Source organism: Camelus dromedarius, chromosome 4 (genome assembly GCF_036321535.1).
Source record: "Camelus dromedarius isolate mCamDro1 chromosome 4, mCamDro1.pat, whole genome shotgun sequence".
In the NCBI taxonomy this organism is placed as follows: domain Eukaryota; kingdom Metazoa; phylum Chordata; class Mammalia; order Artiodactyla; family Camelidae; genus Camelus; species Camelus dromedarius.
In genome coordinates this window covers 5,516,373-5,588,461 of record NC_087439.1, presented here as the reverse complement: position 1 = coordinate 5,588,461, position 72,089 = coordinate 5,516,373, and the positions used below count along the sequence as shown (strand labels likewise).

Genomic DNA, 72,089 nt, shown 5'->3' with positions numbered 1-72,089 from the left:
TTTTAGTTCTTAAAGGAATCTCCATACTGTTTTCCATAATGGCTGCACCAAACTACATTCCCATCAACAGTGTATGAGGGTTCCTTTTTCTCCGCATTCTCTCCAGCATTTATTGTTCGTGGACATTTAATGATGGCCATTCTGACCAGTGTGAAGCGATACCACACTGCAAACTCACTCATTTTGTTTTGTAACTCTTTGTCATCTAATAAAGCTATTTTCATTTTTTAAAGAAATTATCACAAACTTAGTTACATAAACATTATGAATCTCTGCTCATGTATGTATATGGAGGGATTTGTTGTAAAATGAACACATGCTCATTTATAAATACAAACCTCCTCCCCAAAAACAACACACGACCCAAAATGTGAAAATAATCTGAAATTCTACCTAGAAATCACAAGTGTTAACATTTTCATGGAGAGCCCTTTCCCTTCCTTTTTGTTTTTTAAAACACAAAAGGAATCATAAATGTTATCCTGTAACTCGTCTTTCTGTTACTCAACAATTCAGCTGCTGTTTTCCATGTTAGTACGCACATAACTCTACCTTGAACATGTTGTTCAACTGAAAGGATGTGCCATAATTTATAAATCAAATCAAATTTCCTGCTATTGAACGTTTCAGTTGTTTCCAGTTATTCACCATTTTAAACAATGCATTTTGAGCATCACTGTAAATGCATACTTCTTTGTGAATTTGACTGATTGCTATGTGTAAACTCCTGGAAGTAGAATTATTTAGTCAAAAGATTTGAGTGTCTGGAAGGCTTGTGAGAGACAGTGCCCTAAACGGGCCTTACCGGTATACACTTCCGCCAGCAATAAAAGACAGTGCCTCCCTCCCACTTCTTACACTAGGTTTCCCATTCTTTTCAATCTTTTAAAGTCTAATTATAGTTACTTTAGCATTTCTTTGATTTCCTTGCAGATGAACATTATTTCACATGAATTAGACAGTCTTCTGAAGTTCTGATATAAATCGAGTCATTAGAGACTAAGTCTATTTCTATAAATTGGGTGTCATCTCTTTCTTATTTGCTAGAGCTGTTAACATTAAAGCTATCAATCTTTTCCCAGTTTATTCAGACTTACATTTTACTTATGGCATTTTATTTGATATAGAGAATTTTAAAGATGTTTATGGACATTGGTTTACTTATTCAACTAAAAATTACTTAGTACCTACAATGAAACTGGCACAGTGATCAATATGACTAAGTCGTTGCCCTCCCAAAGCTTGCAGCCAACTGAAGTCCATCAAGTTTCCCCACATGTGAAGTCACAGTCAAAATTATATATATATTCACTTATGTTATCACACAGCAATTTTATACATCATAGTTTACATTTAAATCCTAATTTCTTCAGAAATTATTTTCGTATAGGGTATATAGAGCCCAAACTTTGTTTTAAAATATGTTCTAACTTACAGTGCCATCTCAGCCATATACTGGATTCATCTGAAATACAACAGATTTGGACTTGAATCTCTTCCCGAATTTTCTATTCTGTTCCAATAATTTGCCTAGTCTAACGCCAAAGTGTCACTATTTTAATTACTGTCACTTTTTAACGTGTAGGGCAAATTCCCCTTCATTTTTCTTAAAAAATTTTTTTCTGACAATTCTTATAAAGTCAAGATTATTTGAGGGGGTAGTCACTTATTTATTATTTATTTTTCACAGCTGAGGATGTATTTTTCTTGGCATCATTTAGGTAGACTGTACTATTTACCGGCAGGATCCAGGTGATCAGTGTCTTGCCGCAGCCACAATGTTTGTTTACAATGATCTATTACCACCTCATCTTAACTGAATTATATGGGAAATTATGCTTTATCAGCAGAATAACAGTAACAGCCACAAAACAAATTACAAACGTTCAAGGTGGTGTAACAATGAATGCACTGTCATGCAAAATCCTACTACAAAGTTTTGAGCGTATTTGAATATGTGTAATTCCCTTGGGGATTTAGAATGACACTACATGTATACATTGACTTGAGGAGAAATGACATCTTTGCAGTATTAAGACCTTTTATTCATGAATGTATGTAAGTCTACCTTCATGCATTTAAGTCATCCTTTTGGTCCGACAGTTTGTAGCCTTGTATGGAAGCTCTGCACAGTTCCTTCTGATCTGTTCTTCACACAAAATCCACACTTTTCTGAACAGGTTCTATTTCACATACAGTAATCACTTCATTTGCTGCCCATCTACTTAGGTGAACATCTTTCAATTTCATTTTTACCACAATTTTAAATGACAATATAGTAGTCCATCACATGGATTTACCACATTTATTACTGTTGAGTAGTTAGGTTGTTTTTTTTACCCCTGACCATTATAAATAGCTCTCTGAAGAATATCTTTATATATACATCTTTTTGTACATCTGCTTTTCCTTAGGACAGTACTTCTCAAACATTTTCACCAGAGTAGAGCAAACCAGTACCTCTAAGTGACCTGGGATTAATAGGTGGAAATGATTTTCTGCAACTGCTAGGTTTTAAGCCTCATGATTTTATTCAAGAAATCATATACATTTTTTCTTTTACACTACAATATACTGGTATCTGTGTGCTTTAACGCAGGAATGTTTTAAATCATCTACCGTCAAAAAAAACTGATACTTTAGCAAAGAGATGACACTTAGTTTAAAAAATGGACTTACCTAATGGGTCAATTTATATCACAGAACTTCAAATGTCTATGTAATTCATATGAAATAATATTCACCTTCAAGGAAATCAAAGAAATCTTTTTCCCAGGGGCCTCCTATATGCCCCCGCACCAGATGCATCCAACCCAGTTTGAGAGGCAATCCATCAGGAAAAAATGCTAAAAGCTGGTCACCTTTCGAAAGGTAAAGCCAAGACCTAGAAAATGCTTCTGATTTGTATTTCTTAACTTATAAAGACCTCTAGGACATACCAGGTAAATAGTAAATATATAAGCCCATTTTATTAAAACAAACAAACAAAAACAATGCTGTGTGTTTCTGCTGCACGTGCATGTATGAGAATGCATGGAAAAAGCTTTGGAGGCCTAAGAACAAACTGCTGACAGCAGTCACCCAAAAGGGAGGTAACTGGGATCTGGATACAGGCAAAAGGCGGCCAAGGAGGATTTCAGTCTTATAAGCTATTTTTAAATTTTTGACAAAGGCATTATTTCACTCACATTAATCGTACAGAGGATGGCCATGGGGGTGGTGGGAGGACATCATTCTACATGCAGATATCTAACAGTTTGGATTAATAAAAACTTCCCTCCAGCACTCACCTGCGGACACTGGCAATGGTCTCTCTGTTTTTGAAACGACTGAAGCGAGCTGTGTAGTTTAAAGTTTTCATGAAGACTTCAGAAAGCTCCTGTTCATCCTCTGCACTCTCATTCTGTTGCTTTCGATGCTCCAGCAGCATGTGAACCTCTGAATTTAGAAGTGTCTCAGCTGTTTCAAACTCTGGTTGTGAGAAGCATAAATGTCAGCTGAAACTATTCCTGCAAAAGTCATTCTAAATTTTATCTTTGAGATGATTGGCAAGTCTCTGCCCCTGCAGAAATCTGGAGGCTTCAAATCCCACAACTGTACAGTGTTTAAAAACAAACAAGCAAGCAAACAAAACCAAAAAAAACCCCCAAACCAAAAAACTAAATAAAAAGTACCTAGACAAAACCCAAGTATCAAAAACTGGCTTAATTCATCATGAAATTAAGAAAACCATCTCCCTCTTAGTAATTACACCTTAAAAAAAAGAAAACAAACATATTTCCATTATGCCCAAAACTTCCATGAAGCCATCCTATGAAAATGTTTGACCTTGAGTCTGAAATAAAACTACTGGAAGCAACCATGTATCTATCAATACATTATAGGACAACCATTAACTACTATCTAGCCCTTTAAAAGAAACAGAACAGTTCTATACAAAATGTCAAATTTTTAAAAAGCTGTATGATTTCTATAGCATAATCCTATTTTTGCAAAGAAAAAAGTGTATGCACATATTTATAAGTGAGCATAAAATTAATTTCAAGAATAAGCACTTAAGTGTTTAGTTTCCTTTAAGTGAAAGGGTGTGGAATTTCCGTTTTACCATGGATATAGCAATCTTTAAAAAAGGAGTAAAAGATACTGTTAAGTTTTCCCTCACTTACTTTGTGTTTTTCAGTACCTGTAAGATACTGAACTAAAATCATCCTGCTTGTTTTTTTTCGTGGGAGGTAATCTGGTTTGTTTATTTATTTATTTGAACCCAGGACCTCCTGCATGCTAAGCATGCGCTCTACCATTGAGCATTCCCTCGGTATCCTAAAATCTTAAGCTTTCTACTTATTTTGGGTTTCTAAATTACAAATTAGTACATCACGCTGCACAGAGGGAGTTCCCTGATATAGCAGGCTCCTCTGAGCAATTTTGGCCCATAAAGACGTGAACAAAATATTAACATGATTTCTAATAGCTCAAGGCTGCATTCCTGGGACGATTCTAGCTCCGTTAAGGTGGCTTTCTAAGAAAACTGAAGGCTGCCGGAATCATTTACTTGTTTGTTCCAGGCAATACCTGAAGAAAGGGCCCCTTTCTCCCAGTCTGGACCGGAGTGGGGAGGAGGGAGGAAGAGGGTAGGAGCCTAATTCCCCAAAGCGGCTGTTAACAAATCCAGATGGGTTTCAATAGACCAATCCCCCCATCCCGTTCCTGCTTTTCGTACTCACATCCCTGATCCCACTGAGCACCTGCTCACTCACCCCCTATTCCTTCATTCTCCTATTATTTTTTTAAAAAAGATTTTTTGAGAGGAAGAGGTAATTAGGTTTATTTGTTTCATAGGGATTGAACCCAGGACCTCGTGCATGCTAAGCACGCGCTCTACCACTGAGCCATACCCTCACCCCTTCATTCTCCCTTTAAAACGCCCAGTCACCCCTGGACTCTTTCCTCCATGGCAACAGTATACTACTGATTAAATCTGTCCTTACCATTTCAGTACCCCCTTTATCTCTGACACATCCCTCCAACACCTTCCAGTTTATCAGATAAAACAAACTACTTAAACAGGAGCAAGGGGCCGGTGAGGGGTCGGCGGCCGGGGGCCCTGGGGCCGTAAGTGTGGACTCAGGCCCCTCCCCGGCCCGCAGCCCCCTCCTCCCTGCCCTTCTCCGCGCCGGCCCCCCGCAGCAAGGCCTGCGGCGACCACATGGGACAACGGGGACAGTCAGGGAGCCCCAGGCCGCACCTTTGGGAAAGATGAGCTGTGAGGCGTCCTCCTCTACATCGCCAGCCCGCGGGTCACTGCCGCCCGCCGCCATCACCTTCCCGCGCACAGCCGCGGACACCGCCGGAAGCGGAAGCGTCGCGGCCACGGAAAGGGCGTGGCCTTGGGATCAGGGGCGTGGCCCCATTGGGGATGGGCGGGCCCGGTAGTAGACGGGGCCCCGGTGGTGGGCGGGACCCGGAGGAGACATCCGCGGGCCGGAAATGCGGGGTCCCAGAGTTAACTCGGTCGCTAAGGGGCGTCCTGCGCTGACCCTGTCGGGAGAAACCATCCTTCTTCTCTTCTCCAATACGCCCCTTGCCGCGCCTCGTGGGGACTGGTCACTTGGCCTTTCTGGGCTCAGTGAACTCACCTGTGAAGGGTGGATGAGGATACCTGCTTTCCAGGGTGGCAGAAGGGCTGATGAGATGCAGAAACGCGCTGTCTGACCCAAGCAACTCCCTTTGATGGAAAGGTGGGTAGGCGACTCGGAAAACATCAGAATTTATTGTAGTGTCTTAAACATTGAAAAAATTTGATTTGTATTGGATTATTATAATACTTCTGATCATGTAGATAGTGATATTGGGAGGCCTGTTGGAACATTTGGATGATACTTCGAAAAGTATGCAAATAAGAAACGATTCTGTTTCCAACTTGAAAGAAAACAGATGGTTGTACCATAAAGGAAGTAATCATAGTGCACTATTTGGCTCAGCAGTGAACAGTGTTTAGGTATCATGTAAACTCTGTTAACAAAAAATGAACTGACATATAACCAGACAAGAATATGTACCAGTATTGATATATAAATATAATTTTTACAAAGTTAATTTGCACTGTATCTGCGTTTCTAGAAATGCATTCAGTAAAATAATGGTAGGTTTTATAGTATTGGCAGAGTTTATCACTGCTTCAAAGTGCTTTACTCCACAGTTCATCAGAGCTGCAGACTGCCCTCCTGATGATGCCACAGCTGGGTGTGGTATCACAGGACGGTCCTGGGACTCAGTATCGACCTCTTTCTTCCATCTACCCACCCAACAGGCCTTTACAGAGAACCTACTACGTACTAGGCCTTACCACGGGCTGGCCCAAGGGCTAGCCGGATACCCAGCATTTAATATCTTCTGTGCACACACAAAGGAGACAAGTCAGGAGGTGAAGAGAAGAAAGGAGAATAGCAAATAACATATACAGTGTTTGGTTTGTCCACATTTTTCATTCAGGAAGCCATTATATAAACACATGCAGGGCCCTGGAGTTAAAAAGATGACTCAGTCATAGAGCTACTCCCCAAAAGAGCTCACTAAGAGTAGTTGATGCAAGATCTGGACTTATTTTCCATCATAAAAGACAAAGTAGCAAGTGGGATGAGCGATGTAGAAGGCTACAGAAAGGTCATGATGTTCCTCAGGATGCTACTATTGTTCTTTGCACGTTGAGGGTTCAGTCAGTCCTTCAGCCTGCCCAATCAAAGGCAGATATTCAAGCCAAGGTCACAGACCCTAGACTGATCTGGAAGCAGCTTTAGAGCACCTCCCCCACCCTCATTCACAAGTATTAGACCACTGATCACTGACCACATGGCTTTTCATTTCGGACAATAGGAATGGTTAAAATGGCAAATTTTGTTATATATATTTTATCATCATCACCACCAAAAAAAAAAAAAACAAACCCAAAACGAAAACCACAAAACATACACACAGATACGGAATTCCATGTTTTGTTTTGTTTTTAAAAATATGGAATACTAATCTCTAAAACCACGTAATTTCTCTTAAGAAACAATTCCTCTCACACACCCAAGTTATTACCAAAGTCTGTGCTTAACCAGTTGTTTGTAATCTATTTCCAAAATTATCATTTAACCTCGACAATGTATACCAAGTGTAAGGGCCTCAGAACTGGTTGAACTGGTTGTCTTAAAAAAAAAAGTTTACATCCCTGTGAATAAACATTTAAACTGAAGGCTGACAATATCAGCGTAAGAACATTTCTATTGTTTGAAAAATTATTTCAATTATTGCCATTTCCTCCAAGCATACCTCATCCTGTCTGGGCCATCCATAAGCAAGAAATATTTTCCTTTAGGTCAGACCACACCAATGTCCCAGGGTCTTTGTTCTAAGTAACCTCAGCAAATGATACCTTAAATTTGAGCATCTTCCCCCTGACCCCCCTTCAAGTTGTAGCTTTCTGGGGAAGGTTGGTTTCGCTGGAAAACCTGAGAACTATGAACCTTTCTAGAAAAATCCAAAATTTAAAGGGTTCACAAACCTTAGTTCAGAAAACTTGGCTCTAAAAAAACCAGTGGCATTGCTACCAACCACAAACAAATGTAGCAGTGCAAGGGTACTGGAGGTCATGAACACCACACAAAACATGCAGACTGAATAAATACTATCTGGTTCGCTGCCTTCAAAAAATGACTATCGCTACTATGCTCCCCCCCCCAAAAGACACAAAAAACAAGAGGCAAGACAAAGAACAAGTTTTACCCATTATGATTTATTCTCTACAATATTTTGTTAAAGAGTTCAATGATTTGCACTCAGAAGTTATATAGCCAAGAGGCAACCAAGTGTAATACAAAGAATTGGTCTGAAGTCTTTGCACTGAAGGCCATACAAAGTCTCTTGCTTCAGGGAAATAAGAACAAAAGTAAACAGAAAGAACATATAGCTCCCTAGGCTCCAGAATCTCAATAGAAAATAACATCAACAATTAGTGAAATTGTAGGTGTTAACATATCATGGAAAACAGATCTTGTGCAAATATTAACACCCAGGACTTCTGTATAGATGATTTTTATTATAAACAATAAAATACATGTAATGTCTCAACTACAAACCTTTCGTATTGAAAGAGTCTCTAACATGAGTTGCTTTAATATTATGAAGCGATAAAGTTTAAGAACCTCACGGTGGAAACAACCCAACACCGACAAACTCTAGTGATCAAAGACATTCTCTTTCAGTTAATGTAAAACGAGGACAATTCGCAACTATGGAGACAACGTCCCAGCTGTGGGTATTATGAGACAAGCCAACTTTCCAGACCAAAAGGCACTCACAGCTAGGGATCAAACGAACTCCGAACCAAACCAGCCAAGTTCAGCTGTGTCCGTGAAAACAGTGGTTACCTACTGTCCAGCCTGAGCAGCCCAAGGACAAAGGAAACACCGAGCAGAAAACACTCCCTTCCCTGTAAACCTACCGCCCACCCCACGGGTACCGGCCATCCGCCTCACTGCTCTGGTCGGGTGCGTGGAAGGCAGTGCACTTCCAGTTCGGAGCCATCATCTCCCTATGCAAAGCTGCCACATGGATGATCCAGACTTAGTATTTTTCCTGAGAGCCATCTGCCACACGTCTTCAGGAGGTGACCGTGACTGTACGCTTCCAGACCGCCTCCTGACTAGGCTCCATTCAGGACAGACACTGACTGTGCCACTCTTCCCAGGGCCAAAGACTATTCCTTGGTCGACTCCTGAGTCCCCTGCCAAGGCGAGAGGGACTCGAGCATCTCCACTGCTGGACTTGGATGGGAGCATGAGGGAATGTGCAGGGAGTAAGGCTTCTTCACTCCAAAAACCACTGAGCCCACTTCAGTGTGGTGCTGGGCTTAACTAGCCCGATTCTTGTGCACTGATTTTTTTTCCCCATTTCCTGGGTTTTAAAATTTTCTATTCATTTTCTTAAATGGCAGGTATCCTACCCTACCCTCAATAAAATAAAAAAACATACTATACACTGGGGAAGACAAATAGGGCAACATTTCTACAAGAAAAAAATAGGCTTGCAAGAGCATGGCACTGAAAATGCTTGCATGACCAGTCTCACTGAGCTCGGGGTGAAAGTTTAGCACCAATTTTTTTGCTTTTTTTAAACTTTAGAAATTAAACACAACTTTTAACGTAGAAGACATGAACAGTAATGAGTGTAGCCCTATGTATCAATACTGTTGTACAAATTGGAGGTGGGTGGTTTAGTCCAGAGCTGGCCACCCTGACATCAATCCATGGCACCTAAGAGTACTGTTGTTACATGTTTGTAACCAGGCATTTATTATTCTCAGCAGCAGGAAATCATAAAACAACCCTTTCGTCTTCAAAAGCCTGTTTTCATGAATACTACAAGGGGAACGTGGCGGGACACGGCCCGCACAGCCGAGGATCGGCCTACACCCACCCCAGCTCGGCCCACATCCTCCCAGAGACAGTGCCGAGCACGCCTGCTCACCCTCACCCACCTCTTCAAGAAATGAGATAGCTGTGCTTAGCAGAGACCGTGTCCCTGCTCCCCTCCCCCACTCCTGGCAGAAGAAACACAAAAGATCTTTTCACGTAAATATCTGCCCATTTCAGAAAGCCACACCACCACATAAACTTTAAAAATAAATTAAATCAAAATACTGTTGTTCACCGGGTTGACCCCAATCCACTCCAAGAGTTCTCTAAGCATGTTGTTGAAAACCAGTGTCACCACCCTCAGGGTCCTTGCCTCCAACTGGCCACCTTTTCCTGTGACTCATTTCAGCAGTGCCTCTGTGACAATGCTTTCAAAGCATCTTCCAAGTCCCCAACTTCTATGAACTCTGCTACCGTATGAGTGAAGAACAGGCAGGAGGGAGGAGAAACTTGCCAACAGCTACTCGGAATCAGCAACAACGGGAAAGGGGGATATGCCATGTGAAAGTATGAATGACCTAGAATAAGATGAGCTATTTGGAACTTTGCCATGGTGGGGTGAAGATTCCCAGCATGTTAGGCAAGATAAAGATTCACCTTGTTTAATTAATTACACAGCTTTGTTCTAAAGTCCTGTACAGGACTGAAACAGCAACAGTCTTCCCACGTCTACAGGCAAACGACAGAAAGGAACTTCTCTTATTAAAGGTCCCTCAGGACGTTTGCCTGAAAAGAACAACAGCTTGGAGACCCTGGATTCTCTCCTATGACGACGTGTCCTTCTAGAACCCAACCCGAGTGCTTGTTTGAACATCTCTGCCTTCTGAGAACCTAGATCCAGCTGTAGGCACTGCTACCAGTGGAGGAGTGAGGTAGCCGGGTGGTAAGGAAGAGGCCTCTCCTTTGACCCTGCGTGCTGCGATGCCGTTGGGCCCTCCCGTGGGCATCCCAGTCCGTTCCTCAGCAGGCTACGCCACGGAGCTGTGTTCAGTGCCAGGAGACTCAATGCAGGGAGAGTGCCAGAAAATCCAACTGACAGTGGGATGAGAATTAAAACCTTCGAGGCTAACTGAGCGATGAGATCTGCAACGCCATCCCCAGGGCCTCCGATCTTGATGTGGGTCTCTGTCCAGGCGCCCAGAGGACTCATGGCGCCCACGGTCAACCCTAACATGGCGTCCACTTATGAAGCGTGGAGGTTGTGATCAACTCTTGGTACGCAATAAACTGGAAGTTTAAAAAAAGGAATTTAAAACAACCTAAAAATGTTTCTTGTTGGTCTCCGTTGCCCAGACTGCCAGGGGAATACACCTACTTGATCTGGGGAGGCCGCAGGGCTGTGTGTGGGGTGAGCCTTCTCGGACCGTCAATTCCAGCTTCCACTGTTGTGGCCAACACACCGGCAGCAGATCACCAGCGGCACCTGCACCCCAAGGGTCTTCTGAACCCACACGGCATTCTCACTAGTCATGGAGGAGCCCCAATCCAACGGAACCCATATTGAGGAAAGGCTGAGATAAGGCTTGGGCCCCTCAAGTTCTGTTTCATTCAATATAACCCCGCCCCCCTCCTCAGTCGGCTGGAGGCAGACTTGGCAACGGAAGCTAGCATCATAAAATGGTGCAGTAATAGAAGTAACTGGACCAGGAAGAGGAGGCATCTGCTCCAATGATGTCATAGCCATTGGTGGCCACGGGGGGGTGGGACTGGTCATGCAGCCGTGTGTCAGGAGTAATGATTGTAGAGGGGAGGGGCATGAAGAGTGCCGTTCTGGAAACAGTGCTGGCGGGAAGCAATATACTCTGCGTAACTGATTGTCACCTTCTCGCTCCGGTACCTGTGCAAGGAAACAGGGAAGGGTATTAGGAACCCAGAACACTTCAGTCTGTAGTCACTCAGCAGAGAAAACCAAAAGCTTACTCCACATTTTGAAAGAATAAAATGGAAGACCAAGAGCAACCTTACTTACAGAAAATGAATGACAGCACGAGAAAACAGTGTTGTTATTACAAATGAACAAGATGAAAAAGCACGATCACAATTCACCCGAGGATGTGTTTTCTGCACGTCCCACCTTTAAACACTGCATATGCTTATCATCAGGCTGCTTTTAAGCAATCTGCTACCAGGGTCTGGATGAAGAGTTTCAAGGTCAGATTACACGGGTGGCAGATTGGAAGATGGCTGCACCGATGCCCAGTGTAAAATGCGTATCTACTTTCAGGTTCAAACGTGATAAATTTGACAGAAGGCAACCTCAACTTGCAGAAAAGCAACAAACAAGTTATTTATAACTAAAAAGGGGCACAGATACCTAATTCTGGGTCAAATTCTGGTGAAGCAGGTTAAAAAATCCTGGGGCTACACAGGATGGGGTCGCTTCCCCGATGAATGTGCCGTATCATATCACAGGGTCATCAGGACAGAATCATAGCACTTCGGCTTTGCTCTGGAGAGAGCCATGAGTCAGGATGCGAAGCATGGGGCGTCACAGACCTATGGAGCCTGCTACAGACCACAGGAGCTGGGCGTGACAATCCTTACCCAGAGCCATCTCTTTCCCACTGTAATCTCTCCTCCACTGCAAGGTGATTATTCCTGAATTTTGACAGGGAAATGGCTGTTCAAATAAATTATAATAATAATAATAATAATAATGCTTTGTATTTGAAGAATTTTTTCTTTTTTCTTTTTGGAATCCAAAGCATTTCAAAAACACTGGGTTATCTTCCAAATAGACCTGTGAGGTTACTATATGATTATTCAGCATTTTACAGATGAGCAGGCCAACAGAGGCCCACAGAAACCCACAGAAGTTAAACCTCTCCATGTTTCCAATTTCAACAGAGATGGGAAGAGAACTGGCGTCTGCTGACCACCTACAATACTGCTTGGCCCTGGACCAGAACTCCTTACCTTACCACACCCTCGACACCCCAAGGCATTCTCATTTACCTCTTACAGACAGGAAATTTTGTTTTCCACTCAGAGAGGCAGAACAGCTGGCCCAGGTCACACAGCTGGGGAGTGGTGGAGCTGGGATTCAGACCCCAAGTCCACGCACACTTTACTACACCAGGCAGCCTCCCCACAGAGGTATTCGCCCCAAACAGGCAGAGGCATTTCCTCCTAACTCTGTAAAAAGCGGTTTCTGACTATTCCAGCAACACGCCACTTGACTGCATGTGGCTTCAACTGCTCATGGATTTCTGCACCAAGAGCCTTCTCTCCTGCCTCCAGTCCCCCCTCAGCCTCCCGATCGTGGGCCCGGCACAGACACCCCGAGAGCCCAGCAGCACGCTCTGCTCCCGCTCTGCTAGCAGCTTAGCTGTGCAGACGCCCAGGATGCATAAACCTCAGAGCTTACACCTCACCCATGCTTCTCTGGCTTAGAGACATCAGCGAAGAAAATTTTTTTCTTCCCCTTTCTATCAAAAGTCCCCTCCATCCAATCCCAACTAAATTAAGCTGACAAGGAAAATGAGACAGTGGCTTACCTGGTGAGTTTGATGGTTTTTCTGAATTCACTGGTGATGGGAGCCTTAAAGCCACCTTTCCTGAGCAAGGAGTCTATCGTCTGAATCTGATCCCAGTCTGAGGGGAAAGATGCACACGGAGGTCAGCACACACTGACAAGAATGGACCCGCTCTAACACGGACAGAGAAGCAGCTGGGTTCGCTGGGGCTTTGGAAGCCCTGGGCACCAGCCCCGTGTCCTGAGCCCACCGGCCTCACTGGCAGTCGGTCCGAGGGGAACTCCAGATGGCAGACACCGCCCCGGACACCCATCAGTGGCCGTCCCCAGGCCCTGCTCCCAAGTCTTTCCTGTCATGTGTGACTCCAGCACAACTGTCTAGGAACAAACACGGTCCCACCTCAGACCAGCCCGCTGGTCTAGAGCTGCCACCTGGGCTGTTCTAGGGGAAGAGAATTCAGACCCTGCAGCTCATGCTCCTGCACACGGATGCCTTTAGAAAGGATGGGAAAGTAGTCCACACATATACTGCTGTGTTGTTCTTGCAGATTTTCAGATAAAACCAAATATGCCACACTGAAAACCAAGGGAAACCCCCTAAATTACTGCACTAGGTGCCCCGATTTTAATGTTTCCAATTTTCAAATGGTAAGAGGAATCTGACTATCTACTTAAGTTATCATCACATCTCACATTAGAAAATACCCCTGGTATGCCTCCTTGTACAGAAACGTCAGGTTTATGATTTCAAAGGGGCAGCCAGAAGGCTTCCTTTTATGCCATGCCCCCTCCTGCTTCTGGCAGAGTTTAAACACAACCACGATGGAAACCAACAAGGCAGCCACCCTCCAGACCGTCCATTCACCGATGCACCAAACTGGACATCATTCTCTGTTCCAGATTCACACCCAACAAAAACATGTTGTTTTCCAAAAACAGACTAGTTCCAAGAAAGAAAGAAAACTGGGTTGCTCATTGCAGAGTGCAGAAGCAGCATTTTAAAGTACTTTTCTAAATATTCCTTGAAAGAGAACGCCTGCCCATCCACTTCCTGTCTTTAACGTCCCACTGTTAGAATTCAGTAACCCCTCGGATTTTTTTAAAAAAAAGATGACAACAAAACCCAGGACAGATTACATTTTGCATTTTCCCAATTAGAACACTGTGTAATAATTTATGACTGAAAGTTCAAAACCTGCTAATATGGGCAGCTTCCCTTTACAGTGACCCCTGCAATACGGTTGAGCTGGCTGCTGCAATTTCCCTACAGTAACCGCTGCAGCTCTGGGGGCCAGGATGCAGCCCTCACTACAGTGAGAGAGGCCAGCAGCTGGGTCAGGGAGCTCTCCGCCCCTTCTCGTTCCCCGGCTCCCACAACTTTGGGGCATTTATTTCTCATTTGACTTGAAGAGGAAGGAGGAGCTCGTCCTTGGTCAGGGCCGGGGGGAAGGGAGCACACTCCTCCCCCCACCCTCCTCCTGGCAGCACTTGACCAGAACCGTCTGCAGAACCACCCCCCCATCGAACTCACCCTGTTCCTTTGCAACCTCAGGTAAATACGTGGCTGTACGTTTGACGCCTTTCTCATTGATGAATTCAATTCGAATCCCATGAACCCCTACCTACAAAAAACACAACCAAATAAATGGCATTTACTTACTCTAATGGGATGCCCATCATCCACATAGAAATCGACACTGCCCCTGACCGCTGCCCCAGGTCTGAGACGAGGAGAGCCTCATGCTTTCCATGACTGACTCTCCCTCAGGTCCACACGCCAGAGAGACTGCAGCCCGAGGGCCGTGTGAGTCTAGCCGCGGCCACCACAGCTCATCCAATAATCCTCAACATTCTACCTTTCATCTATTCCATTAAAAACCTACACCACAGGGTTTCCATCTGGGTTCCTGACTCTTCACATGTGGCTCCTGATAACACCTTTCAATCAAGGCTTACCAAGAAGGACCTGGAATACTCTCCTTTATCCCCATTATCACTTCTCATTAGACACGGGAGAAGGCTGTGCAACAGAGCAGACTGGGGGTGGGGTGGGGACAGAAAGCCTTCACATTTCTTCCTACTCCTAACATCGCAGCGCCTTTTCTGTCACCCAAGCTGCCTACAACTACTTCCAGACTCAGCTTCCCCTCTGTCATACCCTGTCTCAATGAAGGAGGTACATTACCATGTACTAACCCGAACCCAAATGCAACGAGAGATGCAGAGTTCCAAATGCGGCTGTTCTCACCTCCCAGTCCAGGTAATCACTGGCATCCTCAAAGTTAGTAAGGAGGGAGACAGAGCAGAAAAGTTTAGGCAGCTCCTCTCGGGTCAGGGGGGGAAATCGGCTGTCCTTAAGTGCACTGGAGGGGACAGAAAACATAAGTGAGGCTGCCCTGGCGCTGGAGCCAACATCATCAGCCCGAACATTTCCGAATCTTGAGCTGTGCAGAAAACAGCCATTATCCATCAACACGAATCCGCCAGAAACAGCCTGATGCTCTTAACTGTCTCTACTTCAACTGATCTGTGACTCACCCGAATACAGCCCCCACATCTCCTGATTATCAGAGAGAGAACACGCCAACTCTATCACTCGGAAGAAGTGCAGGCAGGCGGGCAGCTGTTCTGTTTTAGCCCATCACCTACAAACCTGCCGGGCGGGGCCGTTACCTGGTTAGCGTGTATTCCCTGAGTCCTGAATGAAGGTTCATGGCTGAGAAGGTCCCGATGCAGCCACGAAGCCGCTTGTCCCGCCCTGTCTTCCACGTCACAAAGAGCGGGCTGAAAGAGCAAACGCAGGACAATCCCGGTAAGAACAAAACCTTGGCTTCACCCCTGTTCATTTCCGTTACTCCCAAGAAGGGTGGTTCTCTGACGCTGGCTCGGGACACCCTCTGCCTTCCAGGGTGCGGCCCCGGGTCAGAGACGGACCACAGCCCAGTGAGGAAGGCTCTGAGCGGCCTGGCCTGCGGGCCCTGCTCACAGCTCCGCCCCGCTCTGACACCACAGGTGGGTACTTCCCTCCTGGTCCTCGGCCCGGGACTCCACTTGTTCTCCACGAGTCCTCCACGTCCTCCTCCTCCTCTGTACTCTCTTCACGTGTCCACGTCCCCAGTTCCGTCCTTCGGGAAGACACCTGCTCCTCCTCATCTGCAAGCATTCCCTGCAACCCCACACTGATCCCATATTTCTCCTGCCTCCGCCAACTACAAATATCTCCTGCTCATAATGTCCAGAAAAAACTGAAAAAAACAAAAAACAAAAAACACATCTCCTCAGGAAAGCTTATTATTGCAGAAGTTACTACTTTCTGGGCCAAAGTCCTGCTTCACTAGGCTACATCAGGTTGGCAGTGACAGGTTATTTAGAAAGAGGTCAGAGGGCTGTCCCTTCTTCCTGAAATTCCTCCACGCCCTTACCCCTTAGATTCTTGAGTCAACACTTCTTAAAAAGCAGCTACAACTGTCAAGTTACCTAACTTCTTCGATCGTCATCACAAAGCCCATCTCCCACCTGCTCATCTTTTCCTTCTAACAAAACACCTGAACACACCAGCCAACGTCAACGTTCCAAAATGGACTCGAATCCCACCATCTCCACCGCCTCCAATGCTGCGGCCAGCCCCTGCTCCTCCTGCAAGGGACACACCTGAGTCCACTGATGCAGGCTCAGACGCTCAACCGACTCAGGCAGAGTTGTTCTGAACAGTCTTCCACGGCACACCTCCCCAGTCAGCACATCTTTCCCCACTTCTCCTCTCCTGTGACACAACCCCAGGAGTCACTTCCCCTTTTGCCTCTGCCCAGACAGGGTGCCACACACACTGTTCAGCTCCTGTGAGTGCTTGGCCAACTCAACAAGCCTCCCCAGAGCAAGGACTTTCTCTTCACACTCCCCTATTCCCTGCCTGGGGGCCGTGCACCGACTCAGTGTGGCACCAACAGCTGAGGAGTGAATGGCCTGTCAGTGAAAGCTCTAAAAGCCACTCCTAAAATAATAGAAATTTAAAAGGGGGGGGAGGGTACAGCTCAGTGGTAAAGCGCATGCTTAACATGCACGAGGTCCTGGGTTCAATCCCCAGTGCAAGAAATAATAAATAAATAAACCTAATTACCTCCCCTCCACCAAAAAAAAGGTGGCAGTGCTCCTTAAAGCCAGCTCACAGCTGCTTCCAGTTCTGACAAAGACAACGCTGGCATGAGTTTCTTCACCCTACTCTTCCCTTTACACATATTCCTTATTTAAGTCATTGGCACCTTGAGGGGGCCTGGGACAAACAACAGAATCCTGAACTAAGAACAGTAAAGGAGACTCTGACACTGGGTGAGGTGCTGGCAGTCCCACAGGCCTGGGGACCCTGACTGCAAGCATCACGGCGCCCGGTCTCCAGTCTGGCCCTCAGCCTCTCCTGGTCCACCTGGACTTCAACAGTGCTGGGTCCATGACAGTGTGATGTGTCCACTGGAGAGGCATCGGCCTACCCGCCGCCACACAAACCAACAGCAGACGAAGAACACCGCTCTGCTGATGCCCAGACCGTGACGGCAACAAGACCGTGGCTCCCACGAACACGGCCTCGGTTGTTACTGAACCCGCTGCATGTCCAGGTGCTGTCTGGACATGTCTCATCATCCTGTTCCCATTACCCTTTGCCCAAATCGTGTGAAAGCTTTTTATATGTAGCGACCGTCTCAAGAGAACGACCGCAGAAGACACCACAGTGCCTTTCTCACCGTCCCCTGCGCATGGCTGGCTTACTCACTAGGGGTCGTTGGTGAATCTAGGGAGCCGTGGCTGTGGGAAGCCATAGAGGTGACAGTAGAGGACGTCAAAGCAGTAGCAGCACATCTCTGCGGTCACCACCAGGTTCTTGGCGGTGTTGGCAGTTCCGTTGGGCCGGGGGAGAGGGCTCAGCGCTCCCGATGCGGGATTCATTCGTGTAATGGGAGAGTTTCCGGGTCCCAGAGTTAAGTCCGACACATTCTCCCGCCCACTGCTGCTGTCCACATGCTGGTGGTTTTGAAGAGGTCCTGAACTCGAGCCGGGGACAGTGGCGGACTGGTTCCCGTGGCTGTGCGCTCCACTTCCAGACAACTTAGGCTTCTTGACCCCACAACAGCCCGCTGCCAGCTTGGGCTCGAGGGGAGGAACACAGCGTCTCTTTCCCATCCTGATTCCGTGCTTGAGGTCTGGGATGCTGCAGAACCCTAGCCCAAGAGAGAACAGGCAAGCATTCATTCAAGGGCTGGTGAGGAGGGGACACAAACACCAGAGGGGAGGCGCCTCCCTGGAAGGGCAGGAGCCGGTAGACTCTCTCTAACCCAGGGTACGCTGGTCACAAAGGGGCGCCAACCAGCAGGGCTGGAAGGGACATGGGTTCCAGCCCGGGGTTCCTGACCTTTCCTGAGGGGAACTGGTTTTATTTCCCATAAAGGTTGGGATCACTGTGGACGGAGGCTGGCAACACACAGCCCCCTCTTGCCCAGGACCCCCGGGGCAAAATGAGGTGGGAGGAAGCCAGTGTGAAGCTGAAGGGGCTGTTTCGGGACTGGGAGATGTGGGAGATGGCAGCTGGCCAGACAGACCCTTCATCAGGATGCTTTCTGGAGGCTCCAAATTGAATCACCCTATTTCTACAGAACCCCAGAGGAGCTTCCATGCTTCTCCTTACCCGTCCTCTCTGCCTGCCTCCACACTAACCTCCAGCTGCGAGTGGCTGGACCTCTGTGCTGCCGGCATCCCTCCCAGCCCGGCCCCCAGCCCAGCCCCTGGCCCCCCATGGTCACAGTCTCGCTCATCCTCTCTGCCTCTCTTCTCAATCTGTTCCGACTCCTACCCTCCCAGCCTTTCAAGACCCCATTCAACACCAGCCACAGCCCAGTGGAAACCTGTGTTCCCATAGATGGCCCAGGCTTCACAGTCCTTTTGTGAGGTAGCCCTGTCTGCCCTGTCACACAGGTGGTCAGACACAGAGCCACCCAATGCCACAAAATGGGCCGGCAGATGGGCCAGGAAACCAGAGGCCCAGCTGACAACGTGATGGGGAGAGAGCAAACTTCTTTCATGAATTTTTTTTCCTTAAAAAGCCTAAGGTAAAGATATGTGGCTACAATGACCCAGATCCTTTCCCTGTCATCTGCTTCAGTGATCAACAGGAGGAGGCAAACAGATCCAAAGTTTTATGTCAGTGTGGGTGATACCAACCTTGGTAACATCCTGCTGACCTGAGAAAAGTATACTTTGTGTCTTCTCAAGTCATTACATGTTAGCTTTAGCATTCCACGCAACATTATACATACGTGTGTGTGTGTGTGTGTGTGTGTGTGTGTGTGTGTTAAGTCCTACCTAAAAGTTTTCTTTTGAGTTGAACACACAACACATAAGTGCCTTTTCAGGCACTGCTCTACAACACAGTATTCTGGCTGCAAATTCTACCACCTTTCAAATCAGGTATTTACGTACCCATTTGCAATGCCATTATTTCTACAAAAACAACCTGTCACTTGAGGCTGAATGAGATATAAAAACTTCACAAGTTTTTGTGCTTGTGCTCCTGATACGTGCTGGTCCATCACGAAGCACACGGTTTTGTACTCAGGAGATTCTGAGGGGGTGAAAGTTGTCTCTAGCAGACGAACAACAGCTTGAACACTTCAATGTCTGGCTTGAAACGGGGCTTCTTTTTTTGAGAAAGCCGTATGCACATACACAATAAAACCACCAATGACTAGATTGTTTCTGAGCGTGGATGTCCTTGTCTTGTTTAGACTGTTAAGAGAGGGAGCAGAATGTCATGGTTAAAAACTGCGGACTCCAGAGCCCAATGGCCTGGGTTCAAATCCTAATTCCTCCAGGATTAACCTCTCTCTCCCTCTGTTTCCGCCAAATGAAAATAACAATAGTACTTGCCCCACAGGTGGTTAAGAGAATGGAGTTACTGGATGTCAGGCTTCATTCGGCGTCAGGTACTCCGCTCTTACCATCTGGAAACTCCCGGAGGGCCAGGACTTCGCTGTGCACTTGGGGCTTAGAGCAGTGCTTGCACCGACAGGTGCTCTTTAAACAGGATTTCACGGACTCCTCCAAACCACTAAGCAAGGCAGACGGTGTTACCATCATTTCACAAAGGAGGAACCTCAGGATTAACAAGATAATCTGCCCAGAGCCAGACTGCCACTAAGTGGCTGAGCCAGGATTTGGGCCAGAATCTATCTGTCAGACTCTAAGGCCTGGGTCTTCCCACCAAGCTACAAAGAATGAGGCCTGCCAACAATACGCACTGGATTCAGTCCCTTTCCTAACAGCATGATTAAAAAAAAAACATCAGGAGTGTACTAAAAACCAACCTAAGAGTTTACAAAATCTTGTCAACAAAAATGGAGCAGAAAAAAAAAAATCAAAACCGAAGCCCAAAGCCAACATCTCCGCCATCACCCTGACAGTTACCAGTCCCCCTCCACTGTCAGTCCAGAAGAATGCCACTGCCCTCTGAGCTCTTCTGTGACTTCCTACTTTGTGCACAACCATGGGCCGGGCTTTAAGGCACAAGATGACTGAAGCAGCAGGACCACCTCTCAAGGGCTAGAGTTTTAAGAGCACCAACAGGGCCCTGGGATTCTGCCTCTAGAGAGCCTCAGAATTCAAAGAAGCAAAGAGAAGGGATGAAATACAAAGGTTAAAAAAAGAAAGCTTTCCTAGTTCTTACACCAAAGCACACCTGAAGAAGAGCTACATGTCATGAGATGGTGACAAGCAGGTGTTCCTCTGCAGGTGTTATCAATGATTTTCAAACCATTGCAAGGCAGATGAACTCCAGTCCAGGAAGATTCTGCCTACACATCACGTACAATCACTGACCTGGAGTGGGGCCTGATCACAAGTAACACCAACTGATTACATTCAACAATTTCCCCACACTTCCCCAAATTATGATTTGTAATCAACAGAACCAACCCAAATTTTGTGGTTCTTTTGGCCTAGGCTTTCCTTGGAGGCCACTAAGCCAACAATTTAATCGATATTCTCAACTAGTGACCAAAAGCAGAGTTAAGAGACTTTCTGCATCAAAAATATATTAGAAGGCATTTCTTTAAAAATTTAGTCTGTGAATGTAACCCTATGGAAAACTTCAAACATAAACTAAGTAAAATAGTATAATGAACCCAATACCCAGCTATAACAATTTTCAACATATGGACAATCTTATAATTCACCTGTATCCTACTTACTCCATCTCCCCTCCTCCTACTGAATTTATTTAAGGTTTGTTTTTAAGGGGGCCAGTATTTACTGATCTGTCAGCATAAAGCAAATACTGAGTGACCTACAGTAAAGAATGTGAAGTTGCTTGTTGTAAGGACCAACATCAAACACTATCCATCAATTTCTCCAAGTTTCTCTTTAAGTTCGAGATTCTTGTAACCCTACTCCAACAAACTGGGCACCTCACCACAACTAAGTGTCCCAGACACAGCTCCCAGGACCTACAATGATCAGAGACACACTTGCTTTTCCAACAGCTCAGCTTCTGAGTACGGTGTAAGCGCCCTCAGAGTAACAGCATTTCAATACAACAGACCAACCTGCTGTCTGACCAGCTAAAAACAAATACCCCTAATCCACGTATTCTACCTCTTCTAAAACTGAGTGCATCTGTCCTCACCCTTCCCTTAAACCTCATAAAAACTACCAACAATGGTACTGGGGTCATAGTAACTGAATAAACTGTGAAGTCAGCTCAACCGAAACAACTGGAATCAGGTAAAAGCCTTTACTTTAGAAATGCATATACCACTCAGACCCTTCAAACCCTTCAGTTGGTTACTCTTTCAAAGCGAAACCCCAGGGCCACTTAAGGGCCAAGAGTAGTGATCTCATTTTCCCACGGTCTGTCCACTTTAGAACAATCAATGAGAATGAACGAGTTAAAACTGGATATCCACCAGATGGAGACAATACCCACACTTCCACAAAAAGCTTGAGGAAATCACAGGAATCACGGTTTCACCTCTTAGGACCTTTTAATGTAGCATGTGTCAAATAAAGCTGCTGTCAGTGGTGACAAAGTCATCACACCCTCTACTGCCACACCACTCAGGGAGTCCAGACCTTCATTAGAACCCACCACAAAGGCATCTTTCCTGCCCTCTCCGTGGGGGAGCCTTGCAGGGCTCCGTGGATCTGGGCCACCGGGTGGCTCACAAAGCCACTTAAACTGCAGCCAGCATGGAATTCACCAACACCTGTAGGGTCAGAGGCCGGGTTGCGTTTGTGTTTTTCCTTTCATAACACCTAACACGGTGCCCACACACCGACAATCGTACCTAGGGCCCTCCTAGCCATGTCATTTAAGTTAGCCTTTTTAATAAAAAAGAGTATTTATGGCACCACCTGATCTTTAGATACTTGGTTCCACTGGGAGGTGCTGACCATTGTGTGTCAGAAGCTGAAAGTGACTGAGCTACAAGTATCTATTCTTATCAACAGTGTCAGCTCCACTCAGCTTAAACCAAGGAATGGTTTAATTCACAGCAGAGTGGATAGCCAACGTGGACAATCCACTCCAAAAAACAGGTCAAACATCTCCTACGCTAACGGCTTGCTTTGATCTATGCTGGTAGCTGTCTTCTTTGCTAAACACGGTAACTGGTCAGTCCAGGACTTGGCTCGGGTGCTACTTAACTTTAGGTTGCTCATGGCTTTCCTTTGAAAGGCCATACCTAGGTTCTAAACAGCACTTGAGAAGAATTTTTTGTTCTTTTTGAATGATGGGGCGCTTTAAGAGCTACCCATTGGAGCATATTTTCCTGGAGGGCAGTTTATGGCCTCAGGAGTTAATACAAACGCCTCATAAGTTGCTGATATTTGCAAACAAGGTAGGAGACCAGAGCTGAGGGGAGGATGTGAGGCAGCCCTGACTGACTGGCTGGCTGGGTGGGAGGGCCTTCCTCCCTCACTGGGGGTCTTCTAGGACTCCCAAGTCCACTGAGAATAAAAGCTGACCCCCTCCCAGAGCAACCCCCATCTTCAGAGGACAGAGGCTAGGTTTTGGTGTTATCGTCTGGGCTCAAATCCCAACCCGGCTCACCAGGTCCTGGCTATGCACACTCGGCAGGGCTGTCACATCCCTGTGGACCTGGGCTCCTGCTAATATAGAGGGTTGGTTTGTGAGCATTTGATGAGCAAGACATGAAAAACTCCTAACAGTTCTTTGGCACAGATCTGCCATTCATTAAAGCTTCTGCTATTACTAACACTTAGACTGCCTCTACTGACAAAAGCAGGACTGGTTATGAAAATAACATAGCTCTGAGTTCTTCCAATTTCTAGAGGAATAAACGTCCTCATAATAAAATTCTATTAAGAACTACCACGTAAACTTAAAGATGGCATCATTAGTATGGGGTTATTAATCTAATGACCTTGATGCTTTTCCTCTTTGGAGAGCCATGCTTCTAATAAATCATCCAATGTTCCTGTCGTTGTGAGACACCAGAAAAGAAAAGGAATGCTGGGCTGAGAGTTGTATACAGCTCTCCTTTACCCGGGTCCTCTCTGAAGCTCACAACCATACACCGAAAAGAAACTAGACTTACTAAATGTGCTATCACTGCAGAAATCTTGGTATATATTGAGTACCAAAAGAACTACTGTACCAAAGTAGTTAGATTTCCAACAATAACTGGATTAAAATATCTAGAAAATCCTGGAGATGGAAAGAAATCTAGATTTACCTTCAGAAGACAAGCTTGAAAACATCCTATTGGGGGACATGACCTTATAACAAAGAAAACAGATTTGGGAGGAAAGGACAAAGAAAAAGGGGGTCTCTGTATTTTCTTCTGTTATTACTCAGTATCCAGATGTCTATTCAAATCAAGCTTTATACAGAAGCGAACAGGCTGCTGTTTCCTTTGTGACACAGAGTTGAACTGAAATTCAATTTAATAATTATATGAGTAGTGAAATGGCACCTGAGCTATAATTCTGGCCTACTTATGGAACTATTCCAAGAAACAGATGAAAAACCCACAAACATTCTGGTAATCATTTCAAATAATCACTTCTACAGTTTTGAAACCCCATCATACACACACACACACACACACACACAAATTCACCCAAAACATTTGCTGTGTGCAAATTCTGCCTGCAAAGAACACGCACCTATACAATGCTTTTAAAATTTACAGATTTAGAAAAATACCAGAACTATACATTTTCATGTCAACTTAAAGAAAAACATTAATAAAAGGAATCCAAAGTTTTGTTTTCTTTTTAGATCCCCTCCCTTTACTATGTGAGCTATGGCAGGGTGCCAGATTTCTCTGGGACTTGGTTCTTTCATTTGTAAAATGAAAATATTTGTCCCCTGCCTTCCTCACAGAGGGATTGTGAGGCTCCAATAAGATGTAAAGCACTCTGAAAAAATTGGTATGGTATGTTTGCATACCATAATTAGCAAACTCAATGTTTATTAATTGTTTGCATATCATTATTAATAAACTCAAGGGGACACAGCAGTAATAAAAACTTTTCTAAAACTTTATGTGTAGAATTTTAATAATTTTCAAGAAAACAGCATCACCACAGCAGATCTAGGGCAAAATGTTCCAAACATCTCTGAAGATTATAACCAAATAAAAGACACCCAATAATTGACCTTGACAGAAACTGCATTAACCTCAGGATTATGATCTTCGTCTTAAAAAATGAGTAATTTGGGCAAGGGGCAAGAGGCAGACCTTATGTACTAAAAACATGAGGGGTAAGTGTAATGCTACACCACCATCTGAGTCACCCTATTGGGATTATGAAAAATAAACTTGTCTTTACATATTTGCATTATTTTAAAAGATAGCAATTGGAAGGAACATCATCAACATTAGGACCCCCACACAGAAGTAGAAAAACAGAAGTGAACAAAGTAAACCTACATCCTGAAGTCCTAGCACAGGCCTAAAACCAAACCAAAACAAACAAAAAGGCAACAAAATTCTAGTCTAAGCATGTCCAAGGTAATACTCACTGAAAGCAGAAAGTTTGTATTGCCAGGGGAACAGCTATAACAGAGGAGGGGAGCTATTTTGTCTCTGAAATGAATTTTCTTCCTTCCGATTCCATTCCTTCTTCCTGTACCTAAGATGGAAATGCAGGTGCAGTGAATGAACAAAATCAAGGTAGTGCCAAGGTAAGAGATGGTTTTTGAAAAACTACAACTCAAGGGGGCACTTTCTAGGGAAAAAAAAAAAGCTTAGGAACAGGCTTTCCTTAATTCAAAACATTTCAAAATCTAAACATAAGGCAGCAGTGGCGCTCCCATGCACTAAATCACCTCATCCTTGGCGTCATCGCCAAGAAGGGAGGCCAATGAGGATCAAAGGTTTTTATTGAACCTGAACCTGAGACACACATTAAAACTTCCTCCATCACTAATTTAGATCAAAACTTGCTCTCAGGCCAAGATATACCATTTCAAGGTTCTCCATTGGTTTCAGAACACAAACATATTCCCAAATCCTTTGCAAAGATGGTGCTGAAGAATCACTGGACAGTTTGCCAGGGTCCTGAGGACGGGCCGTCTTGTTATCCCAGGTAGAGGTGACAATTGTCGGTAAGAGTCACCCATCGTTACTCGGGGAGGCTGGCAGAAATCTCTTCACGATCTTTTCACCAACTCTCCCCACCCCCCAGTAGTAGAGAACTGAGTTCTTCCCAAAGATGTAAACAGGAGACTCCAGGCCCCACCCACTCTATCCAAGGAGAGGGCAGTGAAAGAGGATAGGCCCAGAGGGATAAGGGTGAGGGAGTGTGGCAAAGTGAGGAGTTCAGATCAGGACAGGGAAGGGAGGAGGGCAAGGGATGAAGGGCAAACCCACAGCCTGGGAAGGAGGGCGGCAGAAAACCTGGAGTGGAAGGTGGAGAAAGAATGGACGTGGGGGCTCCGGGGGCACAAGGGAGGGCGGGATGAGGGTGGAGTTGGGAAAAAGAGGAGGAAGAGGGAAGCGTGCGTGCGGGAGCTGGGCAGGAAAAGGACGGGACCCCGCGGGGACTGAGAGGCCAGAGCGGGGAGGGGCGAAGCAGGCAGAAAGAAAGGTGAGAGGTAAGAAGGGGGCGGAAGGAGAGCGCGGGGCGCCGGGAGGAGCCAGGTGACGACCCAGCGACGGGTAGGGCGGCGAGGGCCGAGCCGCGGGGGTGGAATCCAGACGCCCGGCGGGGGAGGGGGGCGGCGGGACGAGGGGTCGAGGGCCGCCAGGCGGCGACGGAGACCACCAAACTTTACCAGCCCGCGGCTGCTTCCCGGAGGGAGTGCAGAAAGGGGCCCGGCCTCGGCCGGAGGGCCGGGTCAGGGGCGCCCGCCCGCCCCTCCCCGCCGGCTCCTGACCCCGGCCCTCAGCCCGCACACGCGTTCGCAGGCCCCGCATGCCCGCCTCTCTCCCGTCCCCGACGCCCGGAGCCCCTCCCCCGCGCTGCCCCGGGACCCCAGCCTGGACCCCGGGGCCCGCTCCCCGGCCCCTCGGGCCGCCCCGGGGTGAGGAGGCCCGGCGGACAGGGCGGCAGCCCGAGGGAGGCCGGCCCAGCGGGGCCGGGGGAGGAGGGAGCGGCGCGGACCGAGTTTCCCACCTTTTCTCCTGGCCCAGACGCAGCCGGGGCAGACGGGACCTCTCGCGCTCTGCCTCCTCCTCCTGCTTCATGGAGCCATGCGCCTGGGTGGGGGCTCCCGAGAGAAGCGGGCCGCGGGCGGGCCGGACGCTCGGCGCGGACGGGGCGGGGCGAAGGAGGCCGGCGGGGGGCGGGCGGAGGAGGAAGCGGCGGGGCGGCGGCGGCAGGGAAGAACTGCTGGAGGTATTCCCCGGGCAGCTGGAGGACTGAACCGAGCCGGGACCCGAGTCTTCCGGTATCCCGGCAGCCACCGGAGGCAGTGAGGTAATGGAGGAGGAATGTAGGGAGTCCTCCAGTGGACCACACGCCCTCTAGCGAGTCGTGCGACCATAGAGATGGGGGAGCCGCCGGAGCACCGCCCCGCTACTGTCACGTGGCTCGAGCCCGCACACTTTATTGGCTGTCGCCTACTCTACGGGTTGCATTTAGGAGGCTGCTTTCCACTATCGGGGCTGAGTCCCAGACAGTTGGGATAAAGAGGGGCTGATGGCGAGGCGCGCGAGGGGGCCGTCTGTGGCCACGCAGGTACCCGAGCAGGCAGAGCAGGGCTGGGCTGTCAGGCCGGCGGGCGCAGTGAACGCCGGGCCGCCGTGGCTCCAGAGCGGGCGCAGAGCGCGCTGGGAGTTGTAGTGCGGCCGGGTGAGCGGCATTGTCGGCGGGGCTGCCCAAGTGCTTGCGCGGGACGCCGGTCGGGATTCCCGGCCTTGCTGCCCGGCCCGCCCCCGCGTTGGCACCGGACACTCAGCTCCCCACGGCTCTTCTCCCTGAGCGCCCAGCCTCGCGTCTCTTCACCCAACCCGGCCGCAGCCTGCGAAAGCACCAGGAAGAGGCAGCTCAGACCAGCTTTACGTGCAGCCGACCCTCTGGCTCCGGCCAGGCCCGCAGGAGAGGCTCCAGGCTCGCGCGAGCCTCCTCGTGGACCGAAGAGGGCAGACTACACCCGGGAGGTGTCACGAGCCCATCTCTACCATGGCGCCCCGAGTCCTCAGCCTGAGGACGACTCAGGTGGAATTATGCACAATACCAAGGTTCATTCAGTAGGTCGACTAAGCCTCAAAAAGAGCATTGTTTAAAAATTAGGAGTCAGTCATTGTATAATTTAATATGCTTGCTATTTGTTTGATGACTTGTCATTTTTATTTCAATTCTAGATGGAGTTGTACTGAAAGTCTTGTCTCTGCCCTGCTCCCACACCCTAACTGCCCCCAACAAACGGTTTAGTCCCCGCAGCAAAGGCATGCCCTGTCTTAAAGCATTGCCAGGCTTGTTAAGAACACAGACTCAAGCCCACAGATAGACTGTTCTGTGCTTTGCTATTCTATTTATGCACAAAGGGATCCTTAACATGTTTGTCCTCAAGGAGCAAAGGAAAGTAGTTAAGAATGTAAATCATATCTAACAGTGAAGCTTTCCAGCAAAAACCTTCTGCTCTCGAATGCATAATGTACTAAAGCATAATAAAGTCTACTACTACAGACTTTTAGCATAATTACCTGTAGGCAGCGGAAATGGAGTGATGGTCCTCCTGGACCTGGAACTCTCAGAGAACCTGGCAGAGCGCAACAGTGGGAGGAAGACAGTGATGCTTTGTAGAACAGAAGGCCGTTAAAAAAGAAAAGAAAAGGAAAAAAAGCCATCAGTAGCAGTCTTCATGATTCCTGACACACAGATGTGCTTGTCTGCTGATGAGACCACATTTGCCAGTTTCTAACCTCTGTCTGCCTGAAAAATCTACCAGTTAGATGATCATATGGCCTCCAGCCAGAAATGCAGGAGGCAGCAAGCCAGAAGTCATTTGTTGGTTTGCTTCTGAATAAGAAGACCAAATCCTGACTTAAAATAATCAGAATAAATGTCACAGGTCTTTCCAATTGAAAGTCTTAAAACATGGCAGCTGGAAATGGGCCCGTCTATTGCTCCCAGGGTGGTAATATGTTGGTATTAAACAGCTCACAGATAAGGGAGTTATAGCTCCCTGGTTATCAAGCTGCCAGGGGGTAAATGATGGAACTAAGATGGACTTGAAACACTCCCAAATTAAAACAAAAACAAACCTAGCTTCCAGCTGTCAAAAGGCATTTTTTTGAGAAGTAGAACCCAGATACTGCTGCTGTTGTTTACTGATGTCAAAAGGCAAAGGGTCAGGATTTTGAAAAAGTCGTTTCAGAGTCACCTCACATCAGCAAGCAACAGTCTGAACCAATGCAGAGATAAACCGAGTGAAATTGAGAACAAGAGGAGAAAACGAAGGGCAATGTTAGCTGTAAATATGGAAGGGCCCGTGTCTTATTTTCTCATTTCCTGCACATAATATAGAAACCTGAGAGGAGGGTATAGCTCAGTGGTAGAGCGCATGCTTAACATGCATGGGGTCCTGGGTTCAATCCCCAGTACCTCAATTAAAGGAAAAATTCACACACACACCCCTGGTACACAGTAGGCATACTATAATTATTTGTAGCCTGAATAATTAAGTGAAGAACAACGCCAGCAAGCAGGGGAAAGATGATGTAGTTGGAAAAGAGAGCTGTAGAAAAGCTAGCTGGCTCAAGCCCTCTGGTCCTGAAACGTCACCTCACTCTGCTGAGATGGGGCTGTACCAGGCTATCAGAATACCTCAGAGCAAATCATCTGCCTCCCTGATGCATAGCTTTCCATCATCTCTTACCTTGAATGGTTGAAAAGATTAGATTTTTTTTTATTAAACTGTCATCTATTTATAATGTGTTAATTTCTGATCTAGAGCATAGTGATTCTGTTATACATATACATATATATATTCCTTTTTATATTCTTTTTCATTATAGGCTATTACAAGGTATTGAATATAGTTCCCTTTGCTATACAGTAGGGCCTTGCTGTTTATCTATTTTATATATAGTAGTTAGTATCTGCAAATCTCAACCTCCCAATTTATCCTTCCCCACTCCCATTCCCCCTGGTACCGATAAGTTTGTTTTCTATGTCTGTAAATCATAGAAAGAGAAAGAAAAATACTGTATGTCACTTACATGCGGAATCTAAATTCAAAAGGACACAAGTGAACTTATTTGTAAAACAGACAGACTCAAAGACTTAATTGTTTCCACCACAAAAAAAGAAATGATAATTTTGTGACATGATAGAGGTGTTAGCTAACTCTACCGGTGCCAATCATAGTGCAATAGATGGATGTGTCAAATCAACACAGTGTATATTGACACGTGATTGACTGTACTTCAATAAAAAATGAATTAAAAAAATCAACGCAGTGTATACCTTAAACTTATACAATGTTATATGTCAGTTGTAGCTCATTAAAACAAAAACAGAATAAATGTTAATGCTTAGGAAAGAATGGAGTCAGACTGCCTGGTTCCAAATTCTAGCCCTGATGTGAATACCTGTGAACCTAGGAGAGTTAGTATGTCAGTAACTGTTTTACCATCTGTAAAATGGGGATTGTTATGAGTACCTAACTCACGGTTGTTAAGAGATTTAAATAAGTTTATACGTATAAAGCTATTATAGGGTTAGCATGTCAGAAAATGCTCAATAACTCTGTGCCCCATTAGTATTAGGGTGTCAGATAAGCATGAAATTAGCCTGCACCCCAGACACATGCATTCTTTTGGATGTGCACCTTGGATGGACAATGCATTTATGTACCAAGGGCATTTGCCAACCTGTGGCAATGAAATAAGGTTTCACAGGAGATACTGATGGGTGTTATAGATTTCATTTGTCCCACTTTTCCAGATTGACATGACTTCTGGTCTTGGTGGGAGATACAGGGTCTGCAGTTGGGCCTTAAAGGCAATGATGAATACTTATCCAATTAAAATAAACCTTTATCTGGATATACAAATGTGTATATGAGTTGACTATTTCAGAAATATGAAGTAGTTTAAATAAACTGATAAGACCCACAGTATTTTGTTTGTGGTGGAGTTAAACCACATTACTCAGAAAAGATGTGTACTTTGTATGTCACTTGGGTAACACGATTCAACATCAAAAAGTTTCTAAGCTTCTACGAGCGTTATTGGTGAAATAAATGAAACCAAGTTGGAAAGCTCAAGTCACACAGCCATTGATCCTGTAAATACTCTTAATGTCTAGCCTGCACTGAGAATTCTGTATTGCTTTGTATGAGATAATATACAAACAAAGAATGCACAAATCTTAAGTGGGCAGCTTGGTGAATTCTTGCATTAGTATCCATCCCTGTAACCACCATCCAAACTAAGATGTAGAGATTTCCAGCAGCCCAGAAGGCTTCCAGCCTACCTCCCCAGGTGTTAATCTCCCTTCAAAAGATAACCATTCTTCTGACTTTTATCAGCATGGAATAGTTTTGCCTGTTCTTGAATGTCACTGAAATAGACACAGACAGTAGGTTTTCTTTTATGTCTAGTTTCTTTTGCTAAACATTATGTCCCAGGAATTCATCCCTTTGGTTATATGTAGCCATCACCGATTATTTTGCTTTGCTCCGTAGGCTGCTAATGTCATTCAATACAGATTGAATGGTTATGCCACGCTTTGTCTCTAGCATTATTTTAATGTTCTTTTTCTTTTTTGTGGGGGTGGGGGAAGTGAATTCGGTTTATTTATTTATTTACTTACTTTTAGAGGAGGTACTGGGGAACGAACCCAGGACCTTGTGCATGCTAAGCACTCACTCTGCCACTAAGCTATACCCTCCCCCCTTCTCCAGCATTATTTTAAAACAACCTTGTTCCCGTCTCTGAGTCTAGAGGTTTAAGATTTTTTTTTTTAAACAAAATTTCTCTCTTTGGTTTTTTGCAACCTCAGTGTAGTTCATCCTCAAATTGCAGTGGTTAAAAGTGGCTCTTATATCCATCAGGACCCAGTCGGGAAGGAGGCATTTCAGACATAGCAATGCATCTTTGCTTGTCTAGCCTCGGGGCTTGTCACCTATCCTTCTCCTAATCCTGCCAGCAGAGAACTTAATCTTCCTGACATCCCACAGAACATCACACTGAGCCACTACGTTGGTGATATCTTGCTGAAGAGACCTGAGGAGCAAGAAGTAGCAAGGACCTCAGATGCGTTAGAAAGTTGCATGTTCCAGGAGGTAGGAAATAACGCCTAATTCTGGTACCAAGTATCCTATCAGTTAGGATCCAGGAGATAGAAACCACACTCTGCATTTCCTGGATCTTAACTGATAGGATACTTGGTACCAGGATGGGCCACCCCTGGCTGGTGCTGGATTGAGAGACTGTTGTATGTCTGGTACTGGGACCTCTTAAGAGGGTCTGGGCAGCTGGTGCTCGGGCCTTCAAGAGGTGCCGTTGTGGAGAGCCACAGTAGCTAAAGACAAAAAGGGTGTCCTTCTTCCCTGCTGACTTCCAGTTTCCCCCCAGTGCCTCCCATTGGCAGAATCTGAAAGGAAATCAGGTTACAAGGGAGTCTGGGAAATGTCATTTCCAGACGCCAGGCCTGGGACTGAGCCAGGGAGTGTGTCCTGAGCAATCAGAGGTGGGTAATGGCACGGCAATGACTTCAGGGTTTCACCAAAATCAGATTGCTCTCTGGTTTTTCTGGAAATAAGTCAGTAACAGTCCCTTCAGGTTTGGGTTGAAACCTTAGACATTCTGGGCCTTATCCCAATAATGCTGAAAGCTGGCACCGTCCCCAAACTGTCGAGCACCTTAGGGCTTGCTGACTTCCTGAATTTCTAGCTCCCAGAGCTGCAGTGATCAGAGACCCAGCAGGGGAAGGAAGGGGCCACAGGTCAGCTAAGTTTCCCGTCTTATCTGAGGTCAGTGGGGCACATTCCAAAAGTCAATGCTTTACAAGGAGTTACAAGGAGTCCCTTAATATAATTAATGTTTCAAGGAGATGGAGACAAATGAGAGCAATTGAAGACTACCATCTTTTTTTTCCTTCACTGTCCTGGTAGGATATCTTTATGTGCAGACTGAATAAACAGTTACCATCTATCCCCTACAAAAGGAAGGATATGGGGACCCAGAAGGAAGGAGCTGAGGAGAAACCACAAGCACAGAGACTGATGATTCGTGGTCAGGAAGGTTACAATTAGCGTGAGGTTTGCTCAGGGAAATCGGAAGTAATCACATTGAGTGGAAATCACTGAACAGACACAGAGCAGTAGAAAACATTGAGTCACTGAGGGTGGCCACCAAAGCAGAGGGAAAGAAGCACAGTGTGCCCGAGAGCGTCGCTGATCCTTGCTCCCCGACCCCACTGTCCCTCGCTGCCCACCAGCACTCATGAAGGCTTTCCAGCTGAAGCTACTCGACTGGTGTGTTGAACAAGTCACAGCATGAGGTACCACGCAGCAACAGTGCTGGGCACATGCGAATACCTCAGTGATTTTCAAAGGCCAGGAGTATTTTCTTACTTCTCAGGGCAGGGATCTTAACTGATGAAGAAACTGAGTTCCTAAGCTTTAGAGCCTTAGAACCAGGGGTACACAGTTCTCCAGAGAAACAGAGGACCCAGGCATCTCAAGCTAGTGGTCATTTTTCTTCTAAACTACACAAAGCTGTAGGAAGGAGGAGGCAGGGAGAGCAAGCAGAGAGGGTCAAGGATGGGGAAGGGGCACAGAGCATCTCTGCTCACAGAGGCAGGAGAGGATGGACGTGGGCACAGGTAAACACACCTCTGGTTGTGCTGGCTGGGAAATGACTATGGTATTTCTAGCCTCTAAACACAGTTTATTTTTGACTTAGCCCCTTGACAGGACAACAGTAGCTCAGCTTCTGCCAGCAGCCCAGTTTAGATCAAAGACCTCTTCTACATATTTCTATCTCCTGTCTACTCAGAGAGGACTTAAAAATCCCCTATCACAAAAAAGAAAATTAAAACAATAAAATAAAAAATAAGGAAAAAATCCCCCATCAGAAATGACTTTTCCCCTATCCGTTTTCTTTAATTATACTACTTGAAACTCATAGAAGTGAGGTTTTTGGATCTCTAGGACCACGGAATCCTGTGCTCTGAGGAGGACTGGCTCCCAGGATCGGTGCTGGGAATGTCAGGGCCTCTCTGCAGGTTTGCATTGCCACCCCCAACCCCAACCCTTCCAAAGACCACCCGGGAAGAGGAAGTGGAGGAAACGTGGGCTCCTTTGAGCAGCCATTGTGCCTGTACCTGCAGCCTGTACTCACCTCCTTGGATGCTGGCCCCTCCCAGGAGGGTTACTATTTATTTCCTTGTCTGTTTCTCCCTCTGGAATGACAGCCTTTCCAAAACAGAACATTAACTTCCATCTCCTTAGCTCTCAGCACAGAGGCAAGCAGAGCTCAGAGCACATGCTCAATAAATGTTTAACAGATAAAAATGTTAAAAAAAAAAAGAAACATGCTGAAGATGGTTTAGGAGAAAAAACATTGTTATCAAAAAAAGGATTTTTTAAATTCTCTTTTTTAAAAAGTGAAATATATATTTCACATGGTGCCAGAAGTTCTAAGCAGTGCAAAGGAAAGCACGAAAAGGAAATAAGATACAGATTGGAAAGCAAAAAACAAAAACAAAAATAAAAAAAAGTCATGATTGTCTACATAGAATATCCCAAGGAGACTACCAAAAACTCATAGAGCTAATAAGTCAGTTCAGCAAGGTCACAGGAGAAGGGGGAGGGTATAGCTCAGTGGTAGAGTGCATGCCTAGCAAGCACTAGGTCCTGGGTTCAATCCCCAGTACCTCCATTAAAATAAATAAGTAAATAAATAAAACTAACCCTCCCCCACCAAAAGCAAACAAGCAAAAAGACCACAAGATACAAAATCAACATACAAAAATCATGAGCTGCAATTGCTCAAAAATCAAAATACTTAGCTGTAAAGCTAATAAAATATGTAAGGGCTTGTATAATGAAAAATATAAAATGCTTATGAAAGAAGTGAAAAAAATCTAAAAAATGAACAGACCTACTGTGTTCATGGATTGGAAGACTTAATATGATTGATATTGGTTCTCCCCAAATTGATCTATATATAAAGATTTAATGCAATTCCTATAAAAATTCTACCAAGGTTTTCTGTAGACATAGAAAAGCTTATTCTAAAATTTATATGGAAAGGAACAGGAACTAGAATATCTATAATAATTTTGAAAAAGAAAAATTAAATAGGGAGACTCACTCTACCCAATTTTAAGGCTTACTTATGTAGCTAAAGTAATCAAGACTGTGGTATTGAATAGACACTTTTCCAAAGAAGATACACGAAAGACCAACAGTCATGTGAAAAGATGCTAAACACCACTAGTCACTAGGGAAATAAAAATTAAAACCACAATGAGGTATCACCTCAGGCCTGTAAGAATGGCCATCATCAAAAAAAACAAGAGATAACAAACGCTGGGGAGGATGTGGGGGAAAGGGAAGCCTTGTGAACTGTCAGTGGGATTGTAAATTGGTGCTCAGTCACTATGGAAAACAGGATGGAGGCTCCTCAAAAAGATTAAAAATAGAACTACCATATGATCCAGCAATTCCACTCCTGGGAATATATCCAAAGGAAACAAAAACACTAACTCAAAAAGATATCTGATGGTGGTTTCCAGGGTTTGGGGGAGAGGGAGGGAGGGAGGGAGGAAGGAATAGTTGGAGCACAAGGGATTTTTACGTCAATTAAATTATTCTGTATGATTCTATAGGGATGGCTATATGTCATTATGCATTTGTCAAAACCCATAGAATGTACAACATCAAAAGTGAACCCTAATGTAAACTATGGACTTTGGTTGATAATAATGTGCCTATGTTGGTTCATTGATTGTACCAAATATGCCACAGTGATGAGGGATGTTGACAGTAGAGGAGTATATATGCGTGGGTGGGGAGGGCTGTGTGCAAGCTCTCTGTATTTTCTGCTGAATTCTGCTGTGAACCCGAAACTGCTCTAAAAGAATAAAGTCTATTAAAAAATATGTGCAGTATATTGTGTATATGTATTTACATGCAATATATTGTATATGTGCAGTCAAATTGTAACAGTTCTACCTGATAAAACTGAAAAAAAAGATTAAAAATTAGTACAAACTTTGTTGGGGGGAGGGTAGAGCTCAGGGGTAGAGCACATGCTGAGCACGCACAAGGTCCTGGGTTCAATCCCCAGTTCCTCCATTAAATAAATAAACCCAATTATCCCCCCAAACAAGCAAACAAACAAAAAAACAACAACAAAGTATGAATTTCCAGCTGTAGGATAAATAAGTACTAGGGATGAAACAGACAACACGATGATTATAGCTAATGTATATGGTGTATATATTACTGCTGTATGGTGTACAGGAGCATTGTTCAGAGTAAATCCTAAGAGTTCTCATCACAGAGAATCTTCTTTTCTTTTTTCTCTTCTTTCTTTTCTTTTTATTGTCTCTATATGAGGCGATGCACATTAGCTGAACCAATTGTGGTCATCATTTCACAATATGCGTAAATCAAACCATCAGGCTGTACGCCTTAAACTTATACAGGGATGTATGCCAGTTATTTCTCAGTGAAACTGGGAAAGAAAGAGACCGTGGTATCAGGTGAGAGACAAACACAAAGATTACAGGATAGAGAACCCAGGACGGCACTCCTAAGTACAGCCGACTGACGAAGATGAAAAAGCAGTTCAAGGAGGAAAAAAGAGTCTTTTCCACAAATGGGGCTGTAATTAGGCATCCACAGGGAAAAACCCAAACTAAACCAAACCAAAAACATGAAAAGAAAAAGGAAAAAAAACTTGGTTTAACTTTGCACCTTTTAACTGATATTAAGGCTTGTTTTTTTTTACTTGATATTAACTCAAAATGGATCATATATTTTATAGTAAAATGTAAGACTATAAAACTTTTAGAAGAAGAAAACATAGCAGAAAGTCTTTAGAATCTAGGGCTTGGTGAACAATTCTCAGATGTGGCACCAAGGACAACATCTATAAATGGAGAAAAATGATACACTGTGTTTCATAAAAACGTTTTCTCTGTGAAAGACCCTCTCTAAGAGGATGGAAACCCAAGCTGCAGAATGGGAGAAAGTGTTGGCAGGTCACGTATCCAATACAGGACTTATGTCTAGAATATATAAAGAACTCCCGAAACTTCACAGTAAGAAACATACAATCCACTTGGAAAATGGGCAAAGTGCATCAGAAAACATCTCTTTGAAGAGAATATATGGAAGGAAAAATAAGCACATGGAAAGATGTTCAGCATCAGTGGCCACTAGGCAAGTTAAGACCACGCTGAGATGCTATTCCACCCCTCTCAGGACTACTGGGATAAAGAGTGGTGGTGATGCAAAATGCTGGCGAGCATGCAGAGAAACTGGGTCTCTCAGCCCTTGCTGATGCGAACCTAAGATGGTACAACCACTTTGGAAATGATTTGGCAGTTTCTTAAAAACTAAACATATACTGACCATATGACCTGACCATTGCACTAGTAGACATTTATCCTAGAGAAGTGAAAAGTTATGTCATCACAGTGACCTTACACGATCGTCAGTGCAGCTAAAACTAGAATGCTGCTCAGTTGTACAAATGAACAGGCTCTTCAGTAACAAAACAACAAACAACCCAATCAAAAATGGGCAGAAGACTAAGTAGACATTTCTCAGGAAGAGCATAGCTCAGTGGTAAAGTCTGTGCTTAGCGTGCATGAGGTCCTGGGTTCAATCCCCACTCCCGCCAATCAATCAATCAATCAATCTAATTTCTCCTCCCCAGTTTTTTTAAAATAGACATTTCTCTAAGGAAGACATCCAGATAGCCAACAGGCACATGAAAAGATACTCAATATCTCTAACTATTAGAGAAATGCAAATCAATACTACCATCAGGGATCACCTCTCACCAGTCAGAATGGGCCATCATTAAAAAGTCCACAAGGGTGAGGAGAAAAAGGAGCACTCCTACACTGCTGGTGGGAGTGTAAATTGGCGCAGCCACTGTAGAGGACAGTATGGAGATTCCTTAAAAATCTGAAAATAAAAAACAAAACAAAAGAAAACATCTGAAAATAGTTACCCTGTAATCCAGCAACCCCACTCCTGAGCATATATCTGGAGAAAACTCTAATTCAAAAAGACACATGCACCCCAGTGTTCACAGCAGCACTATTTACAATAGCCAAGACATGGAAACGACCTAAATGTCCATTGACAGGTGACTGGATAAAGAAGTTGTAGTTTATATACAATGGAATACTACTCAGCCATAAAAAGCAATGAAAGAACACCATTTGCAGCAACATGGTTGGACGTAGAGATTACCATACTAAGTGAAGTAAGTCAGACAGAATGTCAAATGTCATATGATACCGCTTACATGTGGAATGTAAAAAAATGGCACAAGTGAACTTATTTACAAAACAGAAAGAGACTCACAGACATAGAAAACAAACTTACAGTTACCGAAGGGGAAAGGGAGGGATAAATTAGGAATTTGGGATTAGCAGATACAAACTGCTATATACAGAATAGATAAACAACAAGATCCCACTGTATAGCACAGGGAACTATATTCAATATCTTGTAATAACCTGTAATGAAAAAGAACACACATATATATATATATATATATATATATATATACACACACACACACACATATACACACGTGTATATGCATATATATATGTATAAAACTGAATCACTATGCTGTACATCAGAAACTAACACAACATTGTAAACACTATACTTCAATTTTTTTGATTAATAAATAATGATTATATGTTTAGTTTTATGAAAACCTTACATCTCTAACAGATAAATCAGCATAGGACATGCACATTCATTTTCAGAACAAAAATGCAAACTAGAATATATAAAAACATCTTCCATACCAGTAATCAGAGATGTTTTCTCCCTCCAGAGCGTGCACGGAGATGTTCTTCTGCCTGTGTACACAGGAGTATCTTTCTCCCAGACCCTCAGCCTTCAGAGAGCTTCTAGCCTGTAGAGGTCATAGCAAGCTCTGAAGGCTAGAAGTCCAAGATCAAGGTGTCAGAAATGGTGGTTCCTCTCTCCTTGGCATGTAGATGGCTGTCTTCTCCCTGTGTTTTCACGTAGTTTTTCCTCTGTCCATCTTCAATTTAAAAAGACTTCAATTTAAAAAATAATAAAATTTTATACCCTTAAAAAAAATGAACAAACTCCTGGTGACAGCCCCCACCTGGAGGGCACTCCAGGAACGGCTGGGGGCCGTGTGCAGTGAGGTCCCAAGGGAGCACAGCTTCCCTCCTCTCCAGTCTGAGCTTCACGTCGGCTCAACTTCACTCTTCACCACAAGGGCAGGATGGAACTAGACCTGGCATCTCAGCCTCCTCTTCCACTGGGTGGTCAGGCCTGATCCCATGACCCAATTCAGGCCAAAGACAGTGCAGAGCAAGAGTGGTGGCTTGTCTTTCTCCTGGCACTGCTGGCTGGTGTCTTGCCACGGTGTAGCACGTGACCCGGAGGAGCTGGAAGGAAACCATGCTGATTGTATTGTCTGAGCCTCTGAATCACGCCATGCCAACACGCTGGAGGTAAAACCACCCCCAGAGTCACCCCTGATGTGCGCAGTAAATTATGTCTTCTATGAAAAGAACAAACAAACTATAAAGTGTCCCTGGAACAGTTCAAGGGGCCGCAGACAGCAAAAAGGTCTCTGCTCTTAATGAGGGATTTGCTGAACTAAAGTCTACAGGAAGGAGGGGTACGTCAGAGATGAATTATTCTTTGTTCCCTAAGCCCCATCTCTCAGCCTCATAAAGACTGAAGGGCCTAAAGAAATCAGAAGATTTTTGCAGGAGCCAGTGACTCATTTTTCTGACCCTGCTTTGTATCTGTCTCATTAAGGGATAACTTTCTGATTCCATCACTGGAGCCAGAATCAGGTTCTTTTGACTCTAAAGGGAAAGACTCAAAATCCAGGGGCATACAAGCAATGAGGAATGTTCCTTCCCTTCCCTAGAGCCAGGACTGGGGGGTGTATGTACACAGAGGGTGTCGTGGGCTCAAGAGAAACCATGGTTTCTCACATTCCAGAGTTCACTGGAGAAGGGACATGAATATTGATTTAGCAGAGTCAAGGAAACTGGTCCTTTCTTGTCAGCCTTCATCTCCATCCGCAGGTGCCAAGGAAGTGGCTGGCCCCAGGGGCGGGTTATTGTTCCTGTGTTCCAGTCTATCTGAGGGGCTGATCTGATCTGTTTTGAGTAGTTTTTTTTGGTGTGTTTTTTGTTTGTTTAGCATTCACATCTTATTTTTAAAAACTTAAAAAAAATTGAAGTATAGTTGGTTTACAATGTTGCATCAGTTTCTGGTGTACAGCATAGTGATTCAGCAATACATGTATGTATTCTTTTTCATTAATGGTTCAATAAGCCACTGAATATTGTTCCCTGTGCTATACAGTAGGACCTTGTTGTTTATCTATTCTGAACATAGTAGTTTGTATCTGCTAATCCCAAACTCTCAATTTATCCTTCCCTCCCCCTTCCCCCCCGATAAGTGCAAGTTTGTTTCTATGTCTCTTTCTGTTTTGTGTCATTGTTTTAGATTGCACATATAAGTGATATCATATGATATCTGTCTTCCTTTGACTTATTTCAGTTAGTAGATGATCTCTAGGTCCATCCATGCTGCTGCAAATGGCATTATTTTATTCTTTTTTTATGGCCGAGTAGTATTCCATTGTATAAATATACCACAACTTCTTTACGCACCATCTGTCAATGGACATTTAGGTTGATTCCATGTCTTGGCTATTGTAAATAGTGCTGTTCTGAACTAATCCTAATTTTTAACAAGAAGAGTGAGACACCAAGGAGCTGGGGCCTGGTTAAGGCACAAGTAACCCACCAGTCACCTGAGCTCAAAGACAATCTCCCTCACCCACGTGAAATGGAGTACTGGCCCCCAATTCCAAACTACTATATTGTAATAAGCTATATTAGCCAACTTTATCATTCTGGCCCAGAGACTTCAACTATTTTAGCAGAAAAGAACTCCCAAATTTTCATTACCAACGGACCCTTTTTGTGAGATATTTCAGGGACCTTGATAGAAAATGGGAACTGCCCCAAGGAATCCAAACTACACGCCTTTCAAATAATTGTGAAGGAAGTGATTTTTAAAAAGAAATTACAGGGAGAGGGGAGGGTACAGCTCAGTGGTAGACTGCATGTTTAGGTTGCACGAAGTCCTGGGTTCAATCCCCAGTACCTCCATTAAAAAAAAAAAACTAAATAAAAAAATGAATTACAGTAGAAGAGGTGCAGTCGACTGAATGTTTGTGTCCCTCCAAAATCCATTTGTGGGACCTCCAAGCCCCTCCCCATGCCTTGCTCTCTGCAGCGCTTCATTCCATCTGGCTTCTCCTGACTCGTGTCCTTGATCAGAAACCAGGAATGTCAGAAATAAAGTGTCTTCCTGATTTCTGAATTGTTCTGGTGAACTACTGAAGCTGGGAGAGGGTGGGGGAACCCTTGACCTGGAGACGGCCTGTTAGAATTAGGCGTGCCCCCCTGCCCCCGAGACTTGCAGTTGGCACCTGAAGTGGGGTGGTCTTATGGAACTGACTTTTTTTTTTTTTTTAACATTTTTTATTGATTTACAATCATTTTACAATGTTGTGTCAAATTCCAGTGTAGAGCACAATTTTTCAGTTGTACATGAACATATATATATTCATTGTCACATTTTTTTCTCTGTGAGCTACCTTAAGATCGTGTGTGTATTTCCCTGTGCTATATAGTATAATCTTGTTTATCTGTTCTACAATTTTGAAATCCCGTCTGTCCCTTCCCACCCCCCGCCCCCTTGGCAACCACAAGTTTGTATTCTATGTCTATGCGTCTATTTCTGCGTTGTATTTATACTTTGTTGTTTTTTTTGTTTTGTTTTTGGAACTGTCTTCTTAAACCATGGGGTCTACCTAGGTAGTTCATGTCAGAATTGAATTGAACTGAATTGTTGGACATTTAATTGGTGTCCCAGTGCTGGTGTCAGAACCACAATGCCAGGTGGCCTTTTGTCATGTTCCAAAAAGAGATGTCTGTGGGGAAGGAGCCTGGGCAGGCAGGCCTGCTGGTAAGATCTGGTGCATATGAGATGCTCAGTACCTGTAGAAGAAATGTTTACTTAAAGTAAGTAATAAGTATGATATAAACTACTAGGTACAGAACAGACAACCAACCAAGTCCTGCTGTTCAGCACACAGAACTATATTCAATGGTTTGTAGTAACCTGTAATGTAAAAGACTATGTATGTATATGTATAAGTGAATCACGATGCTGTAAACCAGAAACTAATACAACATTGTAAATCAAAAAAAATTGCAAACTTTCCAAAAAATAAAATAAATAAATAAATAAAATTTTAAAAATTAGTAATAAGTGTTACTGAAATGTCTGGTGATGTGGGACACTTAGGATAGTCTACTAAAAGTTGGAGGACATTTACCAAAGATTCTGATTTGAAATTATTATCTGTGCCCTTTACCTTGAAGTTGGTCCCACACAACAGGAGAGGACTGGCTTCTCGATCTCATTCTGAGTTTATAAAATATGAAACCTGTATTTTGAAAAAAATTCTATTTCATTAATTATTTGCTACCCTCTTCAAATCAGACACAAAAATCCTCCTGCCAGCTGCATAGAGAGAAATGTGTTAGTGGGGGAGGGGGATGGGAGGGAGGGAGGGAGGGAGGACATACTGTTCTGTTTCTTGAGCGGGGTGTGATTATACAAGTGTGTTCACTTTGTGACACTCCACTGGGCTGTCTAGTTAAGATTCATGTACTTTTCTGGATGTCCTCGCTACTTGAAAAATAAGTGATGATATTCAAATAAAAAGTTCAAAGGTGATCACCTCTTTCAACTGTGAGGATTCAGAGATCACACACGTCAGGCACCTGACAGTTTTTAGCCCACAGGATGCACTTATTAGAAAAGAATTTTTTTGTTGTTGTTAATTTTATGGGGGAAGTAATTAGGTTTTTAAAAAAAATTTTTTTTAAATTTATTTTAATGGAGGTACTAAAGATTGAACCCAGGACCACTGAGCTATCCCCTCCCCTCCCCAGGACACACTTTTTAGAGTCACTGGGCAACCCTGCTCTGCTCCTTACATGAAAGGCCAAGTGAGGATGCAAATGGCCAGAGTGGGCGACAAAAGAATCAGCAGTCCCTGAGTACAGGGTGTAGGGAGACAAGTGCATGGATTTGGGGTTTGCATTCAGCTCCTCCAGCTCCTGAGCAGGTTATTTAACCTCTCTGAGCCTTGGCTTTCTTTTCTGATTAATAACTGTCCAACAGGTGAGCTGCCAAAGTTACAGGACATCCAGGAAGGCCTTGTCCTGGCTCTCTACCTGTGCATACACAGCCATGCTCAGTGAGCAGTAAATCTGACAGTGATGGATGGGAAACTTGGACGCAGCCAAGGTCTGCCGGACGGCTGGGCAGGCAGCCTGTAACACAGATTCTCCAACCGCAGTCAGCCCCTCAGCTTTGATTGGCCGAAGCTTTCAACGTGGCTCTAGAAAGTTACACTTTCCAAGAAACACTGTTCACTATTTACCTTCAAGGAAATCATTTGCCCTTCCAGCTGCCACGTCCTCACATTATGCTTCTTGCTGGTCACGGCAGTGCCAAGAGAATCCTGCCGGGTACAGCCTTCCCGAGTGACCTTAGGCAAATTAAGCTAATGGCCATTTTATGTTTTATGGAAGCTTTTCTTCCCTGTTAACTGCCAAGAAGAGCCAATCCTGGCCTCTTCTGCCTCTATCGCAGCCTGGACATTTTAGGAAACTCAGCAGGAAATTATATTGGTGCAGATGAAGATGCCTCTTGGCTGTACTGTGCATTTTAGGAGGTAAAGTCATACAACTAAGTGTCTGTGGAAGCATTAATTTAAACGTATAGTACCATGCACAGGAATAATTGCCACTTACACAGGCCCTGCTAGAAGACAGACATGGTCGGCATATCCACCTGTTACCATGGTAACGACAATTTCCAGGATTGACTTAACAGCTAGAGGTGAGGGGGAGTCTCATCTCCCAGAGCCTCCCCCACCCCCACCCCGTCGCTTTGGCCCTTTAAGGACTAAAAGGCCACACATCATGATGTTCTAGGCAGACAAGGTCACATAATACACCCAGGGTTTATATACATCAAAGCCCAAGCACGAGTAGGCGTGTCTAAGGCGCAGAGCCAGACACGCGCTTCGCAGAGGAGGCATCCGTTGAGCTCGCTGCAGGTGGACACCGGCGTCCCGTCTTTGCAGACCTGCTGTTTGAAAGGAGGAGGGCCTGTGGACTGGCGACCTGAAGAAATGTGTGTTCCCTAAGCCAAAAAGGGAAAAGAAAGGCACTCAGAAGTGTCATCCTATTGCTGTGCGAATGGGACGTTCAGAATAAATATTCCTGAATGTTCTTGGGGGGAAAGACGTGTTTGATTAACTTGGCTCCTATTAACTTGCACGAACGTTTCATATCCAGGCATGAGAGAACTGAGCAGAGCAAAAGAGGGCAAATTAGGAGCTCAGTTTTTGTTTGGTTTGTTTTTTCTTGAAATGGGATAATAACACCAAAGCATTAGTAAATGTTTGCTAACGTGACAGTGAAGGAAAGGAAATTGGTTAAATTGTTAGAAAAAATAAAGCTAAAGATAAGTGTCACCTGGGAAAAATATTTGCAACATTCTTCATAGTCCAAAGGTTAATATCCAGAATGAGTATAGGCTAACTGCAAATCAATAAGAAAAAACAAACAAAACAAAAAAAAAAAAAAAGAGAGAGAAAAATTTGCCCAATATGGATAGTTAATGACTAACATAAGCAATGCAAATGGATAATAAACATAGGTAAAAATGATCGACCCTGGGCGGAGGGTATAGCTCAGTGGTAGAGCGCACGCTTAGCAAGCAGGAGTCCTGGGTTGGATACCCTGTACCTCCATTAAAAAAAAATAAACAAATCAACCTAATTACCCCCTCCCCTCAAAAGTCTTGAAGATGAGATGTGCAGTATTGTTTATGATGCAAAGAAGAATTCTGATCACTGAATCTTCTCACTAGGGAAGCCGAGTTTAGAACACACCATGTTGCATTCATACTAGGAAAACTGTGTGGCTGGGGCCAAGAGCCTGGTGGAACTCCACACTGACAAAGAAAACTTGTGACGAAATTGTGAAGGGAAAAAGCCAGCGACCTGCTTGGTCCCGTTTCATTAAGGTAAAATCACTGTGATGTGTCCCTGTATGTGCTTATCTGTGTGCATGTGACTGTATGAAACAAAAGATGGGAGGGGTACACACAGCTGTTAACAGTGGTCCCCTGGGGAGAGGTGCTCGGAGACATGGAAGGTCAGAGGGAGAGGTGAACTGGGCTCTTGTTCTTTTTCCTTCCTTTGACTCTGCCTGAAAGTAGAAGGAACCAACGTGGATTATTCACATCAGTGGGGGCCCACTCTTACCGGACCTGCTAGTCAACACTGCATTGACAGCTTTTACCCCTTTAATAAGAATAAAACTGGGGGCAGGGTATAGCTCAGTGGTAGGGTGCAAGCCCAGGATGTATGAGGTCCTGGGTTCAATCCCCAGTTCCTCCATTAAAAAAAATAAAATTAAATTAAATGTTGCTAGTAGAAGTTAATACAGATATGTAAAATAAAATGTCTGGAATTGATATTAATTTCTATTAAAATAAGGAAATAGAAATATTTATAAAAGGAGTTGTTTTTTCTTTTTTTTGTTAAGCCACTATGGAGAACAGTATGGAGGTTCCTTAAAAAACTAAAAATAGAGTTAGTATGTGATTCAGCAATCCCATTCCTGGGCATAGATCCAGAGAAAACTCTAACTCTAAAAGACATATGCACTCCAATGTTCATAGCAGCACTGTTTACAATAGCCAAGACATGGAAACAACCTAAATGTCCATGGAGAGATGACTGGATAAAGAAGTTATGGTATATTTATACAATGGAATACTACTCAGCCATAAAAAGGAGTAAAATAATGCCATTTGCAGCAACATGGATGGACCTGGAGAATGTCATTCTAAGTGAAGTAAGCCAGAAAGAGAAAGAAAAATACCACATGATATCACTTATATGTGGAATCTGGGAAAAAAAAAAAGACAAATGAACTTATTTGTAATACAGAAACAGACTCACAGACATACAAAACAAACTTATGGTTACCAGGGGGCAAAGGGGGTGGGAAGGGGTAAATTGGGAGTTCAAGATTTGCAGATACTAACTAATATATATAAAATAGATAAACAAGTTCATATTGTATAGCCTAGGGAACCATATTCAATATCTTCTAGTAATCTATGGTGAAGAATATGAGAACGAATGTATGTATGTACCCATGTGACTGAAGTATTGGCTGTACACCAGAAATTGACACCACATTGTAAACTGACTGTACTTCAGTAAAAAAATATTAAAAAAAATTTTTAAAAGCAGTATCTCCTATCTAAATATGAACCATGCTGGACATCTGTGATCAGAGATTAGTTATGATGCAGGGGTGCTGCTGTGTGGTGGGATTAGACCCTCTGGCAGAGGGTCTGCCCCTCCTACCGCATCCTGAGGCTTTATGTCCCAGGCACCAGGACAAGACATTTGAGGTCATTCCTGTCCCCAAACCCTGGACATGATTGCAGGTCAACATGCTTAAGCTCTCACTCTGGTCTTTGGAAAATGCTTCTTCGACAGGGAAGGGAAGACGGAGGTGGGAAGACAGTTAAGCACTGAATACATTTAATAGGATTTAGCCCCGAATCTGTTCTTTCCCAAAGCAAAATTTAACCTCGTCTTACTGGCAAGAGGCTTATCGCTTTTCTTCCTGTACAATTACTTTCTTTTTTAAAATATTTATTTACTTATTTATTTATTTAGGGTTTTTTTGTTTGTTTGTTTTGGGGGCAGGTAATTAGGTTTATTTATTTACTTATTTATTTTGATGGAGGTACTGGGGATTGAACCCAGGATCTTGTGCCTGCTAAGCACACACTCTACCACCACTGAGCTATACCCTCCCCTGCTTTCTTACAGAATTACCTTCAAAAGCTGAAAATGAGAAAAACACACTTGTTGAAATCTTAAAAATAACCTGAGCAAAATAGCTGTTTATGTGTACTTTTAGCAAATAACAATTTTATAGAGATATAATTCATATACCCCCAAACTCACTTTTTTATAGTCTACAGTTCCACAGTTATTAGTACATTCAGCATTGTCCAACCATCACAATTCACTTTAGAACGTTGGCATCGTCCCAAAGAAACCCCACCCCCTTTACAGTCACTTCTCAGCCCTCCTCTCCAGGCTCTGGAAACCACTATGTGACTTTCTGTCTCTATGGAGTTGCATCTTCTGGACCATTCACATGAATGGAATTATACAGTGTGTGATCTTGTGATCAGCTTCTTTTATTCAGCATCATGTTTCCAAGGTCCCTCCGTGTTACAGCTCAGGTCGAGTAATAATCCGTGGTATGGGTACATTGCGTATTATATTTATCCACTCATTAGAGGGTGGACCTTTGAATAGTTTCCACTTTTTGGCTATTATGAAGAATGCTGCTGTGAGCATGTACTTACAAATATTTTTGTGGACGTGTTCCATTTCTCTTGGCGACGTACCCGGAGAGGAATTGCTGTTTCATACGGTAACTCTGGAAACTCTAGTTTTAGTATTTTGAGGAACATGCCAGATTGTTTTCCAGAATGGCTGCACCATTGCACATTCTTGCCAACAACGTATGAACCCTCCGATGACTTCACGTCTTCGACAATACTTGCTATCGTCTGTCTTTTAAAATTATAACCAGCCATCCAACTGGGCGTGAAGTGGTATCTCATTGTGGTTTTGATTTGCATTCCTCTAATATCTTGATGTGGATATTGTTTATTTGTGTATCTCTTTTGGAGAAATAGCTCTTCAAATCCTCTGCCCGTGTTTTAATTGGATCATCTTTTTTTTAAAATCTAATTCTTTTTTTTAAATTGAAGTATAGTCAGATTACAATGTTGTGTCAATTTCTGGCATACAGCACGATGCTTCAGTCTTATAGGAACATACATATATTCGTTTTCATATTCTTTTTCATTATAGGTTACTGCAAGATATTGAATATAGTTCTCTGTGCTCTACAGTATGAATTTGTTGTTTATAATTAGGTCATCTTCTTGAATGTTGTTCTGTTAGTATTCTTTATGTATCCTGGATGCAAGTCCGATATGCGATTTGCCAACATTCTTTCCCAGCCTGTGTGTTGTATGTGTCCTTTTCGTAGCTGGAAACTGCACAAGATAGTTTGGCAGTTAGCTGCAGTTTAGCACTTGAGAAATGACTCCTCTCTCTCACCCTGAAGGGCTGACAGAGCTAGTGTTCCATGACCAATGGAAAAGCATCCAATGTCCTCAGGTTTGAGGAGGAAATGGGGCACGTGTGGCCGTGTTCTTGCATATTTGACTGGATGCATTATTTCTGCTGTTCTTGTTCTTAAAGGACATGGAGGTCTTGCAAAAGCCAAGCTAACAAGGGTGATTCTGGTAGTGGCCCCATTTGGGGACTGGGAGTAAAATCTTTTGCACTCAGCCCACAGATGTGGTTTTCCTATCACGAGATCTCAGCACAGACCAAGTTGATGAGAATGGACCATTTTCCCCGCTGTCTGATCCTAACTGCCGTGTGCAGAGCAGGCCCCTGTCAGTAAGAGCTCTCCATTTCAAATGACAAGAATCCATTCTGGCTGCTTGAGGGAGGGGAAGAATTTATGGACAGTCATGGACGCCTCTGGAGAGAAGCCGCTGGGCTCCAGGCTGTTTGGGCAGAATCAATCAAGACTGCATCTTCCCACAGCGCCTGCGAGGACCACAAGGCTGCCGCTGACCAGTACTGGCTCGCCCAGGACAGGGCTGCGGGACAGGGGAGGTCTTTTTCAAAAGCACAGAAGCTAGGATTCTGCCACTCCTGACACTTTGCATCTCAGTGATGTATTCAAGGCTGGGGACAACCCTTCCAGAGCTTGTCTATATCCAGGCCGCCCTCTCCCCCAGGGACATCTGAAGTTATGTTTTCCTGCTCCCCCGCAGCTGAGACAGGGCAATGGGCTGAGTCAAAGTGACAAGTCTCACTTCTGGGCTCAAGCATCTCATTGCCTGTGTGAATCAGGAACCCTGATCAGCAGGGTATTCCTTGGGGGTGTTGACTGTGAGCCTGGCATTCCTGGAGTTGCAGCCATGAGACGGTGAACTTCTGTCCATCTGGGTCTCTAGGTGACTGTGTGCAGCAGAGTCCTGGGGCCACCAGTGTTAGGCACGGAGGAACGTGGGCTAGGAACACCTGTGCTGTTGAGCCACTGAGAATGTGCAGCTGTTTGTTCCCGTGGAACAGTCTAAACTCAAGCCTCTAATGACCACCTTAAAAACCATTTGCAATGCTGGAGAGGGTGTGGAGAGAAGGGAACCCTCCCACACTGTTGGTGGAAATGTAAACTGGTGCAGCCACTATGGAGAACAGTATGGAGGTTCCTTAGAAAACTAAAAGTAGGGTTACCCTAAGATCCAGCAATCCCACTCCTGGGCATATATCTGGAGAAAATTCTAATTTGAAAAGTTACCTGCACCCCAGTGTTCATAGCAGCATTATTTACAATAGCCAAGACTTGGAAGCAACCTAAATGTTCATCAACAGATGACTGGATAAAGAAGTTGTGGCATATATATAATGGAATACTACTCAGCTATAAAAAGCAATGAAATAATGCCATTTGCAGCAACATGGATGGACCTGGAGATCACTATACTAAGTGAAGTAAGTCAGACAGAGAAAGACAAATATCATATAATATCACTTATATGTGGAATCTACAAAAAGACACAAATGAACTTAATTACAAAAGAGAAAGAGAGTCACAGACATAGAAAACAAACCTATGGTTACCAAAGGGGAATGGGGGGGATGGGATAAATTGGGAGTCTGGGCTTTGCAGACATGAACTACTCTAGGTAAAAGAAACAACAAGTTTTTACTGTAGAGCACAGGGAACTATATTCAATGGTTTGTAGTAACCTATAATTAAAGAGAATATGAAAAAGAATATATATATGTGTATAACTGAATCACTATGCCATACACTAGAAACTAACACAACGTTGTAAATCAACTATACTTCAATTAAAAAAAAGAAAACCACATACAAACAACAAAATCAAAAGGAAGGGAGGGGAAGAGGAAGGAAGTTTAACATTTTTCTCCTTAGTGTTGAGAGTCAATTATCTTCCTTTGTTGATAATATTTACATTTTATTTCAAATCCTATTTTGCCTATTTGCCTATTGGATTTGAAATAAAATGTAAATATTGGTTTACAATAAATGTAAATATTGGTTCTATATCTGACTTGCTTTAAATAACTTTTTCCTCCAATCCTTTACCTCGACTTCTCTGTTGTTGAATTCTTTAATTTGAATCTTACTTATTTGCCTAGATTTCATCCTTTGGTAGTTTCGTCAGCAGTCTGCCTGCTGTTCTTGTCTCTGAATAGGTACCTTGACTGTGTATAAAATTCTTAGGTCAATCGTTCCTTTAGAATTTTGTAGACATTGCCCTATAGCTTTCTTTCCTTTTTTTTTTTTTTTTTTTGTGGGGGAGGTAATTAGGTTTATTTATTTTTAAAGGAGGTACTGGGGACTGAACCCAAGTCTTTGTGCATGCTAGGCATGCACGCTACCACTTGAGCTATACCCCCCCTCCCCCATAGCTTTCTGTGATTGGGGTTGGCAGGGAGAAGTCTCAGGTGAGTCCCAGTTTTGACCCTTGAAACCACCTGCTTTTTTAAAAAAAAAAGCTCTGAGATATAATTGGCATATCATAAAATCCACCTGTTTAAGTGTCCGATTTAATGGATTTTGGTATATTTACAGGGGTTTGTGAACCATCACCATAATCTAATTTTAGAAGATTTTCATCACCCCCCGAAGAGCCTCCTGTTCATTAGCAGTCCCTCCCGTTCTCTCCCTCCAGAACCGGTGATCCACACTGGACCTGCCTGTCTGGACATTTCATAGGTAGCTGGAATCATGTGATGTTTGGTCTTTGGTGTCTGCTTCCTTCACTTAGCATAATGTTTTCAGGGTTCATCCAGGTGGGGCATGTATCCATCCCCTTTTAGGGCTAAACAATATTCCCCTGTATGGATGGACAGATCACATCTTGTTTATCTATTCATCAGTTGATGGATATTTGGGTTGTTTCTACTTTTAGGCTATTGTGAATAATGCTGTCATGAACATCCATGTACACGTTTTTGTGTGGACAGACGTTTCATTTCTTCTGGGTGGAGAGTTAGGAGTGAAATTGCTGGATCACGTGGTAACATGATGTTTAACACTTTGATAAACTGTCAGAATGTTTTCCGGAGTGGCTACCCGATTTCCCATTTCAACCTGCAGCATATGAGGGTTCCAAGTCCTCCACATTGCGGACAATACTTGTTATTGTCATTTTATTTATTGTAGTAATCCTAAAGGGTGTGGATTTGTTTCTTCTTATGGTGTTGAATTTGCATAACAAAGGGTGTTAAGCATTTCATGCGCTCACTGGCCATTTATATAGATTCTTTGAATAAATGTTTCTTCAAATCCCTTGCCTATTTATTATTTTTTTTACTGAAATAATCTTTTAAATGTTTTTTTTTCATGGAGGGGGAGGGGGGATAATTAGGTTTATTTATTTATTTAATGGAGGTACTGGGGATTGAACCCAGGACCTCATGCATACCAGGCATGCACTCTTACCACTGAGCTATAACCTCCATCACCCTTGCCCATTAAAAAATCAGGTTACCTATTATTGAGTTGTAAGATTCCCTTAAGCTTTCTAGATACAAGTCCTTTAGCGGATACCAGATTTACAAATGTATTCGCCCATTCTGAGGATTTCCTTTTCACTCTCTTGATGGTTTTGTTCAAAGCACAAAAGTTTTAAATTTTGATAAAGTTTCAAGTATCAACTTTTTTAAGTATCACATGTGCATTTGGTATTGTATCTAAGAAATTATTACCTAACTCAATGGTCTCGGTTTTCTTCCCAGAGTTCTATAATTTTAGCTCTTATGTATAGGTTTTTGAGCCATTTTGACCCAATTTTTGCATATAGTACAAGGTGAGGGTCCAAAATCATCCTTTTGTATGTGGATACCCAGTTCCCTAGTATCATTTGTGGAAAAGACTATTTGTTCCTCACTGAATTGTCTTCACATGATGCTTCCTCTTTCTGCCTGGATGTCTGAAGAATTTTTTGTCCCGAAAGTTCAGAAACTTAACCAAGCAGGGTTTTTGCGGCAACTCTCCTGTATCCCTTTTCCCTTATGTCTGTCCCTTTGATGTGCAATTTAGTTACGTTCATTTCAGGGAAAACTATACTGTGTATGAGAAGAGAGATTTTTTAAAAAAAGAATTAATATCTCTTGTATAAAGTTCTGTAATTCCCTCTGTTTCACTTTAGTTTTTTTTGGTCTTTAAATTAATAAAATTTAATGCTTTTTATATAAAAAAGTGTGTGGTATAATCCATTCTATAAAATGATTTCTGCCTTTCATATCAATTACCTCCCCCTCATCCAAGTAAAGTCCAGAACTATGATCACTGTAACACTGATCTTTTTTTTCTAAGTGGTAGAACTTTAGGAAATTTATTAATTTCTTCTTTGTACCTCTCTGAGTGGATTAGTTTAAAAATAATGACAATATATAATTTTTATATAAAAGTCAGACATGACAAAAAAGTCACCATCTGAAGTTTTTCAAATGCCTTTAAACATGTTTCGGAGTGATTTCATTCCTTACTATCACTGCAATGTCAAACTTTTCTAATTTCTTTTTTTCCCCGGTTTTGTTGAATTATAATTGACATGGAGTATCGTATTAGTTTCAGGTGTAGAGCATAATGGTTTGATAAATGTATATTTTGCAGAATGTTCACAATAGGTCTAGTTAACATCCATCACCTCTCATAGTCACATTTTTTCCCCTTACGATGGGAATTTTTAAGATCTACTCTCTTAGCACCTTTCAAATTTTCAAAATACATTGTTAACTGGAGTCACCGTGCTATACATTACACCCCCAGGACTTACTTATTTATCTTAGAGCTGGAAGTTTGTATCTTTTGACCCCCTTCACCCGATTTCCCTGTTCCCCCAACACTTTACTAATTTCTGACCTAGAGATTCTTCATCTCTGGCCAAGTAGCTTAATATTCATCACTGTCTGAGTATTGGCCCTTTGGAACAATCTCCGAGGCTTTGCACAGAATATTCCATTTAATCATCTCATCAACACCTCGGAAATGGGAACTATTATTATCCCAGTTTAACCGACGTGGCCGTTGAGGCTGAGAGATGTTGATTAGCTCTCCTGGGGGTAACTGAAAAAATGTGGGAAGCAAAATCCTACGTGGTGCCTGTATTGCCCTCCACGTCCCTCTCCAGCCCATGCAGAATTCCCAGGGCTCTTAGGGTGAAGTCAAACCCTGGAGCAGGGAGTCCGAGTCCCCAGGACTTGGGCCCTGGACCACGTGGGGGCTTCTCTCTTGTTCCGCCTTCCTCTTGCCCCCAGCCCGTCAAGCTTTGCTATTTCTTGTTTCTCCCTTTTCCTGCAGATGCCTATTTATCCTTTAATATAACTGGATTTCTCCCCTATGTATTTTCTGCCTCTAACCTGCCAGCTTTTTAATCTGCCCACATTCATCTCGTTCAGTATCTGTCTCTCCTCCCAGACTCTACCATCCTGGAAGGCAGAGACGGATTCATCCTGCAACCCCCACAGTGTCACTTGGGGCTTAATAAATATTTGTTCAATTTTGAGATGTAGCTCAATTGCTAACCTCATTCTGTCATTCCTATCCTGTGATGATCTCCTTCTCCAAACCCTGGAAGCACTCTTATTTTATGCACCTGATTTACCGCTTAGCGCGTGCTGCTGTCTATTGCTGCTTTTCTTCTTTATGTACGGTCTACAATAAAACAGCCAGGAAAGTACAAACATGCTTTGCTCTCCCTGTCCTCAGACGTAACCCTAGGCCTTGTTCACATTAGAAACTCAAGACATGATGGTGATGTGATCAGAAGAGAAAGCAGTGTGTTTTCCAAAATGCAATTATGTTACGTACTTAACAACAACAAAAATCCCCACCTCTCTTAAATCAGCTTGTGGTCGAAAGATGTCTAGGGTGGCTCCCCTTGAGTGGGGGTGGGACTTGTGAATATCATGGGATTTCACTTTCGTGGTTTGATTTCATCACGTGGCAAAGCTGAAGGGATTTTGCAGATGTGATTAAGGGCCCTAATCAATCAACTTTAGGTTAATTAAAAGGGAGACCATCCTGGGTGGTCCTAACCTAATCAAGCGAGCCCTTTAAAAGATGCCCAAGACAATCCTTTGGGCCTCGAAGAAGGAAGCCACCATGAGTTCAACAGGAACAAATTCTGCCAGAAAGCATGGGAGCCTGGACGAGGACTCAGATGAGACCCCAGCCCCGCATGATACCATGATTGCTGCCTTATGAGACCCTGATCGGGCTCCCAGTTATGTTATCCTGAGCTCCTGAATCATGGAAACTGTATATATTAGGGTTCTCCTGAGAAACAGAACCAATAGGACATATAGATAAATAGATACAAATATAAGAGATTTATTATAGCAATTTGCTCACATGGTTATGGAAGCCAAGAAAGTCCGACCCTCTGCTGTCTGTAAACTGGGGAACCAAGAAAGCTGGTGGTATAATGCAGTATGTTTTCATAAGGAGGACATACTCATGAGAATTACCTGGTCATGTGGTCATAGGTGGTATTTATCTTACCTTTGCTGTTTGTTTGTTCATGGAGGCACTGGGGACTGAACCCAGGACCTCATGCATGCTAGGCATGTGCTCTACTGAGCTGTGCCACCCACCTCCCAAGATGGTATTTATAACTCTATCCATTCTGTATTCACTTTGCCTTCAGCAGGCACCTCAACTGGTCATGGTCCTTTACCTGGTGGGGTTGTTACCGGGAAAAGGAAAATTAGAATCACCTTGGTTCTTCGTCACTCAAAAAAAAAGATTTTTGATGAGAGATAGGAAAAGGAGTGATAAGCAAAATTTTATTAGCGAAGTAAACGAAATAGTGAAAGATAGTACACTCTTGAGAACTGGGAGTGGGCCAAGCCAAGAGGGGGAAAATGGCACTGCTCTCTCCTTCCTCCTGTTTTTATGTCCTGGTTTTGTAATTGATTAATTAATCGATTGATTAACTGATTCCCTGTGCTCTGGTTAGTTGACAGCTCAGGTTCCCTGTGCTCTGGTTAATTGACAGTGCAGGTTCCTTGTGTTCTGGATTGTTCCTTTCCCCTTCCTCTCCCTCTGCCCAGTGCTCATTTCTATCTAATCTACCCAACAGGGTGACTCAAACCTTCATTCCTGAAGGGTCTGGGCCATTAGTAGTTCTGCCTGGATGGTTTTCCATTGACCTTGATCACAGGGCATGGAAATACTAAGACGTCCAAAGGGATCTCCTGTATTCCAGACACGCCCTTCCTTACCTCCATCATGGCGTGGCAGTCCAGTCTCCCCTTGGTTGTCAGGGTGGATCACCACAGTCAATCCCTCCCTTGCCTGTTAACAGAGGCCGGGTGGTAGTCTTCACTCTGAGTTCAGTGGAATCATCATCATGTCTCCTGGTAGAAGTATTCCTCCTGTTGGAACTAAGGCCTCTGGGCCAGCAGAGCAAAGTCACAGGAATTGGAAGCAAAAATTTTGCTAGTGGGTCACTAAGGGTAACAATGAGTGTGCCGCTCCCATTTCCATCCCTTGATTCCTAGACCTGTGAATCCCGGGTATCAGAGAAACAGCACCGCAGATGGGATACTGATTCAGACAATGTACGGTCTTCTGGAAAACCTTCACCCAGCTCTCAAAGGCACAGCCACCTAGCTGGTGTTGTAGCCGGGTCTTCAAAGGGCCATCACACCGTTCTATGAAGTGAGCTACTTCAGGATAGTGGAAGATATGGTAAGACCAGTAACCTCCATGATCATGGACTGGTTGCCACACTTATTTCTCTGCGAAGTGAATTCCTTGATCTAAAGCGATGCTGTGTAGAATGCCGTGACAGTGGATAAGGCATTCTGTAAGTCCATGGATGGTAGTCTTCACAGAAGCATGGTGTGCAAGGAAGGCAACTCTATGTCCGGAGTGTCTACTACAGTGAGAACAAAATGTCACCCCTTCCATGATGGAAGCAGTCCAACGTAATCAACCTGCCACCAGGTGGCTGGCAAATCACCCCAGGGGATGGAGCCATAGGGGTGCTCAGGGTTGACCCCCGCTGCTGGTAGCAGAGAGAGGCTGGCCTTGATGAACGGAAGCCCACAAGTAAACTCCATCTCTGTCACCATGGCCACTTTGTTCACGGGCTCACTGGGAGATGACAGGTCTGGAAAGACGTTGCCTGGTACCCACTGACCAGGTCCTCCTATCCACTTGATTATTAAAATCCTCCTCTGCTGAGGTCCCCTTTTGGTGAACATTCACTTAAGACACAAATATATTCACATCTTTTGCCCGGAGAGGTCTATTCACATAGGTCTTCCCTGAATTTCTTTGTCATCAATTTTCTAATCCTATTCCTTCCAAGTCCCTGGCCATCCAACCAAATCAGTGGCCACAACCATGAACTGGTATATAATCACACATCTGCTCATTCCTCCTGCCAAGTGAACAGGCAGGTGTGCCGTCTGCAGTTCCGCCCACTGGGGGACTTTGCCATCACACTGCCCCTGAGGGATGTCCCCATAAGGGGCTGCAGCGCTCGGGCTGTCCACTTTCGGGTGGTGCCTGCATGTCACGCGGGACCATCTATAAACCAGGCTCGAGTCTTTTCTTCCTCTGTAGACGGAGCGGAGGGAGCTACTGATGAGGCCAGGGGTGCGGGCTGGGAGAAGGCAATGCAGCAGAAATGGGGGCTGTGGGCATCGGGGCCACTTCTTCAAGTAGCTTACTTGTGCCCTCAGGGCATGCCCAGGCCCAGACACATCTACACCACTTTCATTTGGGGATGGGGTGTTGCTGCGACATCCATCTTCATGGCTTGATGAATCAGATCACACTCAGTTCACGTTGCACAGCTCAGGTCCTAGGATAACTTGGCAGCCCGCGGTCAAGCATTTAGTCTCTACTGAGGCCCAGTAGCAGGCCAAGAGCTACTTCTCAGAGGAGACAGTTATCCGTGGAAGCTGGCAGGGTCTTGCTCCAAAATCCTAAGGGCCTGTGATGTGGTTCACATATGAACATCATCCCCTCTGCATGGACACTCCAGCACCACTGGCTGTGACGGGTCATGTGATCTGATGCATCACACGACACAGCAACCAGGACCTGTTTCAGAACCTTCTCTCATTCTGGGCCCCACCTGAAACCAGCAGCCTGGGGGTCACTCAGTAAATGGTCTGGAATAACACACTGCAATGAAGCTATGTTGCCCCTACTATCCAAAGAAGCCCACTTGGCATCACCTCCTTCTTGGTTGTAGGAAAGGCCTTATCCCTCAACTGAGAAGGGCTATCTTGACATGCTGCACCCAACGGGACCCCTAGGAATCCCACTGAGGTGGAAGGTCCCTGAATTTTCCTGGATTTATTTCTCATCCTCTGACACACGTCTTAGCAGTAAGTCTAGAGTTGGCTACTTCCTGCTTGGTAGGTCTCATCAGCATAATGTCTTTAATGTAAAGGACCAGTGTGACATCTTGTGGACGGGAAAGAGGATCAGGATGCCCAAGGACTAAACTGTAACCTGTGGCTGGAGAGCTGACAGCCCCCTGAGGTAGCACAGTGAAGCTGTGCTGCTGGCCCTGCCGGCTGAAAGCTGACTGCTCTGGTGAGACTCACAGCCAGGCGGGGAGGAAAACGCATTTTGCAGACGGATAGCTGCATACCAGGGGTAGGGGATGACTTAACTGGCTCAAGCAATGGAACCACATCTGGTACAGCAGCTGCAGTTGGAATCACCAGTTGTTTAAGTTTGTGATAATCCACTGTCCTTCTCCGAGACCCATCTGTCTCCCGCGCAGCCACACGGGAGAGCTGAATGGGGTTGAGGTGGGAACCACCACCTTCAACTTTCAAGGCCTGGAGAGTGGCACTGACCTCTGCAGTCCCTGCAGCAACGCAGTATGGCTTTGATTGATCATTTTTCCGGGTACAGGCTGTTCTAACGGCTTCCATCTGGCTTCTCCCACTGTAACAGGCCTCACTCTGAAGGTCAGAGAACCAGTGTGGGGAGGCTGCCAGCTGCCAAGTACGTCTGTTCCAATGATGCCTTCTGGACCTGGGGAAATAACCACAGGGTGGGGTTGAGGACCTACTGGGTCCACTCTGAGATAGCCCTGAGCTAAGACTCCACTGCTGACCAGAACCCCATAAGCTCCTGCTGCAACTAGGGGGCACAGTGACATTTCAGGTCTCCTGGTATCAATGCCCCTTCACAGTCAGTGTCCCTGAAAGGTCTGATTATTTCCTTTTCCTCAACGCATAGCTGTCCCAGGGAAAGGCTGCTTGTCCCTTTGGGGAAGGCTGGGAGAAAGATTAACAGTATACGTTTTCGGTAGTGACCGGGGTCCTTCCTCAAGGACCTTCCTCAGACTCCCCTTCATTTAAGAGGTTCTGGGTCTGTAAACTGGCTCATGTCTGAGAACTGACTGAGGGGATGTGACTCTCTTGTTTTTATGACTGGAGTTAGACTTCGATCACTTGACCTAGAACTTTTCTGCTTAACCAGATCAAGGAAGCAAATTTAGGCTTCTCATCTATTTCACCCCTAGCAGCACCATGATTAAGTCGCCAGCACCATTGGTCTGTGCACCACGGCTGCTCAAACTATTCCAGCTGCTGTTCTGACTCTGCCGTCCATTGTGGTCACTCTGCCCACTTGGCCTTTGGAGTTACGAAGCCTGAAAAGCACTCCTTTGGGCCCGGAAGAGGCAAAGCCACCATGAGTTCAACAGGAAATGAATTATGCCAGGAAGCTACTGGAAGAGGACGTAGGTGAGGTCCCAACCCTGGCGGTGAGCAGGAGAGCAGCCTCGCGAAACCCCGATGGGGGTTGTGGTGTGACGCTGTGCTTGACTTCCGAGAGCATAGACACTGAAATCATAAATACTGTTCTTTTATGTTGGTGGTAATTTATTATGCAGCATGGAAAACTCGGAGCATACGGATAAGGATAAATGTAACAAGAAGAAAAAGCAGGGGTGATTCACAGCTGGACTGCAATAATTGTAGCAACCTGGTACCCGCAAATCCCTGAGAGTGCTTTAAAAATACCAGCCACAGGGTGCAGAAGGTAGAGTGTGTGCTTGGCATGCACGAGGCCCTGTGTTCAATCCCCAGTGCCTCCCTTAAGGGTAAAAAAAAATTTTTTTAATTAAAAAAAAATCGCAAGCTATTAAAGTGGTAGAGTTAACTTATAAGTGAGGCTTTTAAAATACTGGTAGGCTAGTTTGAATGAAAAGATTATATACACTTTCTTTTAAAGTTTCCACTTCCTCTTTGTAAAATAAAAAATAAACTATATGTGAATCAAGAATTTTATTAAAGTCGGTCAGACATTCAATTAATATAAGGTGTGGACGAACTATTACTTGAACACTAGAACTGAAGGAATATTCTGCCTCCCAGCCCTTCCTGAGGAACTCACTGGAGAACAAGCTTCAGACAGCAGAATGAGGAGGGATGTTGACATAGGGGGTGATGGTAGGCACTAAATAAACAGTTATTTCTAGAATTAATACTAATTGAACGTTGAAAAGGAGAATATAGGATGCTGACGACTGTTGACGTGCTGACCTCAGATGTATAGCACAACTGTTAAAAAATGAGGGAGACCTTGCAGGGAGCTTACTTCCTCACCCCTTGAACGGGACCTATACTTAGTGACTTGCTTTTAAAGATCAGTTTCTGGAAAGGAGTAGGGGGCTAACCTTACAGTTAAACATTTCACTTGGACAGGTGTTTGTGGATCTGTCTACTGAAAAGTCCTAGAAACGATTACAAGCCCAACAGCAATAATTATGCCCCTCTGCCTAGCTTGTGTTGTTTAAACATCACTTCCCAGTAAATGAAACCAGGGATTCTTGGAGAAACGACTAACTTGAGAAGCAGGAAATATACCAGGTGTATTCGGAATAACTTGCCATACCACAGAGCAAGACCATAAAAAAAGAAACAAGAGTCAACTTAGGGGGGAGGGTAATAGAGTGCGTGCTTAGCATGCATGAGGTCCTGGGTTGAATCTCCAGTACCTCCATTAAAAAAAAAAAAAAAAAAAAAAAGAGTCAACTTGAAGATGCTCCTGCTGGCTGCTGACATCACAAAAAGAGATAATTAGACACTAAGTAACTCCTGTGGAAAGAACACAATAGCACACGCAGTCCTACCAAAAGAAAAATGAAATATGAACTGACCACAATTCTGGTCCAGAGGACAGAGACTCATGTTTAAACTATACTATTAGGAAATCAGCAAATCAGCAAAAATCAGACTGTGGGAAATTACAAGTTAAAGGACTGAATACCTTAACAAATAAATTGTAAGAAAAAAAGAACAAAAGGGCCACCTATAGATTAAAGATTTAAAAGGCATATCAAAGGCAACAAGAAAACAGGCAAAATAAACTGTAATGTTAAGACACCCACAACTAATTATTAAAACCATAGAGAAATGCAAGGCTGTGATTACCATAAATGTCAAGAGAGAGGATTCCATCAGTGGCAGAGTTGATTTACTAAGAAATCACATTCTTGGACATGGAACACATCTTAACAAATTTAATAGAATAGAATCAAATAAAGAATGTTTTCAGACCACAGTGAAATTAAACTAGAACTCAATAACAGAAAGATAGTTGGAAAATTCCAAAATACTTGGAGGTTAAACAACATACTTCTAAATAACACATGGGTCAAAGAAAATTCAAGATAAATTAAATATTTTCAACCAAATGAAAGTGAAAATGCAAATTTTCAAAATTTGTAGAATGCAGTGAAAGCAGTGTTTACAAGGAAATTTTTGGCCTTAAATATATAAGAGTAAAAAGAGAAGAAAGATTGAAGATCAATAATTTAAGCTTCCACTTCAGGGAACTAGAGAAAAGAACAGCCACATAAACCTAAAATAAGCAGAACTTGTAAAAACCACAACAGAAATCAATGAAACTGAAAACAGGAAATTAACAGAGAAAATCAATAAAGCCAAAAGTTGGTTCTTTAAAAATATTGACAAAACTCTAGGTAGAGTAACCGAGGAAAAAAATAGAAGTCACAAATTACTATTATCAGAAATTGAAGAGAGGACTTTATTTTCGACATTACAGAAATAAAAAGAATCATAAGGGAACACTAGAAACAACTGTATGTCAACAAATTAGATCATTTAGATGGAATGAACAAATTCTTAGAAAGACACAAACTACCAACACTGACTCATTAAGAAACAGTAGATCCAAATAGATCTATAATAAATTAACAAACTGAATTAGCAACCAAAAAATTCCCACAAAGAAAACCCCAGGATCCAATGACTTCACTGGTGAATTCCAAAAAATGTTAAGAAAGGGTTAATACACATCTTTTAATAAATTCTTCAAGGAAGGAGAGCAGGGAACACTTCCCAATTCATTCTGAGGCCTGTATTACCCTGTTGCCAAAACAGGCAAAGACATCACACAAAAGTACAGAGTAATGTCTTTAATGAATATATACTAAAAACACTTTAAAAAATTAGTGAAATAAATCCATTCATAAATAAAAGGGATTATACACCATGACCAAATGGTATATATCCAAAGGAATGCAAAGTTGATTTAATATCTGAAAATCAATTAATGTGATACACCACATCAATAAAGGACAAAGTCCACCTGATCATCTCAATAGATGGAGAAAAAGCATTTGGCAAAATGCAACACTGCTTCATGATAAAAACAATCAACAAACTAGAAATAGAAGGGAACTCCCCAATTCTCATAAAGGGCATCTATGAAAAATCCACATCTAACACCAAACTTAATTGTGAAAGACTAAAAGCTTTTCCTCTAAGATCAGGAAAAAAACAAGGTTGTTCTCTGTCATCACATTTATTCACTATTTACTGAAAGTTACAGCTAGGACAATTAGATTAAAAAATGAAACAAAAGATGTCCAGATTGGAAAGGAAGAAGGAAAACGACCTCTCTTTGCATATGACATGATTGTGTATATAGAAAATCTTAAGGAATCCAGTAAAAAAAACTTTTAGAATTAACAAGCAAGTCTAGCAAGTTTGCAGGACATAAGACCCTGCAAACATACAAATTGTACATCGATAAGTACCAAATATATTGTAGTGACATCAGGGAAGATGGCTCCAGGAATCTATCCTTCCACTGACCCAACAATCAAACTGCCAGGAACTATCTGAAGCAACTACTTGTAACACGAGTAGAGCAGAACACTTGCAGCATCTGGGAGAGAGCTGGATGAAGAGGCTGGGAAATCTTGTTAATTTCTGCTTTAGGGAGGTGGTGGTTACTATTCCTCATCCTCCAGCCCGGGAGCAGGCAGCTATGGAGACAGCAGCCCACACACACTCCTGGTGTGGCTTGCTGGACCCAGAGTAGGTAATAAGGACGTTGTCCTTCAAAAGTTGTAGATTCTGATCCTGGTTTTGATCACTGAGTGGCAGCCATGCAGCGTGGCCATCATTGCAACCCCCATGAGCTGAAGTGTCTTCCAGACATGAGAAAATTTAAAGAAACAGTATTTTTTTTTTTTTTTTGGTCTCTTTTGGGAGCCATTTAAGGAAGTCATTGTCAGGACACTGGCTGATGGTAGAGACAACAGAAGGGAAACTTTAGTGAACATAGACAACAAAGAATATACACTTTGCAAAAACAGTATGGAAAAGCCACAAAAGGATAGCTCCAGTGATCAACAAAGAAAACCGTCATCCCTGATGAGTGGGAGAATTAGATTTCCAGAGAGCTAGCACAACATCATGCTCACAATACACACTTTTCAACAAAAAATACAACACATATGAAGAACTAGGAAAGTATGGTCCAGTTACAGGAAATAAAGAGTTTGACAGAAATTATTCCTGAGGAAGCTCACATACTATTATTAGTCAAAGATGTTACATTGACTGTTTTATTACATTTAATGAGCTAAAGGAAACCATGGAAGAAGAACCAAAGGTAATTAGTAAGGTGAAGTCTGAACAAAATGAGAATATCAATAAAAGACAGAAATTATAAAGAGCAATCAAAAAGAAATTCTAGAGCTAAAAAGTAGAACAACTTAAATGAAAAACCCACAGAGGGTTCAATGATAGATCTGAGCCAAGCAGAAGAAAAAGTCAATGAACTTGAAGATTAGATATTAAGAAATCATCCAATCTGAGGAGCAGAAAGGAGAAAGAATGAAGAAAAGTAAACAGAGTCTAGGAGTCCTGTGGGACACTATCAAGTATACTGATATGTGTTATAGGAATCCCAGGAGAAGATAGAAAAGGGCAGGAAAAAATATCTAAATAAATAATGGCCAAAACCGTCTCAAATCTGGTGAAAGACATGAATACACACCCCCAAGAAGCTCAACAAACTCTAAACAGGATCTTTTTAAGAGACACATTATAGTCAAGTTGCTAAAACACAAAGACAGAGAGAATCTCGAAAGCAGCAAGACAAAAGTGACTCCTCACATGTAAGGGATCTTCAATAAGGTGAACAGCAGATTTCTCATCTGAAGCCATGAAGATCAGAAGGCAATGGAATAACACTCTTAAGGTGCTGAAATAAAAATCTATCACCTAAGGATTTTATATCTAGCAAAACTATCTCTCAAGGATGAAGGGAAGTTAATGGGCATATAATGTATAAAGATGTAATCTACCACAATATTAGCATAAAGGGGGAGGGATGGGGATGTATAGGAGCAAAGTGTTTGTGTACTATTTGAACTACTATTCAAAGCACGCTATCATAATTTTAGGATGTTCGTTGTAATCATCATGCTAACTCCTAAGGAAAAAACTTGAAAAATATACTGAAAAAGAAAGAAGAAGGGAATCAAAATAGCACACTGCAAAAAACCCAACTTACTACAAGAAAGGCAGTAATGGAGGAAATGAGGAAGAAAAACACGGAAGACACACTGGAAGCAAATAGCAGAATGACAGAAGCAAATCCTTCTTTATCGGCAATCACATTAAATGTAAGTGCTATGGACTGGATGCTTGTGTCCTCCCCAAATTCATATGTTGAAATCCTAACCTCTAATGTGATGCTATTAGGAGGTGGGGCCTTTAGGAGGTAACTGGGTCATGAGGGTGGAGCCCTCATGCACGGCATCAGTGTCCTTCTAAGATGAGACAAGAGAGAGCTGGCTTCCCCTTCCTCTGCTCACCTCATCTGAGGACACAGCAAGAAGACAGTCTCTGCAAACCAGGAAGAGGGCTCTCCTCAGACGTCAGATATGCTTGCACCCTGATCTTGGACTTTTCAGCCCCCAGAACTGTGAGAAATAAAAGTCTGTGGTTTCAGCCACACAGTCTACGGTATTCTGTTCCAGCAGCCCAAATTAAGGTAAATGGAAGTGATAAGGAGACTGACTCAGAATGGAAAACCTCACAACAAAGAAAATCCCAGAACCAGAAGGCTTCACTGGTAAACTGTACCAAATGTTTAAAGAACCAATAGCGATTATTTGCAAACTCTTTCAACAAACTGAAGAAGAGGAAACACTTCATAACTCGCTCTTTGAGGCCAGCATTACTGATACCAAACTATACAAAGGCACTACAAGAAAAGAAACAACAGGTAAAATCTTTATGAATATAGATGCAAATACCCAACAAAGTACTAGCAAGCCACATTCAGCAGCATATGGAAAGGATCATCCCATGGCCAAGTGGGACTTACTCCTGGGATGCAAGCATGGTTGACATATTAAAGGTCAACAACACAGTGTAAATCACATTATTAGAAAGAAGTAATAAAGCCACATGATCATTCCAATTGTTGCAGAAGCAGCATTTTATAAAACTTAATGTAAAAACACTCAATAAACCAGGGATAGTAGGGAAATGCCTTGACATGATAAAAGCCACATGTGGAAAACCCAGAGCTAATCTCATACTCAATGGTGACACTCTGAGAACCTTTCCTCTAAGATTAGGAACAAGGCAACAGTGCCAATTTTCATCACTTCCATTCAGCATAGTTCTGAAGCTCAAACTGTAGCAATTAGACAAGAAAAAGAAATAAAAGGCATCCAAACTGGAAAGGAAGAAGTAAAATTCTCTCTGTATGTTGATGACATGATCTGACATGTAGAAAAATCTAATGATTCCACAGAAAACGGTTAGAGCTAAAAAATTCAGCAAACCTGCAGGATAAGAAATCAACACACAAAAATCAATGGTATTCTTATATACTTGCAATGAACAAGTCAAAAGCGCATTTAAAAAGCAATTAGATTTACAATAGTATCAAAAAATACTTAACAATGTAAAATGGTATAGCAGCTATGGAAGATAGTTTGATGTTTCCTCAGAAAGCTAAACACAGAATTATCCCATGATTTAGAAATTTTATTTCTAGAAATACATCCAAAGGAACTGAAACCAGGCACTCGAACAGACACTTATATGCCAATTTTCATTACAGCATTATTTACAATAGGCATAAGGTGGAAACAATCCAAGCGTTCACCAACAGATAAACAGATAGAATAAAATGTGATTATGTACATATAACAGAATACTATGCAGACATAAAAAGAAATGAAGTTCTGATGCCTGCTACAACCTGGACGAACCTTGAAAAGCTCATGTTAAGTGAAATAATGCAGACACAAAAGCATAAATATTGTATGATTCCATTTATATGAGGTACCTAAAACAGGCAAATCCATAGAGACAGAAAATAGCTTAGAGATTACCAGGGGCTGGGGAAGGGGGAATGAGGAGTTATTGCTTAATGGTTGCAAAGGGGTAATATAATAAGAACATTTTGGAAATAGTGGTGAAGTTTGCATAATATTGTGAATGTAATTAGTGCCACTGAATAGTATACTTGAAATGGCAAATTTTTTGCTATGTATTTCTCACTACAATTTAAAAATAAATTTGGGAGTTTGAGATTTGCAAATATTTGCCATATACAAAAATAGATAAAAAACAGATTTCTTCTGTATAGCACAAGGAACTATATTCAATATCTAGTAATATCCTTTAATGAAAAAGTATATGAAAATGAATATATGTACATATATGCATGACTGGGACATTATGCTGTCCACCAGAAATTGACACAATGTAACTGACTATACTGCAATAAAAAATTAATAATGTAATTATATCAAAACCGAATGAACTGTACACTTTAAATGGGTAAATTGTATAGTACATTAATTACATTTGTTAAGCTGTTTCAACGTAAATAAATAAGTACATGTATAACAGAAAAATTGTGTTCTACACTGGAATTTGACACAACATTGTAAAATGACTATAATTCAATAAAAAATGTTAAAAAATAAATAAGTACAATATTTATAAAATCAACTGTATTTATGCAGTAGCAATGACCAAATAGAAAATGAAATTAAGAAAGTTATTCCAACTACTCAGCCATAAAAAAGAATGAAATTTTGCCATTTGATACAAGATGGATGGACTTGGAGGGTATTATGCTTAGTGAAATAAGCCAGACAGAGAAAGACAATTACTGTGTGATATCACTGACATGTGGAATCTGAAAAACAAAACTAGTGAATATAGCAAAAAAAAGAAACAGACTCACAGATACAGAGAACAAACTATTGGTTACCACTGGGGAGAGGGAAGCAGGGACAGAGCAAGTGGGTAGGGGATTGTAAGATACAAACTGTGATGGTATAAAATAAATAAGCTACAAGGATGTATTGCACAGCACAGGGAATATAGCCAATATTTTATAATAACTATAAATAGAGAATAACCTTTAAAAATTGTGAATCATTATGTTGTACACCTGAGGCTTACATAATATTGTAAATCAACTATACCTCAATAAAAAAATTATTTAAAAAAAAGATAGTCAAAGAGGTCTCTTGCAAATGTTTTTGCTGCATAAACCAGACAACAACATTTCTCCTACACCTGCTAACGTCAGCAGTGATGTGTCAACAGCAGGCAGCTGTAATGACATGAAAAGTCCATGACAACAGCAGGGACTGTGTCTTATTAAATCTGTAATAACCAGGGGGTGTGGGGGCCGAAAAGAAACTGCCTTCCTCTGGCCTGAGACTGTCATTCCACTTGAATGTGTTAAGTGAGCTGTAGAATAAATTAAAATAGTTAACATTAAAAAAAAAAGCTATTTCATTTACAGTAGCATGAAAATAATAAAAGTTAAGAGTGAGTTTGACAAATGGAAAATCATTGAATATTATGGAACACTTGAACGAAATTAAATTAGATTAAATAAATGGAAAAAACAGTCCAAGTTTATAGATCAGAAGATTTCATGTTAAAGGGGTAAATTTTTCCAAATGTGTCTATAGATTCAACACAGTATCTATCAAAATCCCAGATGACTTCTTTGCAAAGAAATGACAGGTTGTTCCTAAATTCACCTGAAAATTCAAAGGACCCTGGACAGCCAGAGCAATCTTGAAAACCAGTAACAAAATGTAGAACTCACACATCCTAATTTCAAAACTTACTACAAAGTTTCAGTAAACAAGACAGTGTGGTGGTGGCTTAAGGCTCAATCAATAGACTAGAACTGAGAATCCAGAAATAAGCCTTCACAAATACAACTGACTTTGACACATTACCAGGACAAGTCAATGGGGGAAGAATGGTCTTTCCAACAAATGACTGTGAGACAATAGACCAAGCACCTGCAAAAGAATGAAGTTGGACACCCCCGACCTCACATCAGATGCAAACATTAACTCAAATCAGATTAATGTCTGAAGTGGGAACAATGGTTACAGGGTGCAGGGCTTGCTCTGGGGGCAATGAAGACATTCTGAAACTGGCTGTGGTGATGGATGCAAAGGAAAAGCCACTGAACTTCACACTTCAAGTGGATGAACTGTATGCTATGTGAGCTACAGCTCAAAAGTACTTCTTTAAAAAGATGAAATGAAAGAAGATCGCTACTCTGCCCAAAGACATGGGAAGGAAAGGAAAGGAATACTATAAGCCACTCCTTACTCACAAATTTAATGACATAGATGAGATGCTTCAATTCCTTGAAAGACAGCAACTACCAAAAGTCACACAAGGAGAGAGACAATCTGAATAGGCCTATGTCTATTTTAAAAACTGGATTGATAATTAATAATGTTCCAAAAAAAGAAAGTACCAGATGTTTTCACTGTTGAATTTGACCAAATATTTAAGGAAAAAATTGTACCAACTCTCTACAATCCCCTCCAGAAAACAGAACAGAGAGAACTTTCCCTAACACATTCTATGAGGCCAGCGTTACCAACACACTGAAGCCAGACAAAGACATGTACAAAAAAGAAACCACAGACCAATCTCTCATGAATACAGATGCAACTACATACTGGCAAGCTGAATTTAACAAAGTGTAAAAAGAATTACACACTATAATCAAGTGAGATTTATTCCAGGTATGCTGGTTTGACTGGTTGGTTCAATAGTAAAAAAAAAAAAAAAAAAAAAAGACAACAACCCCCCCCCCAAAAAAACCTAATGTGAAATAAGAGATCAACATGCTGAAGAAGAAAGCTCAAATATGATCATATTAGTGATGCAGAAAAGCATATGCAAAATCCATCATTCAATCTGTGATTGAAAATTCTCAGCAAATGAAGAATAGGGGAGAACTTCCTCAACTTGATAAAGAAAAGCTACCAAAAAACTCTACAGCTAACATCATACTTAATGGTACACTTTACCCCCATGACTGGGAACAAGGCAAGGATATTCCCTCTTACCACTCTTATTCAGCATCCGGCTGGAAGGCCTATCCAGTGCAATAAGATAGGAAAAGGAAATAAAATCTATGCCGACTGTGAAAGAAGAAATAAAATCGTATTTTTTCATTGATGGAATTACTGTTTATGTAGAAAGTCCCAAAGAACAGACCAAAAAACTGTGAATATAGCAATATCACAGCACACAAGGCTAAGAGTATAAAAATGTAGACTGCCTTCCATATCCCACCAGGGAGCAAGTAGAATTCAAAACAAAAAACAGTACCATTTACAATAGCTCATACACACAAATGAAATACCTAGATATAAATTTAATGAAATATGTACAGGTTGTATATGAGGAGAATCACAAAACTGATGAAATAAATCAAAGATCAGAATAAAAGAAGAGAAAGTCCATGTTCATGGGCAGCACACTCATCGTTACTAAGATGTGAATTCTTTCCCAACTTGATCTATAGATTTATGTAATCCTAATAAGAATTCCAGCAAGCTGTTTTGCAGATGTTAACAGATTCTAAGATTTATATGAAAAGACAAAAGATCTAGAACAGCCAACACAACAGTGAAGAACAAAGTTGGAAAACTGATAAATGCTCAGCTTCAAACCTTCCTAAAAAACTACAGTAATCAAAACAGAACGGTGCTGGCAAAAGGACAGACAAGTAGACCAATGGGACAGAATAGAGAGGCCAGAAATAGACCTCCACAAATACAGTCAACTCATCTCTGGCAAAGGAGCAAAGGCAATTTAATTAAGAATAGTCTTTTCAACAAATGGTGCTGGAACAATTGGACATCCATGTACCAAAAGAAAAAAAAATCTTTCCACAAACCTTACAATTTTCACAAAAATTATCTCAAAATGGATCATTGAGGTCTAAGTGTAAAACATAAAACTAAAAAAAAAAAAAAACCAAAAAACAAACTCCTATAACAAAACAGGAGAAAAATCTAGGTGACCTTGGGTTTGGTGATGAGTCTTTAGCTATAATCCAAACGCACAATTCATGAAAGAAAAAAACAGATGCTGTACTTCATTAAAATTGAAAACTTATGCTCTTCAAAAGGCACAATTTATTAAGTAATTGGAAAGGTGAGCCACAGACAAGGAGAAAATGTTTGCAAAACACGTATCTGAAAAAGGACTGTATCTAAGATATACCAGGAACTCTTAAAACTCAATCAGAAAACAAGTTAATTAAAATACGGGCAAAATCATCAAAAATGATATAAAGATGGCAAATGGGCATTTGAAAAAATGCTCAACATCATGTCACTAGGGAACTGCAAAGGAAAACAATGACCCCACTACACACCTGTCAGAATGGCTAAAACCTACGCTCTGACATCACAGAAGGTTGGCGAGGATGTGAAGCAACGGGAACTCTCATTTGTCGCTGGTGGGAATGTGAAATGGTACAGCCACTTTGCAAGGCAGTTTGGCAGTTTCCGACAAGACTAAAGATAGTTTCACTTCATGATCCAGCAATCACACTCCTAGGTTTTCACCCAACTGACTTGAAAATTTACTTCCACACGAGAACCTGCATGGGAATGTTCAGTTTTACTCATAACAGTCAAGAGCTGGAAGCACCAAGATGCCCTTCAGTGGGGAAACAGGTAAGCAGACTGTGGCAGTCACACAGCACTAACAACAAACAACTTGTGATACACGCAGCAAACGGAAGGATCTCAAATTACGTTGAGCAAAAAAGCCGGATGCAAGTAAGTACATACTGTATGATCCCATTTATGTGACGTTCAAGAACAGACAAGACTAACCCATGATCAGGGACAGCAGATCAGTGCTTACCTTGTGGGCTGGCGGGGGTGGGGTCAGGTGGAGAGGGTGCTGACTACAAAGGGGCCCTGTTTCTGGGGTTACAGGAACGTCATCTTTATTTAGATGGTTGTATATATTTATCAGTGCGCACAAAACTGTAAATTTAAGATTTGTGTATTTCAGATTGAACAAAGCTTGTGCTGTTCCTGTCTCAGCATCATTTTGTGATTGGCTGTGCAAATCTGAGCAGAAAAAGAACCTCCCCAACCGGGATAAGAGGTCTCCGCCTGGGCTAGGACCTTGGCAAGGGGCCAGGCGACTTCAGCAACAAATTCTTCAGGAGCTGGAGATAAGCACTGACTCAAACCTAAATTCAGCTAACAGTGGTGTGTGCCCAGGGCTCGGGCGGGGGCGTGAACTCGGGTGTTTCTAAAACCGTCAGGCATGTCGTACATCATGCTCCAGGGCAAGGCTGGGTGACTGATGTGCACAGACCTTCTCTGAGAAATGTAATTGCAAAGTGACTTGGAACCCTTTCCCATTTCCTTCCTAAGTGAGGTGAGTCATCAGGCCAAAATCATAAACGAGAACGTTCCTGAAAAAGAGATGTGTCTGCCCATTTCCAGGTGCCTGGATAAGACCCTTCATTTCTCACAATCAACTCATACAAAAAAAGATTTGGGTATTTAACTATATGTAATCATACCACGATAAAATTGGCGGAAAAGCGTCAAGATAGTGGTTACTTGTGGGGCAGGTAGAAGGTTGCGATTGGAATGAAGCAGTTGTGGGGCTTCTGAGGTGACTGGCAAGGCTCTGTGTCTTACTCTGGGTAATCATAGCCAAGTTGTTCTTTTAAGGATTTATGAAAGCTATGAATTTGTTTCATGTACGTTTCTGAATCTGTGCTGTCTTCTGCAAGAAAAAAAAAGTACGAAAATTTACATCCTTTCAAACGTGAGCATTTCGTCACAGGTTGGGTTGGACTATATAACCTCTAAATAACTCTTTAAACTCTTAAAATTGTGTGATTATTATTCCTATGATAAAATCACTGAAAAGGACAACACTATAAGGCACTTTCTATTTAATAGTCTTTTGAAATACCCAGGTTTTAAAAAATACAGAATTTTCTAGACTAAGCAGATGGATTAAAACTTTTTCCCCCAGATTCACATTCCTTTGATTTTTCTACTGTAAAGAACAGAAGCCAAATATTGAAGTCTTACCTCCGATGTATTTCTAATTCTTTCTAATCTTTAAGTATGTGGATGATAGTTTTCTGGACCAAGAGCCACTGGGTGTCTGGACTTCTCAGCACTCTCTCCTGGTCATAAATCCCTGGAAAGCACAACTAACAAAATCACCAATTAAGTTGTATACTGACCACTTGTCCAAAGATCAGATATGTGTAAAACGGTTGTGTCTGTAATAACCCAGACCTAACGACCTGAACGCCTTTCTACAGGTGAACGGACAAACGACTTGTGGAAGAGCCACAGCATGGAATGCCTGCTACTCAGCAATTAAAAAGCAAGGAACTATTGACATGAGCAACATGAGCAGATCTCAGCATAAATATCCACCATGCTGAGTAAAAGGTGGCAGACTCCATCCCTCAAAAGAGAATATACTGTATGATTTCACTCGTATGAATTTCCAGAAGATGCAAATAATCTAGAGTGACAGAAAGGAGTT

At 43.0% G+C, this 72,089-nt stretch overlaps 2 protein-coding genes, 2 non-coding genes and 1 pseudogene across 9 annotated transcripts in view; 1 reads left to right on the top strand and 4 right to left on the bottom strand.

Moving 5' to 3' along the window:
• Positions 1-5,361, bottom strand: part of POLR2D (RNA polymerase II subunit D) — a 19,055-nt gene extending 13,694 nt beyond the window's left edge. Inside the window, exons 1-2 of the mRNA XM_010974630.3 lie at positions 5,246-5,361; positions 3,291-3,471 (exon numbers count right to left, since the gene is read on the bottom strand). Coding sequence (XP_010972932.1) covers positions 3,291-3,471; positions 5,246-5,318 — 254 coding nt within the window. The 5' untranslated portion in view covers positions 5,319-5,361. The remainder of the gene's footprint in view (positions 1-3,290; positions 3,472-5,245) is intronic.
• Positions 5,362-7,758: 2,397 nt separating this feature from the next.
• AMMECR1L (AMMECR1 like) lies at positions 7,759-26,871 on the bottom strand. Of its 6 annotated transcripts, none has more exons than XR_010380529.1 (10): positions 26,560-26,871; positions 24,965-25,074; positions 19,399-19,704; positions 17,699-18,143; positions 15,607-15,717; positions 15,182-15,296; positions 14,465-14,555; positions 12,956-13,052; positions 11,773-12,056; positions 7,759-11,295 (listed from the first exon to the last, which is right to left on the bottom strand). XR_010380529.1 is itself a non-coding variant. In XM_064484669.1 (10 exons), exons 4-10 carry the CDS (start codon positions 19,412-19,414, stop codon positions 11,184-11,186), a joined length of 987 nt encoding a protein of 328 aa, XP_064340739.1. In that variant the 5' UTR covers positions 19,415-19,704; positions 19,846-20,026; positions 24,965-25,074; positions 26,560-26,857; the 3' UTR covers positions 7,759-11,183. The 6 variants fall into 6 exon arrangements, 4 of the variants coding, with proteins under 4 accessions (XP_064340739.1, XP_031307054.1, XP_031307056.1 ...); XR_004136589.2 differs by lacking the exon at positions 11,773-12,056 and having other exon boundaries at positions 7,759-10,685; positions 10,774-11,295; positions 26,560-26,857; XM_064484669.1 differs by lacking the exon at positions 11,773-12,056 and adding an exon at positions 19,846-20,026 and having other exon boundaries at positions 26,560-26,857.
• A 2,048-nt stretch (positions 26,872-28,919) lies between these two features.
• TRNAV-AAC (transfer RNA valine (anticodon AAC)) lies at positions 28,920-28,997 on the top strand. The gene has a single exon. It is a non-coding gene; the product is annotated as a tRNA-Val (tRNA).
• Positions 28,998-51,310: 22,313 nt separating this feature from the next.
• On the bottom strand, positions 51,311-51,384 carry TRNAT-GGU (transfer RNA threonine (anticodon GGU)). Its single transcript has one exon. It is a non-coding gene; the product is annotated as a tRNA-Thr (tRNA).
• A 3,429-nt stretch (positions 51,385-54,813) lies between these two features.
• LOC135321186 (uncharacterized) lies at positions 54,814-56,698 on the bottom strand (annotated as a pseudogene).
• Between the last annotated feature and the right edge of the window lie 15,391 nt (positions 56,699-72,089).

What these genes read in the sequence shown, in the direction of transcription:
- AMMECR1L (XM_064484669.1), bottom strand. An exon ending in AGATTCACCAACGACCCCTA is followed by an intron (nt 15,718 to 17,698) that starts GTGAGTAAGCCA and finishes TTGCTCTTTCAG; the next exon opens with CCCGCTCTTTGTGACGTGGA. An exon ending in TGAGGTTGCAAAGGAACAGG is followed by an intron (nt 13,053 to 14,464) that starts GTGAGTTCGATG and finishes CTTTCCCCTCAG; the next exon opens with ACTGGGATCAGATTCAGACG.